At 44.6% G+C, this 72,089-nt stretch overlaps 1 protein-coding gene across 1 annotated transcript; it reads right to left on the bottom strand.

Annotated features, from left to right (window-relative positions):
- Positions 1–43,595: 43,595 nt before the first annotated feature.
- On the bottom strand, positions 43,596–48,556 carry FGF20 (fibroblast growth factor 20). The gene is made up of 3 exons (XM_066632557.1): positions 48,262–48,556; positions 45,035–45,138; positions 43,596–43,841 (listed from the first exon to the last, which is right to left on the bottom strand). The coding sequence occupies exons 1-3, from the start codon at positions 48,554–48,556 to the stop codon at positions 43,596–43,598; spliced, it is 645 nt and encodes a 214-aa protein (XP_066488654.1).
- Positions 48,557–72,089: the final 23,533 nt, after the last annotated feature.

Here is a 72,089-nt window from a genome sequence, read left to right as displayed (position 1 = left end):
GCCAACGGAGAAGGCAACCCACCTTAATTGGACTAGGACCCTTTACCCACAGCAGTGACGCTACAGCCCCCTCCGTTATTGAAGCCCCCACTTGCTTTAGAGTTCCTGGCTTTTGTGCAGTTGCAGCTGGGGTGGCGTGCGCCACAGACGCCGCAACTGTGCGCAAAACTGCAGGGCCTCCTGGAGCAGTGACCTGAGTTGTTAAACTCCCAGCAGACATGGGGGTGTTGAACCCCCAGCCCCTTTGCGGGGCCTAGGAAGCTAAGCCTGAGCCTTAATTACGGGTTATAACTGAACCAGAATTACAGGTTATAATGTGCTCACTGTCTGCCCTATCACCCCCAAAAGACTGTGCTGGCGTCCTGATTTGGAGCCATAACCCCGGCATCTCTAGGTAGGTGGAGATCTCGGGCATTTAAGAGCTAAGTGCGCCCCAAGGCGGATTGTCTTAGTTATCATCTGATTATTTGTGTTTGAGGAACAAAGAGGCTGGGAAAGCATGGATGCAAGCCTTTAAACTACGCTCCAGCTTGCCCCCTCCCCTGACCAATAGCTGCTCACCACGTCATGCAGGCAGGGAACGGACAAGTTTCCCTCCACCTGCATTAACAGCTGGAGGGCTTTTCCCACTTGTTTGTGAACATGATAGCTGAGCCTGGTTGTTCTTCAGATTCCCCTTGAAGAGAAACCCTCCTCCTTTCATTTATCTTAAATAAAACATGACTTCTTCTCATGTTCTGTCCTTGATTTTGTAAGAGTTCAATAATAATAATCATGATTGTAGATGTTTGTAAGTCTGTCCGATGATGCAGGATGTTGCATTTCCTTTTGAAAGGTTGATGAACTGCTAAGTGAAGCTGTGTGAAAGGGAATAGACAATGCTGATATATAGAGACAACAAATTACTCCAGCAGAACACATAAATGGATTTTAAAGGCTCAAAAGTGACACAGAAGACTGAACAACACGCACACAAATTAGGGTTGTGGTAAACTGGCTTTCTGAAGCACTGATGTTTGTTCCCACACAGGCACAAACTGAACCAGATCCACATCCAATTCCAGTTAGCACAGCATCCTGCACCACCTCTTGTCTGAAAGCACCAATTATCTGGCTGTTAGACTAGAGATGACTCACCCTTGCTCCTCTAAATGACCAAATAGCTAGGAGACTGAAAATGTGTTGTGGGCATAAACACTCCATCTCCCTCCTTTCCTTTACCCTTAGTTTAATGTTTCTTCAGCACTGAGTTAATGCTAAATTTATCCAAGGTTTGCAACCAGCTTCAAACCCTGGTTAAATGCTCATCATAGTTTCAGTTAACCTTGATGCAGATACAACTCCACAGTGGAAGACTAAGGAAGGGAGAGGAAATCAGTCCAAAGAAGAGAGAAGGGAGAGGGGAATGTGCAAGTCCAGTCTCCTAATCAGTGTAACAGGTTCTGGAATGTTACTAATGGGAAGCCAACCCATTGTCGTCTTGCCTGTGTCCCCTGTATGCAACAGCCAAAATGGAAATATCTGCCACTATTTTGGAGATGAAGGAATGTTAGCACTTAGGCAGCAACTTCACGATATGTCTCCAACTTCTCCAGTGATGGAGGAAGAAGGTTGAGGAAGAATGACTCTCCTCCCCGAGGGAGTGCAGGGCAGGGCTAGGGTGGTGATGGGGGTGGGTGGAATGGGAAAGGGAAGGGAATGAAATGGAGGGAGAGTGGCAACAGCAGGAAAAGTCTCTGGAGCCCAAGTATATGGGGTAGATCTAGCTTCTGAGTTGGAGCTGGACATCCATGATGCCAGGTCTACCCATCTGGGGGGCTACCCCCACACACAGGCAAAACAGCCATACCCATGGCCAAGGTGTACACACACATGTGCTATTAGCCACAACAGAGGAGGCTCTGGTTCTACCAGTTTTACCAGAGTTCAGCTGAACTGGGCTTCCTGATGTGGAGCCCAGGTTTACATATCCAATAGACCAGGCCTCCCAGTTGGCCCAGCCAGGAAATGTCTGGCTTCCCTCCATTGATGCCACCCTCCATAGTGTCAACCGGTGCAATCCGCACCTCCCACAGGGGGCAGGAGGGGGGTGGTCACCAGCAGCACTCAAGTGTACCAGTAACCTATGCTTCTTCCCTCTCCCTTATCCACCTTGGTTCTGCACCAGCAAAATGACTGTTGCAGAACTGAGTAGACCCATTGGGAAGTGGAAGCTTTCCCCAGGTAAGGGAAATGATAGAATGAAATGAATGATTGCCCAGTACATGATGCAGAGCGCTCTCTGTTGGCACAGCTGGATGAGCAGATGGGTTGGGCTGTTATTGCATACCCATTCTCAGCCAGCTAGCACATCTCGGTGATAGGATTGCAGAACAGTCACCAATATTTTCTCCTTACATAGAAATCATGCTCAGAACAATATATCGGCCAGTACTTTGGTCACACAGGGCTGCATTCTCATGAATGTCCTTATATATTGGCAACCTTCAGTCTCGAAAGACTATGGTATCGCGCTCTGAAAGGTGGTTCTGGCACAGCGTCTAGTGTGGCTGAAAAGGCCAATCCGGGAGTGACAATCCCTTCCACACCGGGAGCAAGTGCAGTCTGTCCCTGGTCTGTCTCCCTGGCTATGGGCTGCCCTTCTTTGCCTCTCCGCCTCAGACCGTTGGCAAAGTGTCCCTTCAAAGCCTTGCTAAAAGAAATCATACTTCCTTTCATTCAAGTGTTATTAAGTTACACCAGTAGAAGCTTGGCCATCCACACCCACAGCTGACCTTTGACTTTCTAGGTAAGTTTTTTTTTTTTCTCTGAAAACATTTCAAACAGGAAAAGGGGAGGGCACAGCTTCTGAATAACCTACCTGTGTGGTTATCCAGAATCTAAACGGACATTAGAGAAATTCCAGGATTTACTATGACTTTTCTCTGACAGATTCACAGAATGATCAAAGATGAAGGCTCTGCTTAGCCCTTTGGAAACTGAGGGAGCTTATGTGTAAGCTCAGCTGCTTTCCATGCACAAAAGCAATAGGAGGAGGCAAATTACAAAACTGATGAAGTTACAAAGTCATTAACTGTGGAAAATCTCTACTGACAGTTGTAAATCTTCTGCAGATCCACCTCTATTACTTTACACAGAGTAAGTCACCTTACAAGGTGGTCCCAAACTAAAAAGAAATTCTGTAGCTTACTCTTTGGGGGAATTCCCTTTATCCTCAAAGGACATTTGTTGGAATCAGTTAAACTAAAAGACTTGAATCAGCGGTTCTCAACCTTCCTAACTTTGGTTTGTTTATCTAAGAATACGTGTGTACATACATATGTGTGTGGGGTCTGTAGGCGATTCTAAGGCATATTCCAGGGGTGTCAAACTCATTTCATACAGTAGGCTGAATCACATTCACGATGCCTGCTGAGGGCTGGAAGTGATGTCATTAAGCAGGACGCAATGTCATTGAGCGGGCCGTGATGAGAAATAAGCGCCTTTTTCTCACTTAGGAACTCATTAGCTTCAAGTGACAAAAGAGAAAATAGGCAAGACTGGATCATATTTTCTGGATATCAATTCAATTATCACGTGGGCTGCCCTTTTAGCAGCGAAGTCTCAGCAGAGCTTAGCAGCTGAGAGCAGCTGATGGTGGTGCTGGGAGAGCTTGAGGGCTGGATAAAGAGCTTCTGTGGGCTTCATCCAGCCTGTGGCTCTAATATTTGACACCCCTGATATATACTATGGGACCATTAAAGGGTGATGGACCAGTTGGACCAGTTTAAACATACTACTTGCCCAAATGTGGGTGAGACCCAACTATATACAACCACAAATGTCACTGTCCCCTGCACCATAAGGCAGGGGAGAGAAACACCCAATTGCCCCTGACTACACAATTTGCTTTACAATAGCTTTTAATTCATACAGTCAGGAGCAGTTTAGACTTTCAGCCCAATGTGGCTGTACACATGATTATGCAGACGTGTACACAGTCTCTCCTCCCCATATGATGCAGGGGACCAGTCAGGTGGATTCATCTAAACCAGCCCATTTTAAGGTACAGCGGAAGTAGCTGTCCCATGTGACACATATTCTCTGCCCCGAAGACAAATGCCTTAGAATATAATACAGAAAACATATGTTCAAACCACTTCCACCACACTTCCCAATGTAAGTCTGCTTTCACGCAGTTTGCATGTACATGGCATACTATTCAGATCCAGAGGAGCTGCAGCAGCTCACTGATTGGTAGCACTATCTTACAATCTTTTATGTTCAACAGATTTATGGCAGATAGGTCTCTTGTGGACTGTTAGCCGCAACGTCGTCTAACAGAAACGTCAATGTTCACAGACAGCATCAGTAGCAATAGCCAGGGGGAGCGTGGTAAGTACTGTAGGGGCCACAATGCGCCATGTAAATAGTCCCTCCCACTCTCCATCAGAGCCATTCTAGGCGCAACTACTATGCAACATTTCTCTCTAATTACTAGGTACTGGGCAAGGAACAGAGGATAGATATCACTTTCACATCTTAATTATTTGCTTTTGAAGGGCATCTGGCTGTCCACTGAAGAAGACAAGGGTGCTGAACTAGATGGAGCTTTGGTGTGATCTGGGAAAGTGTTCCTTAAAGATGCATGACTTTTCCCCAAATATCTCTTTTGGGAGTGGGGGAATTAGGTGATGGGGATCAGTCTATAAAAATAATTGTGCGTACAGAGTGTGGTTTGGAGCAGAGAGTGAAGCCCCATGTGAAGCCCCAAGCATGCCTTGTGCCACTTTTTATGTAGAGAATCTTGAACGTGCCACTTCACTTTAACATCATTTTTAGCATATACTCGATAGCAAAATAAAGCCTCCAAGGTCAACAGCAGTATATCTCTGAGTGCCAGAAGGTACAGAGCAAAAAACATTGTAGTGCTGTTGCCTATTTGGTGCCTTCCAAAGACATCTGCCTGACTGATGATGAGGCCAGAAAGGTGGCCTACATGATCTTTAGTCCAGCCCTTCAGGACCTGTTTCAAAGTCCATGTAAGGTGCATTCATTGCCCTGCTGTACAGCCCACCCACCCACTGCCACCTGCCTACTTTCTACTTTGCAGATGATTTTCTCAGAGATTGTATTTATGCCTGGCCTTTGCTGATCCCCTCAGACACTTCTGTGCCCCGCTTGGCCCTCACTGCCTTCCAAGCCCTCCCCAGGCCTTCCTGGGTAAGCAAGTGACCTGCCAACTCTCTAGCATTTGCCATATTGACTTTCTCTCCTATCCATCATTCTTTTCCCACCTTTCTCCCAATTTTCCAACCAGAGCAAATCAAGCAGATGTGGCCACACTGAGAGTGTCCACTGCAGCGTTAGAAACTTGAGGACATGTAAGGAGTAGCAAAGAAAACAAGCAACTCGTAAATTGCCGAGGTGCTTTCTTTGTTGTTTTTCAAATCTTTTTTCAAAAAAATGTGGCAACATTGTGCATGCCACTCTGAAAGTGTCCATGTGCCATAAGTTGATCAATCCTGAGTTTAACTGTCTTTGTGTGGCTGTCTTCCCAATTCTAGGAACTGGTCTACTGCCAGTTTCATTCAGATGAATGGAATGACTCAATATATACAAGACAAGTATCGGAAATTTTTTGCAAGAGCCTAAAAATATAAGGACACAGGTGTGCCCCCTTTGTCACGGGGTGGGGCAAGTCCCTTCCCCTTTAAGATGGGCTGGGTCAGGTGTAGGATATTAACAACTAAGGAATAAAACCTGGGGTTGGGTGCCTGGAAAGGAGAGTGCAGGGGGAAGGAAGCTTATAGCTTGATAATGGAAGCAATACTGAGATTTGTAAGTATAGTTTTAGCCTCTTTAAGATTTCTTGTTTTTAAAGCTATTGTGTTGCATATGAAAATGTTTTTATGGAGCAATTGAACTCCCTTAAGTTTAATAAAAATCTTTTATGTAAAACATTTGGTGCAGTAATTGACCAGGGCATGTATGATATTGGGACCTGGCTTGGAGTAAGCAAAAAATAAATAAGCATTGCTCTTGAGGGTGGTGGAGGGGGGTTGAGTCCTGGCTGGGTTGGTGTCTCCCCTGGTCCTTCCCTACCCCAAGGGCAATGTTTGTTACATGGTGGCAGCCAGGGTTCTTAAGTGCCTGACATGGTAAATAGTAGTGGACTCTACTAAGTGTCTGGCATGGTAATTAGTGGTGGGTACCTCCAGTGGTGAATTGTTAGGTGGGTGTGGTGAGTCACGGTGTTTGGTGATGCACACCTGTACCTAACAGAAGGAATAGTGGTGCTGGTCACTTGGAATAGAACTGGGTGGTGCTAACCAATGATACATGGTCCTTGGTCAATTTGCACTGATTAATATGCAATTGCAGTAGCTGTTTTTTGTTTTGTGGAGTGAGGAATGCAACAGGAAAATAGCTTAGGGAAAGGAGCTGCTAAGTTACTTCTGGGAGCAGTACAATTTTCAGCTGCTGAATTGGAGTTGTTGCAGAGTTTCCCTACTCCCAAGACGGAGCGTTTGAAGTTTCATTTTCTTCAGGAGCAGTCTGAAGGAGTAACAATGTCACTTCCTAAGTATTCTGGAGAACTGGATAATTTAAAGGAGATGGAAGAAGACAATGATGGATTTGATGGTGCTGTAGGAGGGGCTCGGGACTTTGGAGCTCGCCTGAAAGTTAAGCACAAAGTTTTGCCTGATACCTCCAATGAAGGAAGTGCTTCTGAGGTTGCTGGGTCTATGAAGGGAGAGTTGAGTTTAATGTATCAGCTCCTGCAAGTACAGACTCAGATGTTACAGGACCAGCGTCAATTTTTTGAGGAAGATAGAAGAGATCGTAAAAAAGAGAGAGAGTACCAGCGTCGTTTAGAAATGGAGAAAGAACCACAGATTGATCCACGTACTCTACCAAGATGGGCATCTAATGTGGATATTTTGGACTATTTGTGTTTGTTTGAAAGAGCTATGAGACAGAACAGAGTGGAACAAAGTAAATATTTAAAGTTTCTTACTCCTTTGGTTCAAGATAAAGTGGCTGTGAACATTTTGGCATCTTTATCAGAGGAAGCTACTTACCAACAATTTAAGGATGCTCTTACTCGCAGACTAGCCCTTACTTCTGAAGGTCTGCGTAGGAGGTTTCGTCAGTTCAAGAGACAGCCTGGAGATTCATTAGTAGAGGTTATATCTCAGCTTGAACACAGATTAGATTTATGGCTGCAGGCAGAAAAAGTTATGACCCTGCAGCAGTTAAGGAATGTGGTTCTTAAAGAACAATTTTATTCTTTACTCTCAGTAGATCTTACAGCTATGATAGAGGATCAGAAGCCGGATTCGCCCCAGAAAGCTGCAGATCTGGGAGATGCTATACTTGCAAGGAGACCAGGAGATTTTAATCTGCGTCGACTCCCAGAACAACGACCACGGTTTGATTGTGGGTGGGAGAAGAGACAGTATGATATAGGCTCACATAGAGAACAGCGGGAAGTGCAGGCAGTTTCTCAGGAACTGTCAGCTCCTCGTGAGTCAAATCGTACTGTTTGTAAAGGGCTTGGACAGTCTAAGGAAAGAGGGAGACTTCCATTAGTAGATACTGTATCCCATATTACTTGTTTTTTTTGTAAGGAACCTGGCCATGTAAAAAGGGATTGTGAGCAGTATAAGGCAAGAGGGGATGCTAAGGGTGGTCGCCCACAGGTTCGATATATTAAGCATCCATTAGTGGAGGATGTGGCTGCTCTTACAGAAATTAGGGAACAGGAGGGTGTGGCCAAAGCCTTACAAGATGTTCATGAGGAAGTATCTACTCTTACAGGCTTGGGAGGCTCTACAGTAACTGCATTGGCAAATGGACAGTCTCAAAATTCAAATAAAGATGTTGTGCCAATGGTAGTTACAAGTCATCAGCGGGAGGTGGTTGCTGAGTCAGGAGTAGTGGCAGGAAGGATGAGTTCTGTTGAGAACACAGAGGTGGGTGTTCAAGAGGCCTTGGGGACAGTGGCACAGTGTTCAGTGAGAGTCAACACAATTTTTTTGAGAAAACCTGAAGGAAGGAGAGAGATTAGACCAGATGAGTGGATTACTCCTGAACAAAGGAAATGGGCATCTGAGCAAAGGGAAGAGGATGTGGAGTTGTTTCATGGACGTATGAAGGTCCGTGCTGTTTTGGATTCTGGAGCTGATGTGTCATGTGTATCTAGGACCTTGATTACAGAAGATATGATTTGTAAAGATGTTTGTATGGGTGCTAGGTCATATGCAACCTCAACACGTTATTTTGAAGTTGCAAAAATTCATATTAAGTTTCGAAATTTTGAGGCTCAAGTTCCGGTTATAATACATCCTGAGCCCGTACCACCTTTGATTTTAGGGGCTGATGTCCTTTGTCGTACTACGCAAATTTTAGCTATTACCCGTGCACAGGCTATATGTCAGGATGGAAGTAGTAATGTGGAAGGTGCAAGGGCAGCATTGTCTATGAGTGCAGAAAGGGTAGATGAGTTGGAAGATCAAGAACAACAACAATTGCGAGAGGCATGGACTATGGCATTGGAGAGTGAAGTTGCTCAACGTGAGTTTAGGGAATGGGTACAATCTGATTTGTCATTGGCAAGTTGTAGAGAGAAAGCAGTATCAAGAGAAGAAGATATGGCAGAAATGAGTGAAGGTTTTTTTTGGAAACAAGGCCTCCTTTATCGGGTCTATGTGCGTAAAGGTCATTCTTCTGAATGGAAACCTGCCAGACAACTTGTTGTGCCTACTGCTTTTAGGGAACTCCTCCTGAATACTGCACATGCATCCCCATGGGGAGCGCATTTGGCAGCTAAGAGGACTTTGGCTAGATTATCTGAGCGATTTTATTGGCCTGAAATTTGGCGAGATGTTCAGCAGAAATGTAAAGTATGTCAAACTTGCCAATTTCGAGGAATACCAACTGATGAAACTAGGGCTCCATTGCAACATTATCCATTTCCCTCAGCACCTTTTGAAACAATTGCTTTAGATATTCTCGGGCCTTTGAGTCCAACTAAGACTGGGAAACGTTATATTCTTTTGATTCTTGACCATTTTTCAAGGTATGTGGAAGGATTTGCATTATCATCCATTACTGCTCCAGTAGTAGCAAAGGTACTTCTTGATTTTTCAGCACGGTTAGGAGTTCCTCGCACACTGATTTCAGATCAGGGACCTCAATTTGTGAGTAAATTAATACAAAAAATGACAGAGATATCAGGTATGCAACATCTTCCTGTAGCAGCATATAATCAGCGTGGGAATGGGGTAGCTGAAAGAGCAATTCAGACCTTGACTCAAATGTTACGCTCTTATGTTGCTGATCATGGGGCAGATTGGGACTTGGGGCTTCCTCTTTTACTTTCTGCATTTAGGGAAACACCTCAGGAATCACTGGCTTTTAGTCCTAATCAGCTTGTTTTTGGACGCTCATTGAGGACACCCTTGGATTTACTTAAAGAACATTGGCAGGGTAAGCTTCAGCATATGCCGGTTCCAGTGAAGGACTATTTGACAACTCTTCAGTCAACAATAAAAACTGTGAGGGAATGTGCTGAAAAGAATTTGATGGGGGCACGTGCCTCTCAGAAAGAACGTTATGTTGCAAAATGTCGTATACGTTCATTTGTACCAGGATCTAAGGTTTTGGTGTTAAAACCGGATCGTCAAGATAAACTGCAGGGCAAATGGGAGGGTCCATATATTGTTAAAAAATGCTTGTCTAATGTTAATTGTTTGATTGTGCCAGTGGAGGGACATAAGAAACCAAAAGTTCTCCATGTTAATAGGTTAAAACCTTATTATGAACATGTTGTTTCTGTCTTAACCTTAAGATTGGAGGAGGAGGAGGACAGGATTGATAGAGATCTTCTTGCAGAGACTAAGGAACCAGATGGGGTGGAAACAATGGAGTTGCCTGAGGATGTGACATGGAATCAACAAGTCCAGTTACGAGAAGTTTTACAGGAACATTCTGTTGTTTTTAATAACAAACCAGGCAGAACCACTCTTGTTGAACATTCTATTCATACTGGTCATAGTGCTCCTATTCAGACTAAGTGTCGTCCTTTTTCTGGGAAATTAAAGCAGATTTTAGAAAAAGAAATACAGGAGATGTTGGAATTAGATGTTATTGAGCCTGCAGCTAGTCCATGGTCTAGTGTCCCAGTAGTGGTTGGCAAGAAGGGGTTGGATGAGAATGGAGATCCACAGTTTAGAATCTGTGTTGATTTCCGTCCAATTAATAAGATAACAACATTTGATGCTCATCCCTTACCAAGAGTGGATGATCTTTTGGACCAAGTTAGTGGAGCTCAGTATATTTCTTGCCTGGACTTATCTAAAGGGTTTTGGCAAGTACCACTAGCACAAGATAGTAAATGTAAAACTGCTTTCTCTACACCATTTGGACAATTCCAGTTTAAAGTTTTGCCTTTTGGACTTGCAAATTCTCCAGCGACATTTCAAAGGTTGATGAATTTAGTTTTGTGTGAATTTAGTACTTTTGCAATTGCTTATTTGGATGATATTTGTATATTTTCAAATTCATGGGAGGAACATTTGAAACATTTAGATTTGGTCCTCGCAAAACTCCAGCAGGTGGGGCTTATGGTTAAGTTATCCAAGTGTCAGTTTGCTAAGTCATATGTAGATTTTTTGGGGTTTCGAGTAGGGAGAGGACAAATTCAACCATTGCAGGCTAAAGTTAAGAGTGTATTAGACTGGGAACCTCCAAAAACTAAGAAAAATTTGTTAGCATTTTTGGGCTTGTCGGGTTATTATAGGCGATTCGTACAGAATTATAGCCAGATTGCTGCTCCACTTACAGATTTAACAAGAAAGAATGCTCCTGAAAAACTTAAGTGGACTCTAGCTTGTCAGATAGCTTTTGATACTCTCAAGCAGTGTTTGGCTAGGGCACCTATTTTAACTGCACCAGACTATTCACAGCCTTTTATTTTACAGACGGATGCAAGTTCTTGTGGGCTGGGTGCAATTTTGGCCCAGTATGATCATCAAGGTCAACTTAAGCCTATTGTTTTTCTTTCTTGTAAATTGCTGAAGCGTGAACAAGCATATTCCACTGTGGAAAAGGAAACATTAGCTGTAGTTTGGGCAGTAATGAAGTTACGCCATTTTCTTTTAGGCACCCATTTTCAAATCCAGAGTGATCATAGTCCCCTTCAGAGTTTGGAGCGTATGTCTACTAACCAAAGGATTTTAAGATGGTCACTGATTTTACAAGATTATTCATTTTCTATCTCCCATATTCGGGGAGTTTTAAATTCTGTGGCCGATTCATTGTCACGGAGATGGGGTCCACAAGATGATTGACAGTCCTAGTATAGGCATAGTGCAGGCACTGTATCTTACAGGATAGTGAAATGTTTATGGTTTTAATTTTAATGTGGATCTCATTCCGTGGGTTGGAATAGTTCCAGTTTTGGCTGGAATCTCTTCCAACTTGGGAGGGGCGTGTCACGGGGTGGGGCAAGTCCCTTCCCCTTTAAGATGGGCTGGGTCAGGTGTAGGATATTAACAACTAAGGAATAAAACCTGGGGTTGGGTGCCTGGAAAGGAGAGTGCAGGGGGAAGGAAGCTTATAGCTTGATAATGGAAGCAATACTGAGATTTGTAAGTATAGTTTTAGCCTCTTTAAGATTTCTTGTTTTTAAAGCTATTGTGTTGCATATGAAAATGTTTTTATGGAGCAATTGAACTCCCTTAAGTTTAATAAAAATCTTTTATGTAAAACATTTGGTGCAGTAATTGACCAGGGCATGTATGATATTGGGACCTGGCTTGGAGTAAGCAAAAAATAAATAAGCATTGCTCTTGAGGGTGGTGGAGGGGGGTTGAGTCCTGGCTGGGTTGGTGTCTCCCCTGGTCCTTCCCTACCCCAAGGGCAATGTTTGTTACACCCTTATCCACAGAGGTTCTGTTCCAGAACCCTCCTTGGATAGCCGAAGCCGCAGATATGGGTGAACGCCCATCTTTGCGGACTGGACCCTCCAGAGGGGAGCCAGGCTTCCCTCACCTCTGGGGGGGCCTCTGACCACAGCCTCTGCCAGGCTCAAACTGAGCTTGAGCTCAAAACACACAACTTCCTGTTTCACGGCAAACCCAGAAGTCACATTTTTAATGACTTATAAGACATTAGAAAAGGGCATTTGAAAGAAATAAGTGAACCACTACACAATCTTGGCTCTCAGGATTTCTGTGATTTTATTATTTTTGTGATTTTGTTACTTCCAATTTGATTATTATTTTAGGTTTTTATTGCTTGCAAGCCACCTTGATAGCCTCCCTCTGGGAGGAGAAAGGCAGGAAAATTAAACAAATATTCATACAGCCCTCTTAGACTTTAGGAGGGGCACTGTATCTACCACGTCCACAATCTCATGTGCAAATTCCAAACATGCAGTAAGAGGAAGGGAGGAAGAGGGCTTCCTTCGTCATAGACCTTGGTTTTCTTTGACTGCTGCACCATGCACACTCTTCACATGGGCTTTACCTTTCAGTTCAGTGTGAGATTGCTTCCAATGTGCCTCCAATTTCCCCTCCCCCTTTATCTTCCCCCAGTATAGCAGGTGGTCCCTTCTTCTCAGAGGGACACATCAGCCTCACTGCCTAATTCATCACATCTTGCAACTCTTCCAGCACAAGGCCAAGACCGTACAGAAAGTAAAGCTCCCAAATGGCCATGGTATTTCAGTGTTTGAAAAACAGACTTGCCTTCTTTCTGAAATATCTCTTTGGAACTTTCAGCATCATTTGCAGAATAAAGCAGGAACATAAAGAGAGACAAACTAGAATGGAGTGGTGCTCAGTTTCATTCAGAACAAAATATCTGAATGAAAGTTAAGCAAGATTTCTTTTTTTAAATCAGTGCCTGGAGAGAAGCTCATTGTATACCTCTTATATATTTTGTTCTGGGCACCTGAATAGTGAACAATGTGTCACTTATCAGTAGAACAAAAGGAGCCTTCATTGGCCAAAGTCTGGGAAAAATGACAGCTGCAAAGTCAGAGACTATAAGGCAAGGTAGTTTGCTGGGGACTGAGTAGGAAATGGGCCATTCAGGCTGACATTAATGTCTAATGATCTAATTCAAAGTAAGAGATTAACCTCTGAAAACATGCATACCTTTAATGGAGAACCTATATAGTAGGCTTATGAGAGATCTACTTCAAAGATACAGAACACAGTGCAAGCTATGTTGGAATAGACACAAGCAATGTCTACTTTTAATTAACACTGGCCTTTTTTCCTAACACTTGCCAAATCTGAACTTTACCTGGAGTAAATGAACTACCTTCAAACCTCTCCTGCTTTGGGGGGGGAGGGGGGAGCCCCTACCTCTGGATTGCTTTGTGGTTGCATCGATATGGGGAGTTAGATAAGATTGGGCCCAAAGTCTGGAAGTGGGCTGCCAGTTCAACAGTAGGCTTCACAGGTTTATTTAGCAGTATATTAGATGTTCTGTCCAGGGCTTTCCTAAGCTGCATATGTTTTTCAACTAGCAGCGCTGGTAGCACATGAGAGGTGCAAGTCAATCTCCTCCCAGCATACTCTGGTCACATATGTTTTTCAGCTTCTAGCACACTTGCCACACTTGCAATTTTTCTTTTGAGCTCCCAGTTATTAAACATGGCGACCTCCATGCATTTGAGTTCTACTGGTAGAAACATTGCAGCCTCCATGCATTATGGTAGAAAATGGCAGACTTCATGCCTTTGAGTTGTTATGACTTTTCTACAACTCAGTGCCATTTTATTGTTTGTTAATGCATCAAAATAGAAACATGCTAGAGGAATGCTAGTGATGTCACTTCCTGCTAGCTGAAAAACACAATGCAGCCCTAGTATAGCCTGTGCTACAACAGACCCATAGCTACCTTGCTCCTCCTCTGCAGCTCAAGATCTTCCACTCCAGTTCTTCAATGGGTCTTTACCAATCCCGACAGACCTGATCCCAGACTGTAACTCTCTTGAGCACCATGCTTCTTCTTACCACCTCTCTTTTCCACAACAAGGCCTCCTTCTTGCTTTGCAGGTTGGAGTCACGAGTTGCAGCAATGAAAATCGAGACCTGTAATCCCTAAATTCAGCAGTCCCATTGCAATGAGAAACATGGCTGGAACCAGGGCTGGCCCAAGACCTCCTGGCACTTTTGCAATCAGGAGTGGAACAAGGAGAATTAGTGGAAGCAAGCAGGTGGATGAAAGTGGGCTTCCCCACTAGTCTGTTGCCTGAAGCAACTGCTTCAGTTGGCCTCATGGGCCAGCCCTGACTCAAAGCCATGAAAGTTAGAAAAGGACCCTGTTGGGCACAAAATTTTAACTCTTGCAACACTGTGGCCATATGGAAACATGTACAGCTGTGCCCCAGTATCTGTGGGGGATGAAAAAAGTCACTTCCTTTTTTTGTCACACCTTGTAAAGGCATAACAATGTCACTTCTGGTTTGCCAAAAAATCAGAAGTGACTTTTTTCATTGTAACAGCCATTCTGAGCCCCACAGAGGTTGTAGGCAAACACACACGACCTCTGCAGGGGTCAAAAGAGCCTCCGGAGGCAAGGAGAACACAGCTCCCCTTGCTTCTGGAGGTACGCAGGGGAGATTCTCTTCTATGGATATGTGAAACTGTGGATACAGGATCTGTGGATATGGGGGGCCTGTATTTTTTATTTTTATTATTATTTAAAGAATATTTACATGCTGCATTTCAACAAAAAAAGCATTTATCATCTCTTTATGGTCATGAAGTCTAGATCTTTGCTTGTTCAAAAAACTGAATAAATAAATCCGTGATTTTCAATAATTTATATGTTTTGCCAAATGACAGAATGTTTTGCCTGCTCTTCAGTGTACTGTACAGTTCTTTCGATACAGTATCTACAAACATCACTTGCCCGTCTTCATATCTGGCCTAAAGGAATTGTTTTCCTCCTTCCCAAAGTGGGGTGCTCTTCCAGATTACTATGTATGCCACAGAACCCTGGAGAAATTGCTATCTAGTCAAGTGCAACCAGAAGCATCTGGTTGGTCACAATGGGAAACAGGATCCTAGACTAGATAAATCTTTGGTTTGAAGATCCAACAGGATTCTTCTCATCTGGTCAGCCTAATAGCATTATGCACATTTGGGTCTCTCGGCATTGTCCATCCACAGCCCTAATATTTGTGGAAATATAGCGTCCATTGCTGCAGGGTATTCGAGGTAATTATTGTGAGTGGGTGTACTTGTAACTGAATATGATGCTTACATGGAAGCACTTCAATGAATAAAAATCATAATGTGTAAAAGTTATTCGAAATAGCAGTTTACACAGTTGCCTCTTTATGGTTGGCCATAAAAATGAATCCTGTAGACCTACAACACTATGAATATTTTAAATGCCTTCGCTATTTTTCGCTAGATGGGTTGCACTGTATCTGTCTGCATCATAGTTTATGTCACTCTCAAACTCATGTTACCTTAACGCAATGTGGGCAAATTGGGAAATGTCTCTTCACTTTTAATAATTACAATTATGGAATTAAAATGTCTAGATAACCATATGTAGTTAACAGTAATAATGCCCTGCTCTTTCTGACCAACTGACATTGGTTAAAGGATGGCAGTCATAGTGTTTTGGCCCATTCAATGTTACATTTCTCGCTTCAGTATTTTGGGTCTTTTATATAGCAGCTACTGCTCTAGGATGGTGGTTTTGATAAAGTACATATATATTGATTGTATTTTCAACATTAACCAAACATTTGCTTCCACTTCAGCTGTGTACCGGGAAATGCCAGTGACAAATCACTGTTAAAGGGGAGTTTTGTGGATGCTTCCAAAGACAATATTTCAACTAAGTTAAACAAAAAACAAAAAACCACAAGCAGCCTCTAAGAGCAATCAGCGAAGTAAATCCAGTTTACAGCCACACTTAGGGCCCAATCCTATGGGCTGTTACACCAGCGGTATGTGTGTACTGCTGGCTCTGGGTGTCACAAGCATGCCCTAAAGCACGTTTTCGGCACTTGGCACTTGGAGAGTGCCAGCGCTGGGCTTCAGTGCCAGGAGGACACCACACTGGAGCTGCCAAGTGTTAAGTAGCACTGCTGGGTGGCAGTGTAGATGTTTGTGGCAGGAAGAGGCGTTCTGGGGTGGGGGAGAGTGGGGGCGAAGGAGAACAGGGGGAGGAACATGCCCAGGAGGAGGAGTGGGACAGATGGAGGCCTCCTCTGCCAGATCTTATGCCCCATGTTGGGCTGCAAAGCCCAACACTGGGGTCCTTAAGTCTGCACCAGCAAAATAGCTGGCAAAGATTCAAGTAGCCCTACTGCAGGGCTGGGTCTTCACTCGGGAGAAGGGGACAAAAGTCCCCTTCCCCCAAGGCGACCTCCGGTGGCCTCCCTGGCCCTGCTCAATACAGTAGTAGCCCTTTTGAACCACTGTACCCTCTGCCAGGGAGGATAGGACTGGGCTGTTAGTCATCCAAATGAAACATCCTTTTAAATTCTTCCTTTCTCTTATTTTGGGTCCTTTAACCCATGCCAACCAATCCATGATAATGTCCTAAGTTTAGGGGATGGAAACAGGTATTACATTTCACATATATTTCACATTTAACAAACAGACCAAGTACATAGATTATAAGAACATATATAAAGTGAAATGCTTTTTGTAGCACAGAATATAAGTTCTAAGATCGAAAAACCTTAGGTTTAAAACAGAGATTTTCAAGCTTTTTCATCTCACAGCACACTGGCAAGGCACTAGAATGGTCAAGGTACACCATCCGTTTTTTGACTATTAATAAGGCACACTGTGTTGCCAATGGAGTGCTCACATCCCCCAATGGCCCTATTAATAAATGACCCTCTCCCAAATTCCCACTTCACACCCGGAAATCTCCTGTGGCACACCAATGTGCCATGGCGCAGTGGTTGAAAATGGCTGGTTTAAGAGAAGAGTTAAGCCACTTACAGCACAATCCTATGAATGTTCACTCCAAAGTAAGCCCTACTGTATTCAATTGGACTTACTCTTAGGTAAGTGAATATAGGATTGCAGCATCATAGATTCACCTGTGCACAAAAAAGCATGGAAATTACCAGTTCAGACACCCACCTTAACTGTGGTGCCATTGAAAATGGTGCGCATCCTTTCCCGGCCAGAGAATGGGAATATGAGGAGAAACAAGTTGATAGATAAGCAGCCTCCACCATTGTGTTGTCTGAGGTGATCATCTTGGTTGGCCCTGACAATAATCCTGTTTATTCTGTGTCATGCTGCACGTTTAGAATGAGAATCATTCAAAACCAATTTGTGCAACTCCTCAAGTATTTGGAACTTCCTCCCAAAACAGAGTTCTTAGGAGGAAGGGCAATGGATTCTAACAGAGCCTTACAATTGATTCCCTAAGACTTATTTAGAAAGTTGAGTAACCAAATGGACCAGCAATACAGAATAAAAATAAAAACTAAGTTGTACAGATTCTATAAGGAGAAGAAGGATCTTTATATGGACATCAGCAAACCAAACATGACATTGACAGCTGGTTAACATTACCACCCTGGGTAACACAGGACCAGTGACAACTGGATGGCAGCCAGCAAAAGCTTAAAGCAATAAAGATAATTCCCCTCTCTTCAGTGTCTCTGACTGGGTAGTAAAATATGTCTTAATTTAACTTGACAGGTAGTGTTAGTAGAACAGAAACACAATTACAGTTTCCCTCATGAGATTCAAGCCGACAACTGTCTCATGTAACAGTGTCAAGTCTTTGCACGTACCTGAGCCATCCACACCTTTTGGGGGGAGTTTATGCAGCTTCTTTTAAGTTCTGTTTCCTTCTTTCTAAGCATTCTCCATTTCCAGAGTCTCATGGAAATTTACCATCCACTGTACTGTAGAAATAAGTTACATATCAAAATGGGCTTTCTCCACCCACACAAGTGGACATTGGGGAAGAGCTTGAGATACTCCAGTGTGGCATCTTATGCCGTTAATCCTTCCTCCTCTCTTCTAAGTTTGTGATAAAAAAATAAGACTACCATGTTTCTTTTTTACTTCTATTCTCTGCCTTAGAAGGAGCTGTGTGCTTCAGTTAGCATTGGAGATGGAACACACTAAACAACTATTTTTTTCCCTATATGGAGTTTCATGAGTATTTTACAATAATGATCAAGTGAGAATTGTATGACACATTTTGAACACAAGGACTATGAGCAGTGCATTCTGGGAAGCACAATGCCAGGTAGCACTTGTTTCCTCCATCTTTAACAGTGTCTCCTGTAGTGCTATTTCACACAGCACTTTACTTTTTTGTAATGTATCTTCCATGTTATGGGAGATATTGGTGTAGTTGCTCAAGATTAAACAAAAATCAAAAAGGTAGTTTTTTTTAAGCTGTTGTTCAAAACTAAAACACTTGTTTTAATTTGACACAACCCAGTTCAAAGGACAAAACATAAGGGAACCTTCAAAACATGGAAAGATGTGAAGAGGCAGAAAGAGAAATGATACAGTCTTAATTAACGAAACCCAGAACTTGGGCACTGTGAGAAAATGGAACATTTGGGGCAGGTCAAAAAGATGCTCAGTGGAATTCAGGAGTCCTTTTTATAGCCTGGGATCAAGGTGGTTTCATCTTTTGGAGTGAAGAGGCCCACTAATGACCTGCTAATCTACATGGAACATTTATGTAGTTTTGGTGTCATTTCTAAGAGTCCAATAAAGCTTAAGAAGCAAAACAATTTCAGCCTGGAACTGATCGGACTTCCAGGGCAAGTGTGCAACCATGCAACGCTCTTATGTGAGGTGGGGAATGGCAAATGCTTTTAGCGCTGCCAAAAGGTTAAAGACTTTAAACAGTGCAGCTCACTTTAATCAGAATCTGGAAGCAGATAGTGGATACAAACCAGATCAGAATCACCTGTAGGCTTAACAGAGTTTTCTTAACTGTTTTGATGTACCCAAAAATGAAGAGCCAGATTTTGCTTCCTCCTTTTCTATACCACTAAAGATGGAAGGAATGGCCCAAACAGACAACGTGGCAACAAAATTACAGACAAAATGAATATTTCTTAAGGAACCCTTCATTCAGCATCTTTTAAAACTCTTATATTTAGCAGCGGGAGAACAACTGTTCTCTTCACCCCAGCATGGCATCTTTTCCAGTGGCTGTGGCTAGTGTCTCTTCCACACCTGTTTTTAGAATGTAAACCCTTTGGGGGCCCAAAATCATTTCTTGATTTATTTTGTTATGTAAACTGCTTTGCAAGTTTTGTAGAAAAGGGGTATAAAAATATTCTTTTATTATTTGGGCACACCAAACCTCCTGTGCCACTCTAGTAACATCCGATGATCAAGCTACATGGGTGTGGCTCACACTTTGGCTCCTTCTCTCAATAGCATCACCATCCCTTTCAGAAATTGGAGCAATGCTATCCTTTCCTGGATCTTTTGAAGCTATGGAAGTTTCATCAAAGGAACATGCTGTAGTCCCTCCCACAATTGAAGGCAGGGCCGACCCAAGACTTATTGGCACCGAAGGCAATGAGCCCCCATGCTGCCTCAATCCTCCCCAAATGCATGTGCATGCCTCTATGGATGTGGGAAGGGGTGACCACATGGGTGAAAGAATGGGTGCACCCCTGGCCCCCCTTCCCCTTTCTTACCAGGAACACAACGTGCAGCCTTCCCTTCTGCATGCTGGCTGTGTGATATGAACAAAAGTTGTGCAGGCTGGGTTCCTATCAAAGGCCAACCTTAGGTAATGTGACTCACACTGGAGCAGTGAGTGGAGTGCCCACAGCTACAGCTGGCACCTCACTCTGTAGCTGACACTCTGGTATGGAATCTTCATGCCAAGGCGTCATGAGGAGAGTGCAAAGAGTGGAGCATTGCCACTGGAGAGTTCTCCCACCTGCTTGCCCCAGTTCTGATTGGTTTGAAATCACCCACACGCCCCCGAGAAGCAGTTGGCAGTGACACCACTGCCAGGTACCTCACCACTGCCACTCATTTCGGTGAATATGGGTGGCTGTGGGGATGGGGGGCGTAAAAATGCTTTTCATTGTGCGCCACAGCTCCTAAGGCTGGCTTGCTTCTAAGTTGTCCTCCGCTGCTGCTGTTCTCATCAAACAGAAGTGGTTCAGAGCAGGGATGGACAAGTCCAGCATGGCTTGACTCCAGTCGAGTCGCCGAGTCACTGTCCCCCACTACTTGACTCAAAAAAGAGTCATAACAGAGACACTTTCCACGTCGCCAAGTCACCCTTTAATGACTCTAATGAACTTGAGTCAAGTCTCCCCCCCCCCTTTTTAAAAAGCCTGCGGTGGAAAAAATGGGGCTGCTGCCAAGGGGTGTGTGTTAGAATTCTCTTTACTCACTCCCCTGATGTCCCTGCCCATCTGTAAACAGGGGGGAGGATTGGGAGGGACTGTGAGAGAGCCAGGACAGAAGCAGCAAGAAGGAGAAGGGTCACAAGCAGCAGCTGGGAGACTTAGCAGGATGACCTGATCCTTTGCAGCCCTACTCAGAAGCAGTCCCACTGCAGCTCATCATTCAACAAGGCTTCCCACTCCCAAGAAACAACAAGCCCATAGAAGCCATGAGGTTCATGACTGCTATGAACCACCTCTTCTCTCCCCTCCCACTTCCCCACCTCCTTTTTCTTCTTCCAGCCAATTGTAAGGCAAGAACCCCCTTGGGCTCCTCCTCCTGCCCTCCCTCAGTCAATGAAAATATCAGAATGCCCATCCTTTATCCAATGATCATTGGTTCCTTCCTTCTGATCAGAGATGGGAAAACAGAGCCCAGTTCCACCTCCCCCCATTCATTGCAGCATTAACCCTTTTCTGCTTCCTGGCTGGAACCTCCCTGCTACTTGTTCCATCGGAATGCTGGCCCCATGAGTTTCTTTAGCAAGGCTTGAAAATGTTAAAAAGGAGGGGAATCCAGTTCTGGTTTTTGTCCTGAAACAGAAAAAAAACTTCTTTTCTTTTTACAATATTTCCAAATCTCAGGGAGGGCTGCAGAGGGGGTCACTGATTCCAGGGACCCTCCAGCCATAGCAACCCCCAAGTAAGTTCAAAAGAAAAACCTTTCCCTGCCCAGCAGCAGCAAGATCACAATTCGGTCGTTGACCCCGAATTGCTGCACTTGATTCTGCATCCCTAAACGTTGTATGACCTCAAAAGAGATTAGCCTGTTCTCAATCTTGAGTTTCCCTTTTGCGGTGCATATCTAACAACAATAGCTGATATCCAGTATGAACACAGATGTTTTATGTCCTCAGGTGAAAGAGCCTGCAATCCAAAATTAGAATGATGAATGTGTTTGAAATCCTGAAGCGTTGAAAAGGACCTATGAATCAATTTTACAGTCTCAGGCAAAATTATTTGACAGAAACATATTTAAATATGTTTTTTTTTTCTCAGAATGCCCTGATCCACCTACCATTTTCATTTATTCCTACAGCCTCTTTCCCTACCATCTCTATGAATAGCTGGCTGGATTCCACAAATGATAATTAGTTCATTTACTTCTCTTGTGTGCTTCTTCCATTCAGCTGAAAAAAGCTCAGTCAAGGCTGCAGTCCTACACATGCTTACTTGGGGGATTTCCAATTGAAATCAGTAGGTCTTATTTTTGAGTAAACATAGATAGGATCAAGCTATTACAGTAATTACATGATCCAGTAAACAAAATACAGCAAGGATGCTGTTCATTTGTACTGTATGCTTATCTTTGTTATAGCTATACAGTAAACCCTCAGTTTAATGGACTAATGGGGTTGTCGGATAAAGCTTAAAATCTGTCAAAGCCAGTCATCTCCTCTCTCCTATTTGTCCTTTGAACCCTTACCTTACAGAGGACTCCCTCCAAAGCGCTGATGGGCCATGCAGTCACACCTTGGCATGCTGGCCAATCAGAGGGGACAGTGGATTGGCCAATTATATGGCATAAATTATACCTTTGCATCAGCTCCACAAGGTGCATGCACATGCCCTGTTCTCCTTTGGAGCACTGCTGATGCTGAGTACTTGTTATCTCCAAACACAGCAAGCTGCTGGTGTTTGTTATGTCCAAACATTGCCCTCTCTCTAACCACTATTGCCAATTTGCATTCTGTAGACTGTGTCCATCGTCCCTTCTCTCTTACCCAGGCTGCTCTGATAGTCATTATTTGGACTTAGGGCCCAATCCTATCCAACCCCCTTCCACACCAATGCAGCCCCCGAGGTAAGGGAACAAATGTTCCCATACCTTAAGGAGGCCTCTGTGACTGCCTCCCCACCACAGGATGCAGTGCACACCCCACTGCCACAGCCACACTGGCACTGGAAAATTGGATAGGACTGGGCCCTTACACTGCAGGAACAATGTGCCCTTCCCATCCCTCTTGACACCTACCCATGGCTTATCCTTGGGGCAGGAAGAATGGGGAATCTCACCTGCCCCTGGCAATCAAGTAAGGGCTAGCATGACAGAGACAAAAATTTATTGAACAGGCTGAGGGATGGTGAAAGATAGTGACATGCGCATGAAGTTGCCAAATATCTCAAACCATCTGACCTCCTGTCCCTTTGAAGGGATCTAGGCAGACAGCAGAATAGCAGGGGCAAGCAAAAAGCTTGGTACACCAGTCAATTCACAATCTGCCATGGAGTTTGCTAAGCTACTTTGGCCCATTAGGGATTGTTCTGTTGGCAACCCCACAGCTTAGCAGCTGGGCAACAGTGGCCATTGGAGGTTAAAAATATGTATATGCCACTTGTCAACAAGAAAAGCTCCCCAAACAGTTCACCTAGGAAAAGGAATTACACAAGGGCATATGCATTTTCAGTGGGGGGGGGGAGCATTCACTGCCAACTCCCTCTTAGCTTGATTGAAAGATTCAGCCCAGCAACCAGGACAAGAATTTTTCTCTGGTTCAAGCTAAGTTTTCACAACAAAATATTTATTGATACACTAGGAAGGGCCTTCAGAGCAGCTCACAACAACATCTTAAAATCAAGATAGAGCCTAATACTCTACAGTTAGCAAAGTCTCAAAACTGACAACTGCAGCAAGGATCAAAACAAGGTCATCATTTACAGAAAGTCTAGTGCAGGGGTCGGCAACCTGCTGCTCTAGAGTCGCATGTGGCTCTTTCAGCTGTCTGCTGCGGCTCCTCCCGGTGAAAGTGGCAAAGGGGTTAACAGGAGGCACCTGTGTGGGGAGTGCAGGCTGCTTCCCTCCTCTCCCTTCACCCCACCTGCCCTGCATTGGTTTCCTTTTTCAATTTTGCCTGCTCTGCAGGCTTAAGCTCCCTGTTTTTCCCTTCCCCAACTCTCTAGCAGGCTCAGCCAATCAGCATCCAGCAGGCTCCTGGCTTTTTCTTTTGGAATGGCTCAGGGCCCTTCACTGGCTGACCACCAGCCAATCTTGAGCCGCCTTCCTCCTCAGCCATTGCGAGCCCTTGCAGCCCGCCTTTCCCTGAGCAGGTCTACACTCTGCAAGGAGAGGCTTTTCCTCCACAGCAGAGGAGACATCCTGTGTGTCTACTCAGTAGTAAGCCCCATTACAGTGGATGAAGCTTGCTCCCAGGAAAGGGTGCCTGGGATTGCAGCCATGGAGCCTGCTCTATTCGTGTCTACTCAGTTGTAAGCCCCATTACAGTGGATGAAGCTTACTCCCAGGAAAGGGTGCCTGGGATGGCAGCCTTGGCACCTGCTCCTACACGTGTCTACTCAGTTGCAAGCCCCATTACAGAGGATGAAGCTTACTCCCAGGAAAGGGTGCCTGGGATGGCAGCCTTGAAGCCTACTCAAGGCCAAGTGCAAGGATGGGTGAGTGGGAGCCCGCACAGGTCTGTTCCAGAGTAAGCCCTGATGTAGTCCCTGGGCTACTCCCAGGAAGGTGTGGAGGGCTGTATCCTCAGCCTCATCCTGTGCAGGTCTACTCACAAGTAAGCCCCGCTGTAGTCAGTGGGGCTTCCTCCCAGCCTCAGCCCCCTCTTATGCAGGTCTACTCACAAGTAGTCAGTGAGGAGAGGACTGCAGCCTGAGAGCTCCAACCAACTTGTCTGCTCAGAAGTCCCATTGTAGCCAATGGGGCATACTCCCAGGATAGTGTGGAGAGGGTTGCAGCCTGAGTGAGGGAGGGAGGGAGGGCAGGCAGGCAGGCAGGGCAGAAGCTGGCCTGTGGTTGCCCCCCCCCACCTTCCCCCCCAGCTTTGGCTTCTTCTCTGGAGTCTGTGTCCTTTTTTCCTTCCAGCAGGGTGCCTCTGGAAGGTGGGGGGAGTTCTTTAGTATCCATGTAAGATAAGCAGATGTTATAACCACCATATGTATTGGAATCCTGGAAGATCTGGTGAGGAGGTAGATGTCGTATCAGCAGTGGCCCCTTTAAGGGTAAGGCCTGGGCATCCAGCAGACTGTGCTGCACAGCTGCAGCCACTTGAAGGCAATAGGGCCCTCAGAGATATAAGGAGCACCTGAGGAAGGGGCTATGGGTTGTAGGAGTGCAGGTTGGAGGTAGGAGAGGAGATGGACTGGCTTGGCTTTGACTTGGATACTCTGACACTGGAGTTTGGTGTGTGGCTGCTGTGCCCAAGACCTGCTGAGGACCAAGGTGCTGCTGTAGTGGTGGGAGGCTGCTGGCAGGAGAGAGGACCTCTGCAGGTTGAACAGGCAAGCTACCCTGGAGGTGGGGTCCAGCAGGATTGCAGGGCAGAACCAGGGTCATTTGTTGGGGGAAAGAAGGGGAGCTAATTTGCTTAAAGTGGGCCTAATTCTCCAGGCAGAGAATGGCCTTGGAATCAGGCAAAACACCATAGAGAACCAGGTGTCTGAAAACACAGGACAAGAATGTATGACAAAACTAACTAAAAGCTACAAGAGGGGGCTACACTATTAAAATGGGACCTATAAGAGCATAAAGGTGAAAAAAAAAATCTATATATGCAGTATTATCTTCATTTTAGATGTCAAAAGGGTTTTGTGGCTCCTGAGGTTTTTTTTTCCTCCGGAAAATGGGTCCAAACGGCTCTTTGAGTGTTTAAGGTTGCCGACCCCTGGTCTAGTGGAAAGGATAAGTCTTCATTAGAAACCTATAGTTGCCAACATTCACCTACATCCAACCTACAACAAGACTGCCAACCATCCAGGATGAACCTGTCATCTCCTGGAATCAGCATCAATCCCCAGGGGACTATTGAAAGCAATCTTGGAGATGTTCACAGGGCTTCCAGGAATTTCCAACATTGCATCATATCAGGCTGGAAAATAAATCACTAGAAATAACCTCAGTCAGAGTTGGCAACCTTGCATGACTACATCACAGAAGTATTCTGTTTGCATGTTTTGAAATGTGTGCATCAATTTCCTCAGGCTCAGAGATCTTAGATAAATCTATAAAACTTCAGCAGCACACCACCAGAGTATTTTTTTTAATTACTCAGTTCTGGTTCTGTACCTCTCAATGAATTTCCTTGTGTAAGGAAAGAATTGTGCTTGTATGTAGGGCAAAGTTAAAATAAGACTCAAGCGCCAATTCTAAACACACACATATGGGAGTAAACTCACTGAACTGACTTATTTTTGAGTAGACATGTAAAGGATTGTGCTGCCATGGTTGCAGAACAGAGAAAACAGATGCCCCAAGTCTTTGGACCATCCAGAAATAAGTTTTGTTTTATCCTGTTCAGCCAAACAGCAAAGCTTAAAGGAAGGGTAGAAAAAGTTCCCAGCTGACATACACAAAAGCCCAGATATCAAACAGGCTAGAAGGGCTGATGATTGACACCTGCAATGAACAAGTGGCCAAAAGTATGACAGAAATTGCTAACCAACACACCTGTTCAACAGAGTACACTTTAACCCATTCTCTTCCTCTGTGATGTAACGTTCCCATTTTTAAAGGGAAAGCTATGCTTTAAAAGCCAAAATGATAACGCAGCAATAAGAAAATCCCATCTTCCACAAATTGCAGGACTGTGAGCTGATGTGGGATATATCCTGTCCTGATAGATACAGTTTTTCCTTGCAATACAATACATCCCAATTGCATGGTAGTTTCTTATGCTGGAAGGAGCCACTAATTTGGTTGCAAACAACAGGACTCCTGTATATGTAATAGCTGGGTAGTTGAAAGTCTTTTAGCAGATGCTGCTTCTCGTGCAGGGGTGAGAAAATGTGCACTCTCCAACCTTTATTACTTTTCAACAGACTAATATGACACCAGTGTGTGCAGCACTGTTGTCATTCCCATAAAACAGAAAGATCATGCGCAAAGCGTGAGTGGAACTGCTTGGGGTACAACCATGCCATTCAGTTACAGCACAAGACTATGCAGAAGGAAGCCTCATTGAATTTGATGGAACTCAGTTCCAAGTAAGTGTGCATAGGATTCACATAAGAACTAACTCATACATGGGTTGACTGGCCTTAGTTTCAAAACAAATAAAAAAGTTAACCAGTTTAACCCATTTTTGCCCAGCACACAGGTGTTCACATTTGGTCCCTGTTGTGCACATTTATGCAACATTGGGCAGAAATGGCTTTAAGCTTCCTTATGCAATCTTTATCCTCTTACAAAAAAATGCTAACATAATTTCATGTGACACCTAGAAAAACCTTCATGCAGAATGCTTTTGGAAGGAATTTCCATTGATTTCCATAGAGCATACTTTCAAGTCAAATGTACTTTCTTTCAGCTACGAATTAAAAATAAAATGCCTGCTGAGATGGTTAGGATTTTTGAACTCTCTTAGCCATTCACCTAACCTTGACTTGAACTTTTGAAGCAGTTAAAATTTCAATTGGCCCCTATAAACAGAGCTAAAAAGTGCTGACAGTGTTGAGGATAAAGGTTTGAACATGTTAATAGGTTTTAGTGTCTGATACTTTTGATAATCTGGCCCTAAGTGTCATGGGTCTTCCAGGGTAGATTCCATCTGTCCCGTAAAGTTATGTATGGAAACATAATGCATCCCTTTGATCTCCTTCTCTGTGAAGATGCGGATGTACCAAAGAAGACAACAGCATGTTCTTGTCTGATGAAAAGAACAATCTGTCTAATACATCTTGATTGGCAAGTTCCCAAATGTTTGCCATGTATATCTTTGCATTACCTGAATATTATGAATCCATGATTTGCTATGTAGCCAGCAATATTGGATTCTGTTCTGTTTAACTTACCAAAAAGTAATCACAACTTTTTGTACTAAGTTTCACTAAGTACTGTTTTTAGGATCAATTACAGTACAAGGCAATGTATGTTTACTTGAAAGTAAATCATATTTGGCTCAGTTGGAATTCACTGCAGGATGTGTGCATAAGATTGCAGCCATAATATGATACCCTAAGTGTTGCTTTAAAACAATTCAAAGTAAATCAGTTCAGGTGTTGGCCCATTAAAAACACACACACAAACATTACAGCTTGTGTATTCTACACACATCACTTCTGAATATACCCTAGCCATTCATCAGCCTTTTTTTACTATAAAAAAGGAATGGGATGTAACTGCAAAAGCATGTTCTCTGTAAAGTTGAAAAGCAATATTTAAATGTTCCTTTTCTTTTTTGTATTGTGAACATCACCAAAAAAATTACAGAAGATTGAGAAAAGGGTCAGAGCAAGACGAGGAAATACTCCTCTTTTTACTCTCCGTCTCCAACCCGCATCCATGCTTCCTCAATCCATCTAATGATATCCATATATTGAAACAAGCTTCCAAGCACACATTGCCTTCGGGGCCCAATCCTATCCAGTTTTCAAGGGCTGGTGCAGCCGTGCCAATGGGGCATGCACTGCATCTTGTGGTGGGGCAGCAATCACAGAGGCCTACTTAAGGTATGGGAACATTTGTTCCCTTACCCTGGGGCTGCTTTGTGGCTGCAACGGGGCTGGAAAATTGGATAGGATTGGGCCCCGAGTGGGATCAAGTCAAGAGAGGGCATAAATTGCCTGATCATTTAAATACACATCAGGGTTCCCTTCACAATGTGGAAGCCCACCCCATCATTCCATACAGTTCTGAGCTACCTGTGTTCCTAACAAAACCAGAACAAGAGGAAAAATAATGTCCTTCATCTAATTTATAGTTACATCATGTAATTTTGATGTCGTTCATGTAATTTATAGTTACATCATTAGATGGCAGTATCGCCTTCAAAGCAAAAGTTAATAGTGAATTGTGTTTTCTTTTTAAGCAGAAGATGTGTGGAGCAGGGCCTAGGAGAGGGAGGTAAAGTGGGTAATTTGTACTCTGGCCCAGGGTCAGAAAGGGGGCCCAGGAGCCAAAGGAGAAGGCCCAGAAAGTTCCTGGGATTTGAAATTTTCCTGCTCACCTGAACTCACTGCCTGTACATGATGCTCGGACACAACCATGCGCATGCAGTGTTAACAGCTGCTGCAGGCCATACACACTAGGCTCAGGAATGCATCCATGACCCTCCTGAACACAGTGTCAGATCTGGGAGGAAACTGGCTTGCTATAGTAGCTCTTTGGCTTGTGGATTCCATAACCATGAAGGAGTGTATAGAAGCTCAGGGACCCAGGGGCGGGGCTACAGCTGCTGCAGCATTTTGATCCATTCTAGTGTGAGCCTAAACACAATGATGCTAATTTTCTGCAATGAATTTTCTATATTTCAAAGATTTTAGAGAGACTTAGGAGTGTGTTTGGTTTTCCATATTACTTTATCTAGCTGCGAATGCCGCATGATCAGGTAGACCTGGGCTCTGCATCAAGAAGCCTGGTAGACCTGGGCTCCAAAGACTATTGTGGCTGTCAGCACCCTCCCCATGCCTTATTTTTGCCCCCCATTCTACCTGCCCCCATTGCCCCCCTCCCCCTTCGGGAAGGGGCCCAGAAGAAACTTTGTACCCCTTGACAAAATTCCTCTCATGGGCGCTGGTGTGGAGTCATTATCAGTGTGGCTACTCCTTTACTCCCTTTGTCCTACATGGACTGAGTGTTTGGGAAAAGCAATTCTTCATGTGGTGCATGTGACTAAAGTAACTTGAGTCAAAATGGGGAGCATTTTTAACAAAAATCTTCATTTTGCACCAGAAGGAGCTTCACCCTTTCTGATGAATAGGGAGTTACAAACAATTCTGATTGTTTTCAGAAGTTAAAGTCTAGTCTCAATAGTCCAAGGTCTAATTGACTTGGATCACTCATGTGATCAATGTGGGAAACATTGTCTTCACTCTAAATGTTCCATTTGCTCTTAAATGTCAGCACATAGTCAAATGTGATGTTCTATGTAGCATTATATTGTGCAACATAGCATTTTGTCTAATACCTGATTCCTGATTGGCTGGGGTCTTACTACTTACTAGGGAAACAGGAGTCATTGGCCACCTCTTGGCCTCTGTTGTTTATTGCTGCTTATCTCTTTTGCTTAGCCACTGATTTTCCCTAGGAAGAAAGAGAATCTGAGAAGCAGAGAGGTAAGCAGCTCAGGTAGAAAGATAGCCAATGTGTCCTGCTTCCTTATTTGTTTACCTAGGATCCCATTCAACTTTCACTGCCTGCCTCTGGGGGAGAATACAGGGCCACTTTTCACAGGGTGAGTATAATGTGTAGCCAGGCTATCAGCTATCACAAAATAATTGCCACAGAGAGAACTTGATGCCAACTCAAAATTTTAACAAGAGACAGTTTACACATTCAGCCAAGAATAACAGTGCAGTCTTAATCTTGTGCATGGCTGCACCAGCTCTGAGTGTCACAAATGTGCCAGAAAGCATGTTTGCACCTACTTGGGAGCCAGCAGCATCAGCACAAAGAGGTGCACCACCTGCTAGCACTGGAAACATTCCCCACACCAGCCAGCACAGGTAAATTCATACCGTTTTAGGCTGCAAGCCTCTCCATACTTACCTGGGAGTAAGCTCCATTGACTCTAATGGGACTTACTTCTGAGTAGACATGCACAGGATTGGGCTGTCAATGAATAGGCATGGAGGAGAAGTTAGAGGGAAGCCAGAAAAGAGTCACTGAGAGGAGAATCTATAATCTGGAAATCACCTTGCAGGAACAAATGATGCTCTAAAATCAGGATGGTTGGATTTTCCCCTCTCAACTGCCACCGCACAACAGCTCTGCATCATTTCTCCAGCTGTGTGCACAACTCGTGATCATTGCCAGAAGCATGTTGCTTGAGAGGATGTCACACCATGTGTTCTCTCAGGTGCAAATTTGGGTGGCTTAGTTTGTTCGCTACTCCTTCTCATATCAGTTTAAGAGGGCTGTTTCTGAGGGAACGCATTTTCCAGGGAACTCAAAGGAACTGCAATAACTGTGCATCTGAATGTAAAAGCAAAGCATGGCCACATGTCAGGGACCTGCTTTTCTTCATGCTATGTACCCTTAAACGTTTTGTTTCCTCATAGGGGTCAGAAATGAGTCTCTGTTCTGTCAGATATGGCAGTGGAGGTGCGGACCACACTCAGGTTGGGGGGGGGGGGTGAAATCACTGCCAGCCAAAATTGTGAAATCTTGGTATTTTTTAATAATACCATAATGTCATATATCAGTGGTTCTCACACACTTAGCAGAGAGACCCACTTTTTAGAATAAGAATCTGTCAGGACCCACCAGAGGTGATGTCATGACCAGAAGTGACATCATCAAGCAGGCATGAGGTCTGGTCTAGAGGGTAGAGCCTCCATTTGCCTGAAGATTAACATCCACAAGGTCGCCAGTTCGAGGCCACCGGCACCGTGCGACCTTGAAGCAGCTGACAAGCTGCAGCTGAGCTGTTCCATCTGCTCGGAGCGTGGGAGGATGGAGGCCAGAATGTTAAACCAGATCGGAGTGTAACAGCTCGAATGTGGTGGTTCTTGAAAGAGAGAACCTTCTTTCAATTTGTAAAAATCCCTGCGTGGATTTAATAAGCCTGCCTATGTAAACCGCCTTGAATAAAGTCTTGAATAAAGACCAAGAAAGGCGGTATATAAATACTGTATATTATTATTATTATTATCAAGCAGGGACATTTTTAGCAATCCTAGGCTGCAATTCTACTCATACTTACCCAGGAGTAAGTCCCATTTACTATCATTGTTAAAAGAATATACAGAGTAGCTTGTTAAAAGTACAGGTCTGTAACTTTTCCTGAAATGCAGTCACATGCCATGGTAGCATCAAGTCTAATATATTAAAAATAAAATATTGAAATGAATGGGGACCCATCTGAAATTGGCTCGCAACCCACCTAGAGGGTCCCAACCCGCAGTTTGAAAAACATGACTTATATCATTTGATGTGGAATATCATGCAGAATGCAATGAAACAAACTGCATTGGAACATCTATATTCTATCAAACATTATGGCCAAATAACCAGAAACGGAAAACAGAACTGCCTTACATAACAAGTGGATTTTCTTGACTCAAAACTAACCAATAAGATTGATTGTTCCGGGAGCCAATGAGATGTTACTATGACACAGCAGGGACTCAATAAGGTGTTATTATGAGTCAGGTCTCATTTCCATGGATCAGAGCTTGTACTAGAACTCTTATTCAGTTGTGTGAGTGTCATTAAGTTGGCCACTGGTATTTTCTTGGTTAGTGATTTGTTATGTATTATATTGTTATATATTAAAATAAATGGTTTGTTATTTGTATTGTTATATATTAAAATAAATAAATAAAGTGAATGGGGTTACACCAACCCTACTGATGACATTGTATTTAGGCTATGTCTATGATATTGTAATTTATTCTGCATGGTCTGGTACAGGAGGAAATCCATCATGGGAGTGACGCAATGAGCTCTTCCATGACAGGAAACAGAATATACCAGATTTTTTTTTTTTTGGGGGGGGGGGGCGCAACTGAAGTAGGTTTGCTTCATCTATACATCTAAGCCAGTGTTTCCCAAACTCTCTGCTATAAGTACTTGTGGAGGAGGGGCAAAGCCAGCGCCATGATTGCCAAGATCGCACCACTGCCAGGGCAAAAGGTTTTTTTTACTTACCCATGGCAGCCTCCAGCCTTTAGAATGGTCTGGGGAGCACGCCGACCCCTCTGCAGGGTTCCTCACACCTCCAAACTGCTGAAAATAGTGAAAAATGACCACTTTTGGTTTTCAGGATGAAAAACCATGGCAATCACGGTGCTGCCTTCAGCATTGCCCCAGTCCTTAAAGGGGCTGAGTCTGGGCTTTCCCTGACTGGGGCATCACAACACCCTGGAACCTCTGGTTTAATTTTTGCCATGGTCTCATAGTTACTTTGCTCAAGGATGAAGGTAGGTCTTTGTTCACATAGACACTTGGCATTCCCAGATCATTTGAGGCAAATGGGTATAGGACCCAGATGACTTGTCTCCTGAGTATACCTCCCAGTCTTTATTAATGGGGTTCTTCCCAATTGGGGGGGGGGTGTGTGTGTCCGAAGTGAAGGGAAACACACAACCACGCCTGATTTCCCCTTCTGGGTGGGCTTGCTTCCCCTCTTTCGAGCTCTTTTTCCTTCCAGGACTTCTTGGCCTTCTCCACCCCCTTTCTCTTCCATTTTCTGTCCATCATGCTCTCCTCTTCGCTCCTATAGTCTCTCTCCTTCTCCTGGCTTTTCCTCCCTTCTTCTTTCCCCCTGCTGGCTTGCCTACCTTTCACCAGCTCTTTTTCTCTTCTCCTTGCTCCCTTCCTCAATTCTTTGCAGACAACTCTTTTAAAGGGCAGCTTCCCCCTGTTGAACTCTATGCCTCTGAGCTCACTCTCAGCTGTAATGCAGTGAGGGCATCTCTTGGCTCCCCAGTGTTCAGTAGTTATGGCTGCAATCCTATGCAAACTTTCTGAGAACAAGCCCCACCGAATACAATAGGACTTACTTCTGAGTAGACAAGCCTAGGATTGTACAGTCAGTCATCACCAAACACTGCAAGAGGAAACTGCTGGTCATGGCAAATCCATGCGGCTCTTGTTGGGCTTTGTTGGGTCACTGGAGTTCACAATGGCATATGACACAATTTTAAAAGTGCTAGAGAGTGGTCTCTGCCCTCCCCCAACAATTTACAATGTTGAAAGGTTGCTCATCTTGTTCTAAGGTGGTTATCATACACCTGAACGAAATTGGAACGAGATAGTAGATAATAGTACACTAACAATAAGAGACTTTACGAATAATGTTTTATGAGACCACTAATATACATCTTAAATTGCTCAAGTTCCCAGTGTGCCTGGGGGCATCGTTAAATGGCCTTCTGCAACATGCTGGCTCATGTCTTCTTGCTAAAATATCACCTGTATGGAGATGGATGCTGTTGTTTAGCAACAGACTGCCATCAACAGTAGGACAAGGTAAGGCATGAGCTAACTTTTCAGATGTGCTCTCTTTGAAAGTCAGTTTTCTTTTAAAGCATCAGACAGCTTTCTTCCATATCATTTCCAATTGTCTACCTCAGTTTGGATACATGTTTTCCCCCATCATGGTTTCAAAGCAGGTGTCAGGTGCCTATCTCAAAGAAGCACGCGGCACATTGGTGGTTTCCCCCTCTTCCTTCACATCCTCTTGCTAGTGTGTGTGGATGTGTGTGTTCTCATTGGTCAGTCTTCATTGGTCAAGAGATGCCATCTCACCCTTCTCCATGTATTGGCAGCTGTTAGAGTGGCTGGCATTTGTTGTCCAAAGTACTGGCTACCTTGGGAAGGGCTGTGCTGTAGAGAAAGTGTTGGCAAAGGCATGATTTATCTAGGGCAGTGGTCTTCAACCTTTTTTGTGCCTCAACCCCAATATATAAATAAATGATGAGACTGGGGACCTCTCTGTCAATCTCCCCCCCAGGACCTTGTTCGCCCACCCCCACAGCAGCCCACTCCTCCATAATGCCCTCCCAGCACTGTTCACAGTAAGCAAATAGTCTTATTAAAAAGAACAGAAAAAATTACCGTGAAGCTGGTACTAGTGAAAGCTATTTTAGCACAATTGTTAAGAATCTGAGTAGGTCTGGCACCTGAAGGTTCACCAGATGGCTCTCTCTTTATCTGGTGGTGCTCTAGTCTAGTGGTCTTCAACCCTTTTATCCCTGTAAGTTGCCTTGACCCCACAACTGAGGCTTTGCAACCCCATTGGGGTCCTAACCCCAAGGTTGAAGAACACTGACCTATGGCATCAACTGATCTGTTTCAAGTGGACTCCGGCAGAACCACATCTAGTTTTTCCAGATTAGTCAGACTAGTAGTCACTAAGCATTGATAAGTCTTTCAGTGGTGTGCTATTGAACATACCTTCACTGACAATGCCAGGAGCAGGGCTGGTCCATCCATGAGGCCACTTGAAACAGTCACTTCAGACAGCAGATGGGCGGATGAGTGGCACCTGTCTCTTTCTACTTGCCTCAACTGCTCCTCCTTCCACTCCCTGGACTGGAAAAAGAAAGGGGGAAGAGAAGTGAAGAGGAAATACGGAGGGGAGGGGAGGGGAGTGCTGAGTGAGAACATTGAAGAGTGGGAGGAGCAGAGACTGGCACATCATTGGGTAAAGGTGCTCAATGTTTGTATGCCGCCTCAGGCATCTTGAGCTAGCCCTGGCAAGGACCATGTCTGCACATATGAAAAGTTTGCTTCCTGTTAGTCCCTCTCCATGAAACTGTCCAATATGCTTGCTGTGGCCTAGCTCTATCCTCCTTTTCCCTTTTGGAATCATTTTCCCCCCAGCCTAGTCACTGCCAGAGTAGCTTGATCTTGATGCAGTGGTTGGAACTTTGCACAAGCACATAGGTAAGACTGCCCTCCCTGTATGGCCATCTTCATCAGCGCTATCAGAGCCACTGAGAAAGAGGGTTAAGGAGAAGAAAAAAGGGACACTACAAGAGAAAACAAGGAGGCATGAATAGATTATGGCACTATCTTATTCCTTTCTTCTATGAATTGCTATGAGAACCAGTTCTCCAAAAGTGGTATTCTAAATCAAGTATTCTAAATCAATCAATTTATTACAGTATATATATATATATACCACCTGTCACATAGGTGGTTTACATTGGCAGGCTGAACTTAAACCACATTTTTTCAATGGGGTTTTTACAATTATAATTCCATGAGACAATCTCATAGAACCCTCCATTTCCCCAGGCGCTTCCCTTTATAGTGCAGTAGTTGGTATCTCAAAAATGTTACCCATTCTTGTCAGCTGATTCCTGCACAGTCCACTCTTCTGCAAGTGGTTCTAGGTCTCGGTCAACCATCCAAGGCAAATATGCAAATAGATTCATCTTTAGAATAATAAAAACAGGAGCAAAATAGATTCGGCTTTATAACAAATTCATTGGGGTTTCCAGTTTGAGCCTCACCTCTGCCATGAATTCACGAGGTCGCCCTTAGGGCCAAACTACATATTGACACATCAGTGTGTTGTTGCAAGGCAGGCTTGAGGCTACTCAGGTGTGTGACTGCTGCGCACAGAGAGACTTATGGTGCAAGCCTATGCATGTCTACTCGGAATTAAGCCCCACTGAATTCGCACATAGCTTGACCCCCTGGCAAGAAGCTTTCTTGCAATCTCAGCCTCCCCATTTTCAACGTGGCAATTATACTCGTAATACTGATCTACCTTGCAGGATTGTTGCAAGTGTTACAACAAGATAATGTATGTGAACAGTGTAAAGCACTACATAAGTGCTCAGGTTGCAGTTGAATACACACTTATCTGAAAGGAAGTCCCATTGAAATCATTGGGATGTCTGAAGAGACATGCGCAGGGTTGTGCTATAATTCCTATACTGATTCATTTGATTATTTATACACTCAAACCCCACATAAAATCTAAGATAAATGTAAATAAATTTACATTGCAATCCTATGCACGTCTACTACTCAGAACGAAGTCCTACTGAGTTCAGTGGGGCTTATCCCAAGGAAAGTATGCATTGAATTGCAGCCTTACTGCATTAAATTAATGCCTTCCTTGTACATTTCCCTTTGAATGCTTTCTTTTCCAGCAACCATCTTTTGCTGATTTTTATAGGTTTGCTAGCTTAATATAACGTTTTAGCCCATGTGTCTTCAGATCTCTGATAGGAAATCCCCATTACACTAATAAATTTTGTTTCTGTGGCAGGGAATTGGCAAGCTACCTCGATCGTGATAGTCCCTGGCTGACAATCACACAAAACTCAAAGCAGAGAGCGTATCTTAAAACGTTCCAGCATTCGGATTTTCCTGATGGCTCCTTTCAAGTTCTTTATGAACAACTTGTGTATGGATCAAAACATGCTAATTTCATCACTGCTGGCCAACATCATAAAAGAACCCTGTGTAAGCAGCATCTGCGTACGCTCGGTAATGTTTGAGCAACCATATCTTTCAGAGAAGGGGAGGCTATACCATAAGATAAAAAGGATTTGCTGTTTGAAACAATAGTGTCTTTTTCACGAGTTCATATTTGTTACTATTTTGACTTCATAACAAGGAGGGAGGGTGAACGTTTGCCTAAGGCATCTGAGCTCCAAGGGGCATCATATGATCAGCTTGCAGGTGCTTCCACAACAACCACTGAGAAGAGCTGGGATGAGAGAACAAAAAGAAGATTTTTCCCTACTGCAAGCTCCACCCAGACTTCTTCTCAGTTCTAAAAGAAATATACATTTCTTGTAGGTTTCAAGTTTCACTGCACTCACTCACAAAGTGGAAATTTTACATTTCTAAAATGGGAATAGGCTCTCAGCAGCCCCTTGAATTTTTGCAATATAAAGATTACTATTTGTTTCACATTTTATTTTGTAATACATCACAGAAATCTATTAACAAAATTGTAATAATATATCATTGAGTAAGTGTCAATGTACAAGTGGAAAAAAGTCAATATGGCATGATGTTATTTTCATGATAATGAAGAATAGTGGTGTTTGTTTATTTGGTGTAATGTCTATTTTTTTAGTACATCATTATATCCATAAATAGAGAAAGAGAGAGAATACATCCTAGATAAATTATCCACTCATTTGTAGGGTGTTCTGTTTTGCTATCCCAAAGCAAAAGCACTGCAGTCTACTCATCTATAATGCCTATATCCAGAATTCCTGGATGTCTAAATAATTTTATAACCCAACAGCACAAGCCTAGGCATGTCTATTCAGAAGTTCTTACATAATTCTTATTCCCAGGTGTGTATAGGATTTCAATCTAACAGCCCAATACTAACTAAATTTCCATGTAGTGATGCTGTGGTGCAAAAGTGAGCTATGCTGTATCCCGCTTTGGCACACTGGCCAGTAACACTGTCACAAAGTGCTTTACGGTGCTTTTGTGAAAGCACACACCAGCAGAACACATATTCTGCCAGCACAGAAGGATAGAATTGTGCCATATACCTGTAAGGGCAGGGGCTGCAACTCAGTGGTAGAGCATCTACTTAGCATGCAGAACATCCCGGGTTCAATCCGTGGCACTGCCTGTTAACTCAAGTAACAGGGATGGAGAAGGCTCCACCAGCTGGAGTAGATAGCACTGGCCTACAATGGTCTGACTTGACATAAGGATTGCACATATGCAAACCTGGGTAGATTAATTTGGGCATAGGACTTATTGAATACATTTAGCATGAGAGCCATTCATCATATTACCCAGTAAAAAGTGATAGAATTCTGAACTGCATGTAGAATGCTAGGGTATCAGACTTGAGGTAGACTTGATGTCCTGGTGTATTACTTGCAAAGAGTTTTTGCATTCAAATATTCAAAGATATTACACCCACATTGTCAGTCGAAAGAGGTACAATCCAGATATCTATCACCTCTGTGGTACTGGAAGATGCCTTATACTGAGTCCTGTGTATATGGAGCCTTTATACCATTGGTCCCCCTAGCTCAGTACTACAAATACTGGCAGGAAGTGGATCTCCAGAGTTTCAGACAGGGAACTTTCTCTGCTCTACCTGGAGTGCCACACAATGAACCTGGGATATTTTGCATGGGATACATGTACTCTGCCACTGAGCCACAGGTGCTCTGCCACTGAGTCAGTCCCATCCCCATTCTGTGTAGTGTGTAGAACAGCTCTTAGTTCCAAGGTCACAGACACAAGAGCAGGTTGCGCATCTCACAGTTTATAACTGAATGAAGGTGTCGTACTGTCAAGGCCAACCCATATAGGAAACCAGCTGAAGGGGTTGCTTTAGGCAGCAGATTAGGGAGGGGTGCCCATCTTTGCATACTTGTCTCCTCTGGTTCTCCTTTTCCTTCCACCCTCTGGATTGAAAAGGAAGGGGGAGACGGGGGAAGAGGAAATATGGAGGGGAGGGAAGCGCTGAACTAGAATATTGGAGAGTGGGAGAAGCAGAGGCTGTCACATTGTTGAATAAAGGGGTGGGGCAGCACTTGGCTTGCTGCCTCAGGCATCAAGAAGTCTTGGGCTGATTCAAGTTAATGCTGACTTATGGACAAGTGATTGCCAACTCAGCATGCTGTCTGAGGCTTGGCAGGCTGTCCAGAGTGCTTTCCCCTTGTCTATCTGTATACTTCTCTATCTCATGCTGAGCTGAAGCCAACTGGCCTATAACCAGCCCCTGATCATTGTCAGGCAAGCAAATGGCACAGCCTGGCTCCATTAGAAAAAAAGACATCAGGCTGGGTGTGCTTACTTCACTGATGACACCGTAAAGTAATGCATGGTTTCACAATGTCTCCCAGAGCTCAGTACTAATGACAAAGGAGGATGACAGCCCCTGAGAACTCCACAGATGGTAAAATTCACAGTCCAGTGTATGGTAATGTCTTCATTATAAAGTTCTTGGATGTAAGCATAACTGCCCTCTGCCAACTTCCAGCGTTTCTTTCTTGTGAATGAATCATCAGAGAAAAAAAACATCTAAGATAATGTAGAGCAGAAGCCTTGGCAGCAGGTGCCTTGAGAAATGGGAAGAGTACTATAGAGAGCATCTACCCTGAGGACTTCCCTTTGCTAGCACCACCGTTCAGCAGAACGGAGCCAGGAGTCACAAAAGGAGTTCACTTGTCAACCGGATGTTGTTATTCCAGCATGGTGTGAATTCCAGCATGATGTGTAATTTAAGCCATGCATTGGAACATTTGCGCATGGGAGCATTTCTTTATTTGAATGGTGATACAGAAGATTTTCTTTCCCCCACTTGTTCAGGAGAAATTAAAGAGTATGTATAGTTAGAATTTATGTCTATGGTGAAAAATGAAATTATATTGAATACTTGCGTACCGCTTTTCAACAAGGGTAGTTCACAATGTGGTTTACACAGTAAAATACATCAATAAATGGTTGATTTATGCCACTTACCACTTTTTCTAGGCTTGAATAGCAAATTGCTTACAAATGGAATACTCTGAGGTTGTCCTTGTCAGGATCGTGAAAATACCTTGGATCATCACACCAATCCTGGTCAGCAGAACGTTTGAATGAAGGTAACTGAGGCTGTAGTTCACCAGATCTAGCCCACAACCTCTTCATAGATTGTGCCTGAAAAAGAATGATGTGGTAATGGCACATCAAGTAAAGGTATTGACAATGCAACTAAATACCAACATTTGTCTAGGAAAATAGCCTTTTGGTTCCTATTCATCTGCTAGAAACTCAGTTCAGAAAGTCTATATGGTATATAGTGTATCAGTATACAAGATGGTGTGTGCTGTTATCTGGAAGAGTTTTGTGGCAATTGTGTGCATTATACAAAACAAGAAAGGAGGAAGTGTGAGTGACTCCTGTTTTTTGTTTCCTTTCTTGGAACCCTGCAAGACAGTAGCCTGGCAAAACTTTCCCAGCCACAGCATAGGATGCACATTGGGTTCACATGGAACCTGACCTATTGTGTCTCACTATTGCCTTGTGTGTACACAAGGGCCAAACTAGGTCAAATCAAAGGCCAAACCAAGAGCGTGAAGTTAATCACATTCTTTGACCCTGCATGTTTGGGGTTTAAAATAACAGCCAAGTCAATGGCACAAAGAGCACCTTTTCTCTCAGGGTAAATAGTAGTTGGGGGAGGTGTCCGATCCAGATTTGGGCTATGGTGGGGGTAAATGATTCACAGCCCAATCCTGCGCTGCCCATTGCTCTGGGACTGCCACGGCACTGAAACAGCTGCCACAGCATCCTATGTGCAACAGGGCAGCTGCCACCAGCTCCTCAGGGGAAGGGAACTTTTGTCCCCTTCCCTCTGGTAAGGGAAGTAGCCCCGCAATGGGGCTACTCGATTCTATGGCAGCCCTTGGGTCGAACCCGACACATAGACTAGAGATCTGGTGAAGCAGAGCAAAAATCTACAACAGGGGTGCTCACACTTTTTTGGCTCGAGAGCTACTTTGAAACCCAGCAAGGCCTGGAGATCTACCAGAGTTTTTTTACAATGTTCGTGCCATCATAACATATAACATTTATGTGTACAATGTATGTTGGTGTACCTTGCATAACCACATGAGCCAATATTGCACAACACAACATAATTAACTATAAACATTTTTCGTAATTACTTGAGTTTACTTTGATGACTTGCACTGAAGTGAATCAGCCAAGGATGCATAGTCCGGACAGTAGCTGCTGACAGCCAGCCTCAAGCACACTTCCAAATGTTCATCAGTCATGGTGGAACGGTACTTGGACTTAATGATCTTCATGTAGGAAAAGGCTGACTCACATAAATAAGTGGAGCCCTTCCTGCCTCAGGTGCTCTCCCTGAGGGCCCTATTGCCTTCAAGTGGCTGCAGCTGTGCAGCACACTCTGCTGGATGGCCAGGCCTTACCCTTAAAGGGGCCACTGCTGACACCACATCTACCTCCTCACCAGATCTTCCTCGATTCCAATACAAGTGGGGGGGGAGAGCAGATCTCTATACAGACCAGTGCAAAAACAGGGGAAAGGTGTGGGGGAGGGAAGATCTCTATATAGACATCACAGCAAGACCAGTGCAAAACCCCTTGCACACAGAACCAACAGATGGAAGTTTGGGGGGGGGGGCAGATCTCCATACATACCAGTGCAAAAACAGGGGAAAGGTAAGACAGCCCCAGTAGAGTCAACGGGGCTCACTCCCAGGGATGTGTGGACAGGAGAGAAGCCTGCCAGCGGCTCTTCTCCAGGTCTACTCACCAGTCAGCCCCAGTAGAGTCAACAGGGCTCACTCCCAGGGATGCGTGGACAGGAGCTCACTCCCAGGGATGCGTCACTCCCAGGGAGCTCACTCCCAGGGATGCCTGGACGGGAGAGAAGCCTGCGATCGACTCATTTTGCCTCGCAATCGACCGGTAGATCGTGATCAACGTATTGCGCACTCCTGATCTACAATCTTTGTATGTCCATAGGTTTTCATGGCCAGCAATGATCCAACAATTTAACATACCTGGGTGGGAAGACCATGGTTGTGTTAAAAGATCCATGTGGTTTAAAAAAGCCCAATGTTTCATTCTGTGACTTTTTCAGAACTTTGTCAGGGAAACGACCCTGCATAGGACACGATGGATAGGGTAACATATCCTATCCAGGCTCATTTCCCTGACCAAGTTCTGAAAAAGTTACAGAACGAAATGCTGGACTTTTTAACCACATGGATTTTAATTCTTTAACCCAACCATGGTCTTCTCACCGGGATATGTTAAATTGTTGAATCTACAATGTATATTTATAAGCTGTGTGCTTTTAATACTGTAGTTTGCGCCATCCAGAGGAGTGCTCAAGCTGGCACAAGTCCCTTGCACTGGCTTCTGGGTGTTTCGAACATTTGCACCACCAGTGGAGTCTGGCACAAGCATGCACGTCGGCATCCCTGTGCTGGAGCAAGCCCCAGGAAAGTAAGTTTATGCTAGCAGTGGGCCTCTGGTGTGAGGCTTTGGGAAGGACAGGGGAGGGCATTTCAGGAGCCTTCCAGGGTGGGGGAGGGCAGGCGGTGGGCAGACCAGTGGGCGGGGCCAAGGCCGAGAAGCAAGTGGGACCAACCTCTGGCACTTAGGCTGAATTCTAACCACCCTCCCAAGTAACCTGGCCCAACTCTGGGCTGCTCAGATCTGTGCCAGCAATTTAAATGGTGCAGATCCAAGTAGCCCCATTGCAGTGGCTGGGGCAGTGCTTGGGGTAAGGGGAAAAATATCCCCTTGTCTCAAGTTGCGCCACTGTCACCTCCAACCCTGCGCTGGATACAGCACAGGCCTGCCTGCCTGCCTGTTCAAGCATAGGTTAGGATTGGGCTGTAAATAAATTAAGTGCCCAACAGGAAGAACATGGACTCAGAAGTCAGTCGTTGAATTCAGCACAGCTCATGCCCTTGCAGATATGTTAGGATTGATGATGTCAATGAACTAGCAGATGACCAAGAAACATTTCAGAATTCAAAAGTAGAGGTAAGAAGATTTAGATTTTGGGAATGTGCAATTCACAGTTGAATCCAAGGCCTACCTAATTATATTTGATTGCCAAAAAAAAAAAAAGCAGCCTATTCCAATGTCACTTGGGGTTTGTGTGTGTGTCTCTGTTTTACAGTATATCTCAATACTGATGGCACTGTTATCAACAGAGGTCAAATCATTTTCATTTTCGCACAGGAACTGATGCATTTCTCATGCATACCCAACACAAAGTTCTGTGTTATATAATTTATTATATAGTTGTTTATAACCACCAGTAAGTTGGAGATTCAGGTGCCTCTGAACCATAACCACAACTGATCTTAAAGATGAGAGGTGGGAGAAGAATGCCTCTGTTGTCCTTCCTAAAAGATGTCCCTGCCAGACTATTCCCTTAACAAAGGACAAAACAGATAGATAGAAGTATATTTTTAATTCCCTTTTAAATGTGCATTTTTGAATTCAGTACAAATATAGGGGGCAGTCCCATCGGTCATAAGGCAACCAACATCGTTTCCAGGTTAAAACTATCCATCAGGCAATGGCGTGTGCATAAAAATATAACCCTGATCTTTGATCTCATAATGACAATATTTAAGAGACGGTACTCCATTTGTAATGTTATGTGATGTAATGTTTCTTTTCCTTTTGCATCACGATACTACCGCAGAGTAAATATTGGCACCATACATGATTTCCATTGGGGTAAAGGATTGTACTCTCTTCATAGCCCAGTAAAAAATAAACTCTGTAATAAATAAATATTTAAAATAAATATTTGCAATCTGAGAATGTATAAATTAGGTCCATCCTGAAGGGCAAAACAAATCCCGATTCCACTTCCAAGTCAGTACAGTCACTTCATATTAGCAGTCCTTTCGGTTTGGTTTGATTTGGTTTATTCCATTAGCTTGCCATTTATTCTTTTTTTAATGTCTCTTTTGGTGTTCTAAAGTCCAGCTCCACACACTTTACGTGGTTATTCATGTTCTAAGTGAAGGAAGTAACCCAGAGCAGTTGGGTACTAGTCTGGCTTTGCAAATTATGTCCAGTTCCAACTTCCCCATCTACTTGATCAGCACAAGGGTGAGTGAACCTAAAAGAAGTTGTTCCTCTTGGCTTTCAGAGCTCATTCTCCTAAATCCAGACATGAGGCAATGAAGGCTTGTCTACCACTAATCAGCATCTCCGACTCAAGGCTCCCTGGAACGTGGGAACTCCTCCGCATTCAAAAGTTCTCTGTGCTTTTGGTACTCTTGAGGCTAAGATTCTTTTCTTCTGTGTTCAACTTCAGCTGAATACTAAGACATCCTTATAGAGTTCTGGCACACGCTCAGGATCCACTGGCCTGGGCAAGAAATGAGTGAATTTCTGGTGTCTTTTGGACCTTGCCCCATCTCTGGGACTCCCATCTTTGTTTAGTGCCACAAAGTAATGCCGGCCCGAGTCCCCATGCTTGTACACATTGGAGGAATACGTGTTGTACCAGTTCTCTTCAAACTGTTCTCTGAAGACACATTCAGGAGTGAGCTTTTCCTGCAGCAAATAAAAAAGAGGTGAGTTGTGTAAATGGTTAAATGAACTTTTGGTGGCATTTGCTTAACATTTGTACTTTTTTCCTCAAGTCCAGTATTGGCATTTTACCTTCAAAGCAACTTTCCTTTCAACTGATTCCCCCAGATTTATAGCTTCTATGCTTTCAGAATTGCAGTGTATGTAGGTAGAGGCATTGCTTTGATAAAAGGTCTCTTCTTGTAAAGGACTGCTTTACCATCCTCAAGGAAGCAGAAACCCCAGAGCTCCACCTACTGAATTACAAAGGAGCAGCAAACCCCATTAACCTCCATTCCTGCATTTATGTGTAGAACTCCTTCTCTCCCACTCCTTCTCCATTTCAGTAATCAGGGAGCTTAGAGCATGACTTGAGAACAAAGATTAACTACTAAATAACTGTACACATTTTTCAGGAAATTTTGAGCCCAATACTAGGCATGTCCACTCAAAAGTAAATTCTATTATAGTCAATGGGGCCTACTCCCAGGTTAGTGTGGCTAGGACTGCAGCCTCTGTCATGCTCATCCACCCTTATCCTTTTGCCCTGTGTCATTTGAACCCATTTCTCCCCTTCTGCCCCTCCCCCACAAAAAACCCTGACAACACTCACATCAGTCTTTGTCTCTTTTACATTTACGAGTAAGCATCAAGTTAGTGATTTTCAAATTTTCCACCTTCAAAGAACACTTTCCAGATTGACTTTTTTAATGAGGAATCCCTGTGCATTGCAGAGAATTCTGGAGTTTGTTTGAGGGCTCAGTTGACAGGGCACACTGGGCATGCTGGTTAGAATTTTGCTGTCACTTCACACAGATGGAGAGTACATCTTAAAACACACCCAAAACTTCCTTGAGTTTGTATTTTCCAGGGGAAGATTGGTCATGGCAGGCAAACTTGCCAGCCATTACTGATTCTCTCACTGAGGAACCCTTGAGAAGTTTCAGACATAGCTTGAAAGCTATTATATTATGATCACACTGTATCAGTGATACAGATCATTTCAGTGAATTGGCACCTGGTGCTATTTCACTGACTGGATGATTACTTTTTCTCTTATAAGTAAATAAAAGAATGTCATCCCACTGAGAACTATAGCAAAAAACCCGATATGGTTATCATGAATCTAATGTAGAGTCTATAGTGCAAGCTGAGTAATAGAGTGATAGAATACTTACAGAACCATAGAGCTCACCCTTCTCATTCATTCCAAGGTATAGCCCGCTGTCCACCCCTCGAATACTGACTAATCCCACTGCCACACTGATGAATTCAAGGATACCTGCAATGAGACAAAAAAAGGTTTGTTTTTAATTTGTATGCAAATTGAAATCAAGTCTAAATATAGGGTCACATAAAATATGTTATTAACAATCCATCTTTAATGCATGCATGTGTGAATATAACACACGCACACACCTTCAAAATATGTAGTCCTCAGTAATAAGTTCTGAGAGTTCATAGTAATATAATATTGGCAACAGCCCATTAGGTATTTTGGGCGCAATCCTAACCCCTTCTGTCAGTGCTTTCCAGCACTGGCATAGTGGTGCCAATGGGCCGTGTGCTGCATCCTGCAGTTGGATGTCACTCACAGAGGCCTCCTCAAAGTAAGGGAATGTTTGTTCCCTTACCTCAGAGCTGCATTGCCCTTATGTCAGTGCTGGAAAGCACTGACATAAGGGGTTAGGATTGCGCCCTTAGCATCTCATTGGTTTCAGTGAAAAAATTAAACATGTGTTTAAAGCTCTCCAGCTGAAATAAGTTAGGCTTACCAGCACTTGGCTTGGTCATGCCACTCTTTGTCAAATAATAATGATGAGCAAATATTTGATTCATTAGAAAGTTTTGCTAATTGTTGTTCTTTTTCTACAGATGCCTTTGAAATAGTTGCCTGGCTTATTATAGATGAGATAACATAAATTGCATTTTGCAACACTGTTTTACTTCCTGAACTGCTTCCCATCCAAAAAAGATAATGACTCCACTATCATAAACAACCTTTGGAGTTTTAATTGACAATTATCAAGATGATTCTGCTGTGCAATGCTAAGTGGCAGCCCAGCCAAATCTTCTACAAAGATCGGATATTAAATCTTTCTGTTGCAAATAAATCATCAGAGATTTCTGAGTTTTCAATATTCAAAGTTCCATTGAAAGACATGGGAGGTATTCTGTCTTTCTGATATCATTTTCAAAGACAAGCACTTTTTTCTTTTTTTTTTTCAAATCATAATAAGCAGGTGATTCAACCCACAAAGAGACCACATCAGACAAACCTATTGAGAATGGCGATAGAATAAAGACGCACCAGGAATGTTTGATCTCAATCTCAAACTTTTTTTTCTGTAATTATTCTGTGTTTACATGCTGTAAGAAGTTTCCCTTCTGTGCAGAACTTTGTGTTGCACTATAAGGTTCCCTTCCAGCTGAAAGCAGTGGGGTTTCCAGTGTACTGGGAGATCAGTTAAGAGCCTTTTGCAGCAGATTGTTTTGACTCTGGGAAACCTGATAGAGAAGCTCTTCAATTGCCTTTTTGTGGCTGCTCATATACACAAACCTCTCAGTGGTTGCCAACGATAGCAGGTTATTTCAGATAAGGCTATGCTACCTACAATCCACCCTCTCCATTTGCCCTTACACATTAAGTAACCTTTCTCATTCTTGGACCAAGTCCTCTTTCTTATGTAGTCCTAAAACAGAGTAATTGAATCCATGCCAGGGATTTAGCAGGCTAGCAGCTAGAATGTCGGGCATGAACCTTTGGAGACTCAGGTTGTAGCACCTGTTCCTCCATGGGCTCACCATTGAGTGGGCTTTGGGCACATCCTCTCTCTCTCTCTCTCTCTCTCTCTCTCTCAACTTCATTTAATTATCTGCAGAAGGAATAGGAGAAACCTGCCAGGGATGATGGCAACATCATCAAACTGTCTTCCCCACAATTTCTTCAGCAGATATACAACATCTATCTGTCTTGCATTCTCTCCCACCCTGTCTTCTCTAGATCCAAAAACTCCACACAGGGAGTCTGTTCTGTACAGTGTCTGACACACTGAAGTGAAATGGATGTGAAATAGCTGCACCTGCTGCTGTCTGATTGTGCTTTTGCGCACCAGAGGTCCTGCATTGTCCCTGCAGGCCTGCACACATGCCCCACTGAAGTGCCTGATGTGTAATAGGCTGCCTTATACCAACTCAGAGCATTGGTCTACCTAGCTCAGTATCATTAATGTTGACTGGCAGTAGCTCTCAGTGGGTGCAGACAGAACTTTTCCCCTGCCCAATCTAGAGATTGAACCTGGGGCCTTCTACCTGCAAAGTGAGTGCTCTGCCACAGAACGACCCATAAGCAGGGAACTTATACTGCAGGGGGAAGATGGCAGGGCTGCATTGCAGTGACTAAGGGCAGCAAAACTTACTTCCCTTTTAAAAAGAAAAATCAAAGCACTTGGAAAGATAAGAGTGAAAGGTTGGCTTCGACACACCCTCTTTCTGCAGCACCGAGCGCAGGGCATCCAGTGTGTACAGCTGTGCTGCATCTATTTTTACCCACACCCATTCCCAGGCTCACTACCCACCTGCAGTTGCAATTTGGCCCTGCAAGTGACTTAGCAAATATATGCAGGGCTTTTGTTTCTAGAGTTGCACCTTCTGACCTGGAAGTCCTGGCAAAGGAGGATTTCAAACACCTAAATCCACCTGAACACCTGGATTTCGAATCCACTATTATGGATTTCCTACAAGAACACCACATCTCTGCTGCCCACTTGATGCTGCCAGGCCGGCCCTCCTGCTTGCTCCAGCAGACCTTGTCCAGATTAAGGGCCCAATCCTATCCAGTGGCATAGCTAGAGGCGGTGCAAAGCACTAAGTTTTGCTGGTGCCTGACCATGCCATGCAAGGAGAGGCCGCTTGCACGCACATGGTCAGACACCTGCACAAGTTAGTGCTTTGCACCCCCACTCTAGCTACGCCACTGGATAGGACTGGGCCCTTAATCCACAAGATCTGCCAGAGAGGCTGACCCTGCAGCATCAGACCAGGGTTGGTCTTTGCACCCCCTCTAGCTATGCCACTGACCCTATGCAACTTTCCAGGGGCGGTGCAGCAGTGCCAACAGGGCGTGTGCTGCATCCTGCAGTGGTTGGGGGGGCGGCAGTCAGCCAGGCCTCCACAAGGCAAGGGAACATTTGTTCCTTTACTTCCGGGCTTGCATTGTGGCTCCATCATTGCTGGGAAGTTGGACAGGATTGGGCTGGAAGTTGTTTTGAGAGGTTCCCAGCCTGAGATGCGTTGCTATACCATCTGTTGCTATAGGATGCTTCCGCCGCAAGGGGAGGAGGGGGAAAGAAGCAGCAGCAGCAGACCAGAGGAAGGAGGGAAGGAAGGAAGAGCGGTGTCTTACCGAACAGGCTGTGGTCCTGCCTGGTGCCCTGGACGCTGCCGTCGGGCAGGATCTGCAGGTGGAAGCCCGTCCTGCAGTAGAGCTGCCTCCGGCGCAGGATGCCCTGCAAGTGGGCTAGATCCGTGGCCCCAGCCGCGGAGCTTCCTCCCCGGGACCCTCTCTCCACCTGGGCCAGGCGATCCCCCAGCAGAGGCGGCCTCTCCCCGGAGGGAGGCAAGAGGAAATGAGAGCCCACCTGCTGGCTCAAGCCTTCCAGGCCACCGAGGAAGCCCCCGATCTCGGCTAGGGGAGCCATGTGGGGGGCGGGGGCGGGAGGGGAGGAAGAAGAGTCGATGGAGGGTGATGATGATGATGATGACGATGGTCTTCGGAAAGGTGGTCCCCCCGCAGAGTCCGCTCTAAAGGCTCAGCTGGCGCTGGAGCTTCTCCTGCAGCAGCAGACCGGACCTCGCATCAAGGTAGCAGCTGCCTGTCTGGGGAGTCTCTTCTCTCCCCGGGCATGGGGCTGGGCTGGGCTTCGCATCAACATCGGCAGCCGCTGCAGGTGGCAAGGCTGCTGCTGCTGGTGGAGGTGCTGCTGCTGCTGCTGCTACCTGCCGGCTTGTGGTGTCTTGGGGGGGGGGGAACCGTGGAGATCCAAGCCAGGCTGAAGATCACTCCCAAGTGCCACCACAGCGCGCGTGGGGGATCCCTATATATATCCACACATAGGGCAGGTTCCCCCCACCCCTGACATATGCTAATGGAGAAGCTGCCTGCACGCTGGAGAGCTGTGGCGTTTGAAATCTTAAACCGATTTTCTTTTCCCCTCCTCACACCTTGTTCCCCCCTCCCTTGTCCTCCTCTGGGATCTGAAATGACGAAGGGGAGTTCCTGATGTTCCCCAGCCACACACACACACACACAGCTTCCAACTTAGCAGTCTTGGAAACACCCCTCCCAGCCAGCCAGCCCCCAGCCCTTCCACTCCCTCCCCCCCCCCCACACACCCCCAGTTGTGGTGGAGGTGCAGGCTGTCGGTTCTCTGGCTCCTTTTGATGTCCCAGCTCCTTGCCAGTGATAAATCGCAAGGAGCAGCACAAGCCCAGTTTGGCAGAGACTCCAGCAGCAGCAGGAGGAGGGTTGGATACTGGGAGCTTGCAATGCATTACGTGGACAGGTGCAAGGACAGGTAAGAGAGAAGAAGGAGAAAGGGCGTTACCTGAGGGTTAGACCTGCCCAGACACACATGAAAGGGAGAGAGTGGAGGGGGGGGGGAACCAAGCAAAGATCTAACAGTTCAACAACTCGATTTTCAGAACGCTCATAAAAGCCTTACAAGAATTACCCTTTCCTTTTATCACTTTGGTTTCCAAAAAAAAGGGGGAATTTTTTCCACCTCCAAATGAATTGGCATTGTCAGCTGGGGGTTTCCCCCTCCTTGAAAAAAGATGCCTTTTCTCCTTCATTTATCACTGCAGATGTGACACATGAGCTTTGTTCGGGGTGCCAAAATGCCACGTTTTTAACAATAGTATATACGACTGATCAGAACAGGACAGAATGTGAATGGCAGAAACTTGGTGAATGTTGACATTTACTTGCAAGACAAGATGCGAAGAGGCCCAAAGGGAAATTTCAGAGCATTCTGACCTTTGTCAGAACGTACTGGAGCACTAGAGCACTAGAAATGCTCTAGTGTCACACTCATATCTATCACAGGTAAGGTTACTTACCGTACCACAGGTGTGAACATAAAAAAAAAAAAAAAGTTAATGACACAAGATTTCCTGCTGGCCTTATATAATCTTAAGATTTCCCAGTAAATGTCAAGATTCACCAAATTCCTTACAGAACTTTCACATAATAATAATAATAATAATAATAATAATAATAATAATAATAATAATAATAATAATAATAATAATAATAATAATAAACAACTTTATTTTTATCCTGCCCTTCTCCCCAAAGGGACACAATGTCAACTGCACAAAGTTTCTGATATTTATTGTCATACAAAACACATGTGCACGCACACATACACAGATGCTTTATTGTCCCATATCATAAAATCTGACCCAACCTGGACAGGAGAACCTGTTTAGAGTGAAGAGAGGGCAACACTGTGTACAGAATCTGAGCCTATAGCCACTCAGTGTATAGAATCAGTGTGCAGGACAAAGCGGTAGGCATTCCAGAAGCCTGATCAGGTGCAATCTGAAAAACTGAATGGGTTGAGAGTGCTCTGTCTAAATGGCACACCCAATCCTTCAGCTACCAGGGGCTCTGTCCTCACTGCATACTCTGTAGGGAAGGAGAAGGCAGAAGCATACAGTGTTTTCTGCGTTCTGAATCAACTCCCAGGAGGAGAGGACTGATTGCGTGCTTGTCACCTAAAGCAATTTTGAGTCTCTATTCAACTGTTGCTGCGCATTTGAGGAAGTCAGAAAAAAAGACAGTTTTTAAATGCACTTGTACCACGTTTTGAAACAGAGTGATGGAACTACAGGGAGGTGGATTGATAACCACACTTCAAATCTGGGAAACTTTTCTGACAGCTGTAAACAGAAGTGTTCTATCTGAAGTACATTTTTAGTGCTTCAGTCACTATTCCCCATCTCCACCACCACCACCCTCCGAATTCTACACATTTGAGAGACTGTGGCACCAAAATTGTGCCAATGGATTCCTGACAGAGCATCGAATTGCACTGCATGAAGTCATTGCATCCTCCAACTACACACAGTACCACATGCGGCTGAGAGAGAAGAGGGAAAAGAGACACTGCTGATGCCCCATAAGAGCTCTCACCAAACTAGAGTGCAAAAGCTGCTTTGGGTGCCCTTTGGGGAGAAAAGCGGGATAAAAATTGGGTGAATGAATGAATGAATGAATAAGAGAAAAAGGAAAAAAGAAGGGCTGATTGTGAAACAAGCTTTCTATCAGGTGAGAGGGAGAGAGCACACTACCAACAGCAGACATCTCCATCTTCACCTGTCACTGGCTCTGCATTTCTGAGGATATCCCCACATGATTCCACACTCTGTCCCTCTGCAGGATATAATGATGGATGGATGGATGGATGGACGGACGGACGGACGGACGGACGGACGGACATCTGGTTTCCATCATACCTGTTTGTAGCCAGAAACCTACTCATTAGTTTCTGTCTTTTCCCCTCCGTCTCACCTCACTCCATGTTCCCAATTCCCAAACATTTTGTGTTTAACAGTCATATGTGCCCTGCCCACTAGCATATGGTGATTTTTAACAGGAAAGTGACAAGGCTCTCTGAAGCTAAAATCAACAAGAAAGGAATATAGAAGGAAATAACAGGTTGCTTATGAACCTGCTCACCAACCATAAGGACAGGTTTCCTAACTATTGGTGATGTGTGCAGAACACAGAGTGGGGTTCCGTGCATGCGCAGAGCTGACTTTAGAAGTTTCTAGAGTTTTGTTGAGTGTTCTGTCCCTGCCCTCTAGTGGTGAGATCCTATTCACACTCTGTGCCCTGAGCGCAGGAACACCCAATCCGTTTGAGAGCACCCCTCAAATCAAATTGTAGCATTTGAAAATCAGTCCTAGGATTTGAATCCAGGTTGGACAGTTAGGTAGGCTGTATTTCTGCACAAATGACCAGTCAAGAACTATGGTTGCATGTAAGCAACCTGTTCTCTTCTTCATGGTGTATGTGCAGTCGCACACAGTGGAGACTACCTACCTTCTCTTGTATGAGGAGGTGGGTACAAGATCATGAGAAGTTATTCTGCAGCAGAGCCTGTCCAAATGAGGCACCTATTCTCAACCTTGTGTCCATGCCATAGTGCTTCCTAAAGGTCAATGGAGCTGACCACGCTGCTGCTCTTCAGCGCTACAAGACCAGAACACCTCTCAGTCTCACAAAAGTGAACCCACTCTGATGGAATGACCTTTCCGAAGTGATGGTGGCTCTGTTCTGGCTGTTAAACTAGGCTTAACACAGGATAATGACCCAATCCTATTTGTGCGGTATGTTGGTGGATCTCAAGGTCTGTCAGCATACCACACAGTCTGCTTCATCAGTACTGTCTATGTTGGTCTGTGGCGCCTGGTACCCTGGTAAGCTTTTGCAGGGAAATGTCAAGCCTCTTTTGCAGCCCTCCAACAGTGAGGTTTATATCTGGCTTCCCTTGCCAGCAGATAAAAAATAAGGCAGGAGTAAAAATGGAGGCAAAAGTGTCTTCATTTTGGAACAATGAAGGAAAAAAGTTAAACCAGAAGTGATCCATTTATGATGATGCTGAGTTGGCAGTTGAAAAGAAACTAAGGGTGGTCTTCCCACCCAAACCTGATCCTGGGTCTCCCTGCTCAAGGACAAGGTCAGGTTGTTTGATAAAACGCTCGAAGCTTCTGAGATCAAATCTACAAATAATTCCACTATGTGTGACCACAAGGAATAAGCACTTTTGTCCATTTCATCTCTAGAAATACGAGGTATGTGCCTTATATACAAGGCAGGCATTTTGCAGTGCTACAGATGGAGAGGTGAGCAGTCAGGTAGCATATAAAGGTGGGATTGCACATCATATTTTGGCATTTGCACCCAAGTCTAGGTACTAGAGATGCTGTTGACTAATATTTTGAGTAGCTACTTGGGTCTATTTGTCTTCTCCCACAACTACTGGAGGGATGTATGGACAAAGGCAGTCCAATCCAAACTAAATCATCCCCTCCCCTGTGTATTCAGCCACAACAAGGGAGAGTAGGGAAGCAGTCACAGAGGTCTCCTCCAAGTAAGAGAACAATTATTCCCTTACCCAGCAGTAACCCTCCATCAATCCAATCGGTTGCCTGGGGTCTGCACCAGCTACAAGTACTTTGCTGGCATAGGTCCGAGATGGGTAAAGAAGGGGGGATGACGATATCTGTGCAAGTCACTGCTGCTGTCTGCCCTGTTCTGCCTCCCCTTCCCACACACTTCCTGTTCCTTCCTCTCCCTGCCCTGATGCATCCACATTCTGTTGCCACTGCTAGATTACCAACTCCAGCAGAGACAGTAGGCTCTGGTGCCGAGGCTGTGGTGCCACAGTAACCAAAGGCTGTGGTGCCAAGGCTGTGGTACAAAAGTGAACACTGGTGTTGTGCTATGCATGCCATCAGCAGTCTTTTTATGACAATGGAACACTGTTCTGCTGTTGCCAATCCCTCTATGCGCTAGACCAGGGGTGCCCAAACCCCGGCCCTGGGGTCACTTGCAGTCCTCAAGGCCTCCCAATCCAGTGCTCATGGAGCCCCCAGTCTCCAATGAGCCTCTGGTCCTCTAGAGACTTGCTGGAGCCCATGCTGGCCTGATGCAACAGCTCTCAGTCAACTGTTCAAGCTCTCGCGTGAGCAGAAGGACGAGGGCTCCCGCCCCATAGCTTGCTGTTTCACATCTGTGATGCAGCAGTGGCAGCAAAGGAAAGACTGGACTTGCTTTGTGCAAGGCCTTTTATAGGCCCTGAGCTATTGCAAGAACCTCATTCATTCATAAAAGTTCCATCTCTAATATATTCATTTATGTAAATTTATTGAAATTTGAAATGTAAATTAATTCTTTATTTTTCCCAGCCCCTGACATAGTGTCAGAGAGATGATGTGGCCATCCTGCCGAAAAGTTTGGACACGCCAATTCTAGTTAGGACTGGGCCCTTAAAACTGAAAGACGCTCAACTCATGGTGGTGAACTGAAATGGGAAAGAATTCACGTTATAAATACCTTAAAATAAATGTGTTATTTCAATTTAAATGAGATCTGATCCTGACAAGCAATGGTGGTCCTCTTGGAGAGGAGGACAGCTGAAGTACTCCTAATAATATCTAGCTTTTTATAGATCCCTACTTGTTTCCTTTTTCCTCACTGTCTCTTTCAAGAGGTGATAGGTAGACACATGTATCAGCAGAAAATTATAAGCTATTTAAATACTGCCATATTGGGTCATATCAACGATCAATTCTGCTCAGTTTCCAGTCCATCAATCCAACCCATGGTGATACTGATTCTACCCCCCACCAGAAGGTTGTTATGGTTTAGGAACTCCACACATGTGAGGTTTCTTGGTTTATGGGCAGACATGTTTCTACTAACCGCTATAAAACTGCCTCTTTCTCCAATATGAGTCTGATTGAAGACTGTAAAAGGGAACTTCTCATGGCTCAACGTTCTGTCCCATCTGTGCTTTCTCTTGCTCTGTAAAGGGGTGCTGGCCGTGGTTCTAAGGCATAAGCCAAATGTCAAGGAAGATAGGAATGTCCTATTTTCAGACATTTCTAGTAATCTAGGTGTGGCTGGCTATGCATGTACCCAGTTTCAGCTTTCTGTAAATTGTGAAAGCACCTTGATACCACCATAACAGAATCAGTGAGTTCATTACTGCTATCCTCCCCTATCCTTCCATTGCTGCAGCCATGCCAAAAATGCTCAATCTATGGCCAATCCTAATTGCTCAATCTATGGCCAATCCTAATCGCTGTCCTGGGCCTGTCAGCCCTACATGGAGCTACTTGGTTCTGCATCAGCAATTTAGCTGGCACAGACTGAAGTAGCTCCATTGAGCAGGTTGCGGTACTACAGGTGACCTCCTGTCTGCTCATTGCCAGCACTGGATACAGCATGGGCCCAGCAGCCCCGCTGTGTCAGCAATGGATAGGATTTGGCTGTGAGATTGATGGGAATGGTGAGACAATTACTTGGTCATGGTCATTTCTTGAATCCATGGAACCTGAATCTAGTCCTGCAACACTGTCCACTAATCCGTGTTGGTTCACATGTCACTATGTGCATCATGTAATCTTACTATTGCAATGGTATCACATCCATGGCTAGGGCGCGCCCCTCCTCCCCAGGGGGTGGGGCTTCCTCCCATGTGTTGAGGGCCACACTGAGTCCAGAAGAGAGGCTGAGACAGGTGGTTTAATTTGGTCAAGTATTTTACATTCATGAGGTGGACCTTGTTATGTCTCAAGAACTCCCCCTGCTCACCATTTTTAGGTCAAACTGTGGTGCTGTTGCAGTAGAGGAGTGATGCCTTCCCCTGGAGTAGCATGCGTGCCACCCCACAGTTGGGGCCTCAATGATTGGTCTGGTACTGGTGGCAGCCCCTTGGTTCAGCTGGGGAGCTCTCCAACACAGGGGGCCAGGATGTCCGCTGACCTGATGAGGCTCCTGCACCCTCCAAGAGGGCCAGGAAACTTCCCTTCCTGGAGCTAGGGGCCCAGCACCCCTGGTCAAGGCTTCTCTGACCCCTTCAGGGCTGGGTAAGGGCAACAGGAGGGGTCAGGGGCCTCCCCGAGCCACCCTCCCTAAGCTGGAGCCCAAGGAGGAGTAACCTCTTCCTATGCCTGCCGGGCTCCTTATGAAGTGAGCAGCTAGCCCAACCAGCCCCACCCTTTCCTACTATGTGACTGGCCTGAGATCTCATGAGATCTCAGGCCCTACTCCCTGGGAGACCTCCTGCTTGGGGGCCGGATCCAGGCCGTACTTGCTCAACTTCCCTAGTCCCAAGGAGCCCCTTACTCCCAAGAACTCCCTTACTCCCAAGGAGGCCCACGTCACTGGAGCCAGGCCTGGGCCTGAGCAATAAAAGGATATTCTCACCAGCTTTCATATATTATAAATTCTCTTTTAAATAAATATTATTTTCCTATTGGAGACCTTTCAGAACTAGATCCTGAAAGGGTTGGGGGGAAATCACTCAGTAAGTTTACACTTTTGTTTAACTGACAAAAAGAAAAGTTGTAGAGCAATAGGAAAGAATAGACTGCTGGCTTCCCCCCCCCCCTTTTTAGTCTTTTTCTATGTGTCTTTCCAATCACTGTGTAAATCTGGGAGATCAAATGGATTTGGCTGCTTTAGTTTACTTGCAGGAGAGAGTTTGGGGCTAATTAATTGGCAGGTGGCTTAAAGCAGGTAACGCTACACCTTTTCATCGTCGCAGTCCTAAGTACTGCCTGTGTGCACCTGAGTGATTTAAAAAAAAAAGAAGATTGTTGAAAGCAAATGATTTATTGTGGAAGGATTTAAAACTCCAAAACGAAAATAACGTTAAATACAATGATCAGATAAATCATCTCCAAAGGACAGAGAGAGAGAGAGAGAGAGAGAGAGAGAGAGAGAGAGAGAGAGAGAGAGAGAGAGCTGGCTGGCAGACTTGTTGGAAAAGCTGTTGCAGATAGATGTTATATAAGTTTACCTTTCAAATAACTGGAGTCTGTCATGTGGCTGGACCCAAAAAATCCACCATAATCGAGCTTTCAAAGCACATCTGTGTAAACATTATCACATCAGTGTAAAACATCAACCAATGGGCTTTTACTTTGAACCAAATCTTCTTAATTGCAGGGCTAAATCAAAGAACCAGATCAAAGTTGCAGAATCTGTAGAAGAACCAATTGTACAGGTAGCCCGCACACATGTCTTAGGTAGTTGTTTTTTTTAAATGTTTGAAACATACATCAAGTATTTTTTTTTAATTGACATGGGGGAGATCAAACTATAATTAATGTAGTAACTCAGCACAAAACACTGGCAACACAGTAAGATAGTTACAATTGAGAGAGAGAATATTCAACCCTGACTCTAAAGATACAGGAATGGTTCCTACATTGGTCCCAAGAAAAAGTAGGTAAGATCTAACATGGACCATTGATAGAATCTGTTGTGCTAGATGCTTTCTGGCTGTTGCAAAAAGCAGCCCATAGGAGTCTGCAGGCTGGCCACTGCCGCAAGCAGCAAGTGGCTGGCTCCACATGGCAGTGACTCAAGACACCCACTGCCCCCGGTAGGATTGTGCAGTGGGTGGGAGAGAGGCAGGGGTGAGCGTTTGATGTCTGAAGTGATAGAACAACCAAAAAGATATTCTTCATATAACTATGTGATTGTATAGTACACAGGTGTAAAGGCACACTCTCAAGTAAGTTGAGCCAAAGCCATCTAGGATTTTATGTTGAACCCCCATGTCTGAACCAAGTCTCAAACACAGTTCAAGAATGAATGAAATTACTGAAGTACCAATGTACCGGGTTCTTAATTACAAGATCCTGCTTCAGCTGAAGCTCCCCAACAGTCTTCAAGGTCAATGCTCCATGGATATCATCTGGATTATCTCAAAACTATCTAAATTGTTCCTAGCTTAAGTGGAAAGTTTTCCTGAGCCTGAAGCACAGAGCTGGAAAAGGTCCCAAAATCAGAGAATCCAATCTCCCCACTGGATCAGCAATTTTCAACCAGTGTGCCATGGCACATTGGTGTGCCACAAATGGATCACAGGTGTGCTGCAGGAATTTGGGGAAGGTCATTTATTAGTAGGGTCATTGGAGGATGTGAGCCCCCCACCAGCTGCATGGTGTCAATAGTCAAAAAACTGATGGTGTGCCTTGACAGTTTTAGCACCTTTTTAGCGTGCCATGAGATGAAAAGGATTGAAAATCACTGCACTAGATAATAAGCAGCTGAAAGATCACACTGGTGCTATGAACTAGCACCAACGATGTTTTCTAGAAATATCATTGACAGCCAGATTTATCACAAGCACAGGATAATGTTCTCAAAATGAATATCGATGTTTAGAATAGAGTGAAAGTGAAATACAAAACAAACTGAACTCTTTCAAGTGCAGCCTTTCATGTCTGGGCTTGGAAGCAGGTATACTGTTTTATCAACTACTAGGAAAGACACGATAAGCGCCTTTTTCACCTTGCTGTTTACACCAGTCATGTGACAGGAAAAGATAACGTCAAAGTTTTTCTGCCCCTTCTGTGATGCTATCATGGAAAGTTAAATACATTCGAAGAGTGTTTTTGCAAGAGCACATTATTCTACTTTAAGTACACACTACAATCTAATCATTTTCACTTTACTTCCTTGAACAGCACTTTCAATGTGTTGAACAAATATATAGGTGATCCAGGTTGATTTTGTTTTTGTTTTTGTTTTAATTTCCTGAAGTAAGTCATTATTATGGTTTGCAGAGATAATATAGCATTTGGACATTTTCTAAGAGTAGTATATTGACTTGAAGATCATTCGCCAGCTTTCCTTTGATGCTTTTCCATGGGAAAGATGTACTTTGTTTGTGGCGTGACAGTTGAAATACCTATCATCACTGTAATCTTGTCATATTTTTTCAAAAGGATATCCTCGAAAGATGTCAGCGATCACAATAGAAGAAAGGGTTTGTGACAATTTTTGGGAAAGTAGTTAACAAACATGGATGTACTGGAAAACCTGTATATACATAATGCGAGCATCAATGATCTCCAACCTCAAGGGGCTGAAGAGTGAGACAGATATATAATCACACAAACAAGCTAACACAATTCATTCTCCTGACCTAAAATATACTACCTTATTTATTCTAAATTTTAAAAGGGGATAATACATTATTTTGCTCTTTTGAGCATACATGCATGAAGAGCTTTACTGAAGATCCATGGAGGAAAATGCCCCCCTTCCAAATTTATGTTCCACAAATTATGCATTCTGTACATCTTCTGGGCTTACATTCCCACAAGGCAGTGGATTCTCAGAGAAGCCCTTCTGTGGCAGCAGCCCAGCATGTGTTTGTCCTGATCTGAAAAAGTACAGGAGGAATATGAAGAATTGTGGAGGTGATCACATAGGGAGGCAAAAAATTCCAACAAAGAACAAGCACCAGGAAGGACAAGTGAGCTTGGGTGGGCAAGCAAGCAGCACCAGCACATCAAGACTTGTGGGCAAGAGGGCTATTGTGTGGGATGGAACATGAATGGTGAGTTGACTTCCAAGAGACATCTAGCTGTAGTCCCATTTGAATGTCATCCCATTGGAACCACCAAACCATTACGATGGTTAAAAAATTGCTATAATATCTAGAAATTCGAGGATATAGGAAAGGGATGCAACACAAACACCATCTTAACATTTTGCTACTAAAATGCTAACGATCAAAACACATTCATTTATACAAGATTTTTGGCTTAACCTATATTTCACTACTATCACACCAATGATTCACTTCATCAGTACAAAAACCATTGCAGAACAAGTGACTCATAATGCAATCCTATACAAGTTTATTCAGAAGGAAGTTCCATCCTGTTCAATAGGGCTTTCAGGAAAGTGTGTATAGGACTGATGCCTTCCCTGATTATTGTGTGGCTGAGCATCAAACCCAGGATTTTTCAACCATTTCTTAGGAAGGAGTAATGCATTCTAGTTTATTTTTGCCTTGATTTTCAGACTCTTGTGCTTTTGTAGCTTCACAATGTTAAATCAAGTGTACATGCTGGAGTCAAACATTCAAAGAAATTTTTGAATGTGTTGTAGTTAGGTACACTCTTCCCTCTTTATAAGTACTTTCACTATACAGATTTTCACTTATCGATACTGCACATATTAAGACCATCTTTTCTTATCTATACATAGATTTTTGATACTAGGTTTAGGAATGGTGAGGGGGGGAGGACCAGATTTCTTGTGGGGGAAAGGTCTACTTCCCATTTTATCTAGTGGTTACGCTCCCAACAGCTTGGAACTCTAGAGACAGAGAAAGAGATTAATTTGCCTCATGTGCCCAAAAAGGAGTTTCTGGAGGTAGGATTGAATTTTGGATTTCTCCCCTTGGTAGGACAGAGATCCAGAAGTGCCTTTTTACCTGGGTGTACTCCTGTGGGCTCTTCAGGACCCTATGAGAACCAATGGGTAGTGCGTCTCCACACTTTCAAGGCATGTGCATGTAATGTCTTTTACAGTGCATCTGTTTTTGTACTGCGTTTCTACAAATTACTGTGAATATAGGTCCTAAAGAATGGGGAAAGATGAAAAAAACTCCCGGGAAAAGTGGAAAATGGGTGAAAGGTAAGACAGTTGCTCATAGTTTGCAACTAAATCTTGTGGTCCTAAACCTCATTATGTAATGCTAGAACTTCTGAAACATTTTCATCATCGACTTTAGCACTGTATTGCTGTAAAGTGTTATTAAATATTTATTCTGTTTTACTGTGTCACACAACTTTTTCTCTATGTTATTAGGCATTAAGAGAGATTTGGGAGTGATCTTGGAATGGCTTTGGAATGAGTTAGAATATTTCTCATTGAAAATTAATGTAATAATTGTACTAATTATCCAGATTTTTGCTGTTTTCAGGAACAGATTAGGTACCTATAATGAGAGAAAGGTGTATTTAAATGGGAAGAATGCCTGGATCAGATTATGCTTACACCTCTCCCAATCCTGTCCATCTGGTGGAGAGCTGTGTGGTTTGTGCCTGCCTCCCCACCCACCCAGAGCACTGGCCTTGCCTTCAGTTTCACACATGCATAGATGGATGAATCACACATATACCCTTTATCACAAACATAGCCAAATCAAGGAGTAAGTATAATCTGATCTGTCCCATTGTTTCCATAGGTCCAACATAGGAGCAACTAACTCCAACAGCAAATTATGCAATAAGGTTGCAAACGGATATACAGTATTTGTAAACAGGAGAGGGTGCGGGTGTTTTGGTTGCTACCTCCTGCGCTTGCCTTCACTCTTGTAAACACACCAGTGGACTGAATTCTGGTTGCTTCTTCCTGTTTACCCTCCCTACCCCCTGCTTCAGGTAAACTCCTTTTTTTGTATATGTATGCACAAGTGCATGATCTGATCAAATGTTTGCTCAGCACTTATTTTTAAGATATTTTTTCAAAGTTTTAGACCCTTAAAAACAGCTCCAAAAGAAGTAGGCTTTGTGACTGACACAAAGATTACTCAACCAGAACTGTGTCAATTGGCTTTTATGCCAAACTAAAAGAACAGGTTCCCCCTGTGCTTGATCCAGTCAAGAATACTGTGTCTAAACAGTGGTGAATGAACTCACCGCTGAAGCTATATGTGTATGTCTGTTTACAGCGCAAGCCATTCCTTAGAAAAAAGTCACAACGTCTATTCTCAAGAATGTGACAATCATTGAAACATGCCTTTGCTTGCCTCCCTTTTAGCTATATATAAAGTCGATCTGGGAGGGATGGTTCAACCCAAACTGAGTTTTCAGTCAAATCATGTTGGATACAACAGACAAAAGTCACTCTGACAAAATCATCATGTAAGTACCTCCATATGGCAACAATATGCAGTACAGTATAAAGCAGGGGTGCTCAATAGGTGGATCGCGATCTACTGGTAGATCGTGAGGCAAAATGAGTAGATCGTGGAGCCCTGTCTCTCCAAACTGTTAATAGTGACTAGACGAAACTGACATATTTAGCTAAACTGACACTGAAACTGACACTTTAGCTGCTCTTCAGGCATGTAGCAACAAAACTGACGAAACTGACTAGACTCCAGCAGGGGCTCCATACATTAAAGGGGGTGTCTGTCAGACGCTTCCTTCCCCCCTGGTAGATCTCCGGGCCTTGCTGGGTTTCAAAGTAGCTCTCGAGCCAAAAAAGTGTGAGCACCCCTGGTATAAAGTATAGGAACGCACACAATTTTTACAGAAATTCACCTGTGGGTAAGCTCAAATAGAAATCTGAGTTCCAGCTCATAGATTCATCAGAGAAATGTGATGGTACCAATGTAAAGCAAGTCTTCAAACTTGTGACCCACCATAGTAAATGCAGCCCCCCACCCATGCAGCACAATTTGCCAGGTGCTTGTAACATCTTTCCCATTGTAATTCAATTACAGTATTTTTGCTATAATTTGCATAGTGCTTAAATTATATGAATATTATGCTAGATTACTTGTTCAGTAGTTCTTTAATGCAATTTTCAACAGCAAGACTAAAAAATTTGCTTGACTTTATTAAATTTATTAAATTACTAGATTGGAGAGCTGGCACATAATATATTTAATCAAATTAGAATCTTATAGTTACAGTGTGATTAAACTGAATTTGTGTTCTTAAACAAACATCTAAATGGGAGGGTCTGAGGAACACATCCAGACTTAAGTAGTTACAGAAGTGCATTTTCTTTCACTTGAACAAAAGATTAGCCTGGAGGTGCTACTGACAAGTCATTAAAGTCATGCTTGAAAACTCGCAACTTCAAGGAAACATATAGCATAGATAACTGTTGATTCAAACACATTTGGAAGTGATAACCTCATGCCCAAAAGTCAATCTGATATTTTTAAAATAGGCAATAGGAAAGATAAAAAGTAATATGCCTATAAGAAACTTGACAAATATCTCAAGGTGGGTGGTCATTTCATAGAACAGACCTGTGGTTGCCTCAGAGGACTTTCATCTACCTTCAGACTTCCTTCTGGATGTAACTTACTTCCCAGCTTAAATACCCGGCTATAACACATCAAAAATGGCAATGGAAACATGCTGATACACCCACTTTTAGATCCCGTGTGACTGTAGATTTGAACACTCAGTGACTATTCAACTTTGCTGAAACTTCAAAGTGGCAAGAACTAGTGGCAGTTCCCTAGTTCCTTGGGTATCCTGTTGCAGTCCTTACAGTGTGATTCTAATACAAACTGGCCCTATGCAGCCAATCAGCAGGAAACTGCTTAAAGTTATGTTTTTCAATTGGTAGTATGTGTACTACCAGTGCTACTTGGGGTGTTCTCCAGTGGTACACAAGGGGCCTTGGTGTTTCCTCCTTGCTCTGAGAAGCAGTCGCTGCGCCCTGTCTTCATAAGCGCTGGGGAGAACAGGGTGTAGCAAGTTGGCAAAGCTTGGAGCAGTTGCATCTCGGAGCACTCTGAGATGTGACCGCTCCAAGCTTTGCGAACCCAGAAGTGATATCACAGTCCCAGGTATTTTAGGTACTGAGTACTTATAATAATTACAACATGAGAAGTGGCACCTCAGGAGAAATAGGTTGAAAAATATTGGCTTAAGGGACTTCACATTCATGAGACCCAAGGAAGATCATTCTGCAGTGTGGTGTTAAAGGCTGGCCAGGTTGGGTACTGGTTGAGGCAGGAGGTCTGGTCTAGAGGGTAGAGCCTCCGTTAGCCCAAAGATAACATCAGAAGGTCGCCACTTTGAGGACACCGGCAGCTCCCTGAACAGCTGAGAATGGTGAGATCTTGAAGCAGCTGACAAGCCGAGCTGAGTGATTCCACCTGCTCTTGGTGTGAGCAAGAAGTGTCTTGGCTGCCCTCCATGTGAGAGATGGAGCTGCTTGCCAGCCTGTGTGGGAGAACTGGAGGCCAGAAGTGAGACCAAACCAGGAAGATCCATTCTGAAATGTTGTTGATTTTTGAAAGAGAGAACCTCTATGATTGTAAAAATCCCCTTGAGGGATTTAGAAATGCCTGCCTATGTAAACCGCCTTGAATAAAGTCAGAAGAGTAATCTGATGACCAGAAAGGCGGTATATAAATAACTAGTTATTATTATTATTGAGGGGCCACCTGGTCAGCCTGATCCCTGAGCCACCAGTACTGGTGGCATTGGTAGTTTTCAATGCAGTATCAAGAGGTTTTGGGGGGTGCCATTGGGGGCCCAGTGCAGGTTTTTGTCTTGGAGCTCCCAGCAATCTATTGCCAGCACTGAGAAGAGAGCCTGACACCTGACTCTGCTTTTCAGGCCATAGGACAATTTTTAAAAAATCAATTAAAAAAACCAACTGCAGATTTGATACCACAACACAGTAGCCCGCCCCCCCTTAAAGGCTTGCTATAAAATTCATTTGGAAGCCACCCTGCTATGCTGAAGGCCATGACTCCAAGCAGGAGCTGTGCCCCTTACATTCCTTGCCAATTATCAGGTTCTGGCTTCAACAATGAGCAGGCCAGCACCATTGCTTAGGAAATCAGTTGGGCTTTGCCTGTCCTAGAAGGCTGCCCAGGACCTGCAGACCTTGTTTCTGCAACCTAGATTAACCCAATGGTCAGTAGGCAATGTGTATTTAAAGATCTCAGCCTTTTTGGTTTCAGTCTGGCAATGTGTTTCTTGCTGCTGGATTACTCCAGCTGAAAGTCAGACCTTCTCTACACCTTGCTCTGCAGACCATGGGTTCCAGCCTGTCTACAATACGGTGTGAATGGATGTTGCTAACCAAGATGGAGTTGAGCTGTCATTCTATAAATCATATATGGGGGTCCATCTATTATCTGTCCCATTTAACCCTTGCAGGACTTATTGCAGAGCAAGCATGCAATAGGATCAGGCTGGAAAATAATGCAGTCTTGTATATGTGGTATTAAAAAGGTAAAGAACAAGGGATGGGACAATACAGTGAGACTCGAAGGCTGCTTCAGCCCTCAGTCCTTGTTGTGCAGAGACGACTTGCCAGTCGTCAGTCAGTCCCATCAGAGTCAATGGGCCTCACTCGCAGGGAAGCATGGATAGGATGGCAGCCTGTGAGCCCCATCCTATGCCTGTCTACTCAGAAGTCAATCCCATCAGAGTCAATGGGCCTCACTCCCAGGAAAGCGTGGCTAAGACTGTAGCCGCACTGTGTCACGAGACCGTTAAGCGCGGCCCGAGGCGAGCAACGGTGGGGAGACCTGAGGAGGCGGCGGCGCTGGGGGGTGGGGGAAGGGAAGGCGGAGTAACGGTAGCTTGGCCAGGAGAGAGCCGCTGTTCTCGCGCTGGGCACACTCAGCTCTCGCGAGACTTCGCCGCTGTCGCCGCGGATGGGCTCTCCCTGACGCTCCGCGGAGCCGGCGCTATGGCAGGGCTGAGGGGACTCCTAGGGTGGCGACGGTGTCGGCGCCTGCTCGGGGACTGCGGCGGCGGCGGCAGCAGCCCGGAGCTGGCTCCCGGCAGGCAGCTGTGGGGCGTCAGTGCCGGTCCCAGCAGCGGCGGGCTGAGCGCCTTGGCGGCGGGGGCTGCCGGCGGCGCGCTCGCCTGGTTCTTCTGCCAGCGCTTCTACGAGCAGCCCCGCGAGCGGGAGTGGGCGGCGGAGCGGCGCCTGCCTCCGAGGCCCGGCGGCGCCAGGGGGCGAGGAGCAGGACCCGGCGCGGCTGGCCAGGGCCGCGGGCTGCTGCCCATCCCCGTGGCGGCCGCTGCCAGGGAGGCGACGGTAGGTGAGGAAGGAGGGCGGGAGGGAGCGCGCGCCGCCCGGCCCTCCTGCGCTCCTCAGGGGCGGGGCTGGATGGAGGATGCTTTTGGGAAGCAGGTGCAGGGGAGGCGCCACTCCATCTCCCTTGGCAGAGCCTCGCCAGGCAGGCTAAGTGTCCCTCAGTGCATTTCCCTGCAGAGACGGTGGCGGGTGCTTCATCTGTTGGGTTCCTGCCTGCCAAGCAGCTGTGAGGCACCAGAAAATAAGGCCCTGAGCATCCTTAGCAGCAGCTGTCAGGCAGGCAGACCTTCAACGTTGCCTGCCCGCATTTCCAAGCACAAAGATGCTTGGTAACAAGGATACTTTATCTGTTGGGTTCCTGCCTGCCAAGCAGCTGTAAGGCACTAGAATCCTACCAGAAAAGAACAGCATCCCTAGCATCAGAAGCAGCTATTGGGGAGCCAAGTAATTTTTCTCTGCAGTGCGGTCCTGGTCCCCCCCCCCCCTTGCACCTGGCAGCAGGGACATTGCTTGGGTCAGCTTCTCTAGGCACAGCTGCTGCTTGAGAAAGGAAAATGAGAAGAGCAGGGAAAACTTCTTTCCAAGGGTGCAGTGGCCTTGGCATAGCATAGCCTCTCTCTCTCTCTCTCTCTCTGGGTCCCCTCCCCCTTTGTTCTCATCACTATCTGTCACAGAGCCACTTTTTCAAACCGTGTCATTTTTCTATGGGGAAAGAACTTCTCTATAAGAAAAATACGACTTGAAAGTCAAGACCTGTGCGGGTTATCTGTTGTGATGCTCACACAAGTCTGATCTATTGCACTTACGTGTAGTAAGAGGTTGTGATTGGCTGCACTGGTCCAGCCTGTGTATGCACAGCCAAATAATCATACATGCACTCCTCAGATGTGACACCCTGCATGTAGTCTGTGTGCTGTTTCTGTGCTCTTACACAGAAAGTATGAAATGCTTTTTGTGTAAGAGACTCTGAGCCTCAGAACTAAGTTCCATTATAGTCAGTGGGACTTAATCCCAGGAAAGTGTGGGTAGGACTGAGGCCTCATTGTGGTTGGTGCTCAGTGGGGAAGTAGGGTGTGACCCAGGGGTGTCCAAACATTTTGGCAGGAGGGCCACATCATCTCTCTGACACTGTGTTGGGGACCGGGGGGGGGGATTAATTAATTAACATTTAAAATTTGAATAAATTTACATAAATGAATATATTAGAGATGGAACTTATATGAATGAATGATGGTCTTGCAATAGCTCATGGCTTATAAAAGGTCTTGCACAAAGCAAGGCCAGCCTTTCCTTCACTGTCATTGCTGCATCACAGACATGAAACATAAAGTAGTGGAGAAAGCCCTCATCCCACGGCTCAGGTGAGAGGTTGAACAGTAGTCCTCATGCTGAGAGCAGTTGCATTGGGCCAGCATGGGCTCCAGCAAGTCTCTGGAGGCCCAGAGGCTCATTGGAGACTGGGAGTTCCCTGAGGGCCAAATTGGATGCCCCTGAGTGCCGCAAGTGACCCCCGGGCCAGGGTTTGGGCACCCCTGGTGTGACCAATTCTTTTCACTTTTTTTTTAAACCCTGCAGCTAGTCTTACTTCAGCTTACATTCAGATAGCCACCAAGTTTTAACATTTTTAAAAATTCTTTTCAGCTTGTGCAGCCTGTGTGCTCAGAAGTGTAAGGTCATCTGTCTGTGATCTTGACCCTTGCCCATTGTGGTTTTTAAAATTTGCCAGAGAGGGACTACGAGTATTTGAGTTGGCTGGGATGGTAATAAATTTACTCATGGAGAGCGTGTTGCCATTTTTAAGTGGTTGAGAGCCCAATCCTATCCATACTTTCCTGGGAGTAGGTGCCATTGACTCTAATGAGACTTACTTCTGAGTAGACATGCATAGGATTGGACTGTGAAATAAACCCTTCCTAGATTCCACTGTATTGGATATCTACCAGGTAGTCTCCAATCTCCCATTAGGCAAGGTGCTGAAGATAAGATTAATCATCTTGATCCATTTCAGTCCAACTTTGGCCCTGGTTTTGGTACTGAAACAACCATGGTCACTCTAACACACTGGTTCCCAATCTGTGGTCTGGGGACCACAAGTGGTCCATGAGACCCTGAGAAGTGGTCCACGAGATCTCAAACAAAAAAGACAAAACTTTTGATTACTTCAAGCATCTTACCGAGTGAGTGCTCCCCCACAGACCACCAAAGTGGGTGGAGAACAAACTATCTGTAACTGTCAATGAAGTGTCAGCTGCAGCTGTGGGGAGTCCATTCTCCGTCATCTCTGGTAGTCCACGAGGGGGGGCACTTGCTTGGAAGATGCTTCCCCATGGACCACCAGAGAGAGCAGAGAATGGACCACTTGCAGCCGACGAAAACATCAACCCAGAAATTTCTCTATAAATAATAAATCTAATAAATATTCTCCAATTATTACTAATGTAATTGAATTTTTTGTCTGCAGGGGGGAGGTAGTGTGGTCCACAATAATTCCAATTTTTGTCTCAGTGGTCCACGAACTCTAAGGTTGAGAACCACTGCTCTAGCAGATTATCAGTGCATAGAATTAGGCAGTGGGAGTGGATCTCAGTTGATTCTGGTGCACCTCTCAGTGGTATTATTTAGTAATCATGGTATCTTTCTTGACCTCCTAGTTGGAATGATTATTGGGGGTGCTGCTTTGCTATGGCTCCAGTCCTTACTGGAGGGCATGTTCCAGACTGTGGTACTAGAAGACTTCTGTTCTGTACTGTGGTCTCTGACTTGCAGTGTTGCACAGGATTCTGTTCTCTTTCCTGTAACATCTGCATAAAATCTCTGGCGAAGATCATCCAGGGGGCTAGTGTCAAATGTCATCAATACACAGATGACACCCAGCTCTATATCTCTCTACCATCCCCAGCTGGAAAAGTTGTGGATCCCTTGAATTGTTTTATTGTGTCAGTGAAGGCCTGGATGTAAGCAAACATGCTGTAAATAAATTTGAACAAGACAGAGGACTCTTCTGTTTAGATTTGCTTATCTAGCAACAGTTTGTCTGTTGTACATAGGGCAGCAGCCCCCTTGAAGGACCAGGTTTATTCATAGGTAGTGGTGTTTGTTTCCAGTGAGTGCCCAATCCTATTCAATCTTCCAGTGCCTGTGCAAGCATGCCAACGTGGGGTGCACTGCATCCTTTGAAGGGGAGGCAGTCATAGAGGCCTCCTCAAGGTATGGAAATGTTTGTTCCCTTATTTCAGGGTTGCATGGTGGCTGTACTGGAAAGTTGGGTAGGATTGGGCCGTAAGATAGGATTACAGCCTCTTACTGAACACAGTGGGCTTACTTCTGAGTAAAATAAATAACATCATTTTCAAACACCTCTAAAGATGAGTTACATTTCTAAAGATGGGAACATTTGTTCCCTTACCTCAGGGCTGCCTTGTGGTTGCACCAGTGCTGGAAAGTTGGATAGAATTGGGCCCTAAGTCTGGTCAGGACGTGACTGTCTGAAAAACCCATGTATTCCACTTTGCGTCCCAAGAAGGATAAAAGGCATGATGTAAATGAAATAAATAAGATACCACATCTACAAATGGAGAATAAAGGGATCATGCAGGTGTAGTTATGGCTATTGCTGATGCCTGTGACATCACTGAAGCCAAGCAACACCCCCTCCCCGCTGCAGCCCGTCTCTGGAGCAAACAACTTTTCTCTACAAAGTTCCTCTTCATTGTGTGTGTATTATTACCCAGCAGGAGAGAGCCACATAGCAATAAGAGGGAAATACTTTGAACATGTATGTCTGTACTCAGCCCAAAGGATGGGGAACCTTATACTATGGTGAGGGAAGTAAGGGCTGCCAGACGCAGATCCCATAGCAGTTTGTTTTATTTATTTTTAAAAATATTTTTTAAAGTATTCTCCTTTTTCCCTTATATTTAAGAGATTTAAGATGCCGAAGATAGCTAACAATATAATTAAAATAATAGGGTCAATAAAATTCCAGAAAATGTGATACAGAATATAACAAAACCAAAACAATTGCATATTGTTGAGAGGATAAGCAGTAGTTTAGTGAACTTAGGGCACACTCCTAACCAGGTCTACTCAGAAGTAAGTCCTGTTTTGTTCAGTGGGGCTTACTCTCAGGAAAGTGTGGTTAGGATTGCAGCCTTAGAAATAGCTGAGTCTCCAAGGAGGGAGCTGCAGTAGCAGCTCATTTTAAAATGGTTGCTAGAGAGTACATGGAAAGCATCATATTGCAAAGAAAAGTGACATTAACTTTCACTACTGAAGACACAAATAATTTAGAATAAAAAGGGGGAGAGAGAGCAAATTTTCAGAAAGAGCAGACGCACATTACTGCTTATCCGTGTTGTCCCCATTCTGCCTGTCAAAATCACATTCTGCTTGTGTCTGGAAAAAATTCTAAACTGTCAGCATCTTTTATGGAGTTCGCGTTATCCCTCCTGCTGGCATTCTGAACAACGAGGGATACTTCTGGTTATGAAGGTTTTATCTTAGGCTAGAGGGTTGGACAACATGGCCTTTGAATATCTTCCAGCCAACATTTCTGTTTCTTATAGTTAGACAACTTTCGAGTACCCTTTTTTTCCTGACATAAAGTGATTGTACAGATTCATTGTGGATTTGGAATGTTGACAACAGTATGAGTGACTTTTGACAGAACTAATTTAATTTGGGTCCTGTCTGTCACAGTCTGCTTTTGGATGATGCCAGATGTCCAGTTACCTCCTAAAACCAGGAGCCAGGCCTGGCACCAAAACAGTACCAGCAAAGAAAAAGCTCCATTCAGTGCTCTAGCAATGACAATACAGTGCCTATGGCAAACATTTGATTGGCATACCAGTGAAGAGACCAGATCAAGAGGCTGGTCCCAGCTTCTCAATTTGGGGCTTATATCCCCTAGGCTATTTTTATTTTAGCATTATTAGAGAGGGACTGTAACTCAGTGGTACAGCACCCTCTTTTATACAGTGAAGGTCTCAGGTTCAATCTCCAGGTAGGGCAGAGAATGATTTCTGTCTGAAATCCTGGAAAGCCATGGCCATTTGGTGTCAACAGTGCTGAGCTATGCGTAGATGAATTCATGATCTGACTAGGTAGAAGGCAGCTCCCTAAGTTTCTGTGGTAATTATTCCCAATAGGCAGAACTAATCATGCATATGAATTTTTGCAGATTCAAGTTTGTTTAAAGTTCTAAAGTAGTTACACATGTCTTGCCTAAGGACTTTGCTATTTTGTTGCGGAACAAAGTAACATGGCTTTTGTCTCATGGGACTGTAAATGCTTGGGAGTTTATAGCAATGAGGCATCCATCATTCTGGTACTATATTTTTCTGTCTGGTCCTTTTTCATTTTGTTTTGAAGTTTGAGAGAGAACATTTTATACTGTATAATGCAAAATGCATGTGTAATGGAAGATCAGAAGATCATCAGGTGGATGATGTGGTGTTGCCAGCTATTCCATGTTTTGACAGCTGGTTGACAGCTCTGGGAAGGGCAGGGCTGACTCCACAGCTGTAATCAATCAAGGCCAATGGAGACCTGGTTGGACACCTGAGGTCAAATGAGACATCATTTGACCTTGATGGGGCTTTGAATGAGCTAAGGAGGTAGCTCACAGCTGAGCTGCATTTGCACTTGAGTTGGCATCCTTCAGTCTCGGAAGACTATGGTGTCACGCTCTGAATGGTGGTTCTGGAACAGCGTGACCTCTCCAGTGCGCGAAGCCTGGGTAAAGTAGGTATGGAGGATAGGCTGTTACCCATGCAGCAAATCCCCCCTCTCCACGTCGCTGAAATGGTCCAATGGAAAGGCAGAGGCCAATACGGTTGGTTCCAGCGGCGTCGCAGGAGTTGCCAGAACGTGACTGTGTTCAGCCATGAACTGCCTCAGGGACTCTGGCTCCAGATTTTGCCTCGAGGTTGACTCCTGAAGCCTTTTCCATAACTGGATGTAGCCACAAGGCAGTGGAGGTTTGGGATCAGAGTTTTCCTTCTCTCAGATGAGCTGCCTTCCCAGGCTGACGAGCCCCATCTACCCGGTGGCTGTTTAGTCACCTCTTACAACAAGTACAGCCAAACTGAGGGCCTATTCTTATCCCCAGCCCCCAGGGGAAATTGCACTTAATTTGCACTTAATGGGACATAAAGGATAAAAGGCAGCTTCAGGACTAAAGAAGCGGGATGCTGACCAAGCCAGGAGCCGGACGCTGACCCAGAGGGAGAGCCGGGAGCCGGATGCTGACCCAGAGGGAGAGCCGGGAGCCGGACGCTGACCCAGAGGGAGAGCCTGACCCAGAGGGAACCAGACCAAGAGGGCTACCTGACCCAGACCTACAGGAGAAGGGGACTGCCAGGACTCTGCTGGAAGACACAGAAGACTGGGAAGACTGGACTGTGCTTTGGAGACCGGATTGGACTTGGAGGCTTCAGACCTTTACCCACTGAGTTAAGTGGAGTTTTGGGGAGAGAAAGCCTCTGGACAAGAGGACTTGCAGGGAGTGTCTGTGTTCATAGCAATAAATTTGGGTAGTTGCTATAGATAAGGAGTTCTGTGTTCATTCCTTTGCACACCACAGCAGTTGTTCTAGAGATAAAGAGGGTGTTAATTAGCCAAAAAGCGGGCATTAGAAGGGAATTGGGATATTTGGACGGGACAAATTGGCATAGTCGGCAGGAGTCAAAAATTAGGATAGGACAGCATGTTTTGGCAAAAAAGTAGTGTTCATACCCAAGTACAGTCAGTGGAAGTAATATTTGGATTCTTTGTTTCCTACATTCCAGGGAAAGTTCATGGAAGTGAGAATAGAGATGCTGGAGGGAATGAGAGTGCATGAAACTGATGTCCTCAGGAATTATATTTCA

This window comes from Tiliqua scincoides, chromosome 6, assembly GCF_035046505.1.
Source record: "Tiliqua scincoides isolate rTilSci1 chromosome 6, rTilSci1.hap2, whole genome shotgun sequence".
NCBI classification, from domain to species: Eukaryota; Metazoa; Chordata; class Lepidosauria; order Squamata; family Scincidae; genus Tiliqua; species Tiliqua scincoides.
This window is presented reverse-complemented; position numbering and strand designations above follow the sequence as displayed.

What these genes read in the sequence shown, in the direction of transcription:
- FGF20 (XM_066632557.1), bottom strand. Translation starts at nt 48,556, where the DNA reads ATGGCTCCCCTAGCCGAGATCGGGGGCTTCCTCGGTGGCCTGGAAGGC. An exon ending in GCAGGACCACAGCCTGTTCG is followed by an intron (nt 45,139 to 48,261) that starts GTAAGACACCGC and finishes GTCTCATTGCAG; the next exon opens with GTATCCTTGAATTCATCAGT. An exon ending in AGGGTGAGCTCTATGGTTCT is followed by an intron (nt 43,842 to 45,034) that starts GTAAGTATTCTA and finishes TATTTGCTGCAG; the next exon opens with GAAAAGCTCACTCCTGAATG.